At 44.9% G+C, this 72,089-nt stretch overlaps 2 protein-coding genes and 1 non-coding gene across 4 annotated transcripts; 1 reads left to right on the forward strand and 2 right to left on the reverse strand.

Annotated features, from left to right (window-relative positions):
- Positions 1-355: 355 nt before the first annotated feature.
- On the reverse strand, positions 356-34,289 carry RtGEF (Rho-type guanine nucleotide exchange factor). 2 transcript variants are annotated; one of them, XM_065452411.2, is made up of 18 exons: positions 34,102-34,289; positions 33,519-33,650; positions 31,543-31,669; positions 29,395-29,471; positions 25,842-25,936; positions 25,077-25,172; positions 23,962-24,084; positions 19,623-19,761; positions 18,705-18,764; positions 18,544-18,624; positions 15,839-15,979; positions 15,217-15,292; positions 13,510-13,712; positions 10,899-11,058; positions 9,110-9,214; positions 7,188-7,266; positions 6,859-6,913; positions 356-3,618 (listed from the first exon to the last, which is right to left on the reverse strand). In XM_065452411.2, exons 2-18 carry the CDS (start codon positions 33,585-33,587, stop codon positions 3,493-3,495), a joined length of 1,812 nt encoding a protein of 603 aa, XP_065308483.1. In that variant the 5' UTR covers positions 33,588-33,650; positions 34,102-34,289; the 3' UTR covers positions 356-3,492. The 2 variants fall into 2 exon arrangements, with proteins under 2 accessions (XP_065308483.1, XP_065308482.1); XM_065452410.2 differs by having other exon boundaries at positions 9,110-9,256.
- A 9,033-nt stretch (positions 34,290-43,322) lies between these two features.
- Positions 43,323-58,920, reverse strand: LOC135918751 (TBC1 domain family member 25-like). The gene is made up of 4 exons (XM_065452420.1): positions 58,528-58,920; positions 57,917-58,219; positions 57,575-57,756; positions 43,323-44,710 (listed from the first exon to the last, which is right to left on the reverse strand). Exons 1-4 carry the CDS (start codon positions 58,912-58,914, stop codon positions 43,843-43,845), a joined length of 1,740 nt encoding a protein of 579 aa, XP_065308492.1. The 5' UTR covers positions 58,915-58,920; the 3' UTR covers positions 43,323-43,842.
- A 12,504-nt stretch (positions 58,921-71,424) lies between these two features.
- TRNAF-AAA (transfer RNA phenylalanine (anticodon AAA)) lies at positions 71,425-71,497 on the forward strand. The gene has a single exon. It is a non-coding gene; the product is annotated as a tRNA-Phe (tRNA).
- The last annotated feature ends 592 nt before the right edge of the window (positions 71,498-72,089 follow it).

Raw genomic sequence — 72,089 nt, forward strand, 5'->3', positions numbered from 1 at the left:
TGTTTGATTTGCACCAAGATCTGCTTTTCATTATGCCTCACAGAAAGTGCAACTCATCTGCACACTACATGTTTCACAGGTAGCTGCACAAAATCCTTGTCAACGCAGTAGTTTCGTGTAAAAGAGCTGCCCCAGCTGTGGATCTTAGTAATGCAAAAACCAACTCTTCTATGATCATGATGGTAAATACAGAGACAACGTCTTGCCTCACTCATGGTTCAATGGAAAAAAAAAGGCATTGTAACAATAGCTGGTTCGTAAGCAAGTTATATGTCCTATTGTACTACTATGTGCATCTCTCTGCCTCTTAGAAAAGTTTGAAACAGCAAGCAGTTAAAAACAACGAAAAACTCAATGAGCATTAAAATGGCGTAGAATTTATATGCTCATGGTCTTTGTATGTAGTACAACGAAACCCACAACAAAGCACTACACACTTTGGAAGTCAGTCTCATACTGCCTCATAGCTCCTCATAAGGGTTTGGCTGTTCTCATAAAGTACCTGCAGAGTGAAAACAGCCAGATAACAGATTTTAACATCTTATTTTTACAGCACAATCTGGATGGCACATGGGTGGTTTTGAATTGTACGTGATCAAGGACGCATTTACACAGCATTGCTTCATGAATTGAATGCCACGTTTATACAATACGTTCTCATAGTAAATCTGTGCGAAGCGCACTGAAAGAACCGACCAAAGGACACCACTAAGAATGCCTGTGTGGATGGTGGATAACAATGACTTGTGCACGAAACCAACTGTGATGACTGAGCTCTTTTGTAACAAGTGTGGCATGTAAAAGTGGGATAGGTGGCATGCACATTTTGATGCTAAAATACAACAGCAGTGACGGGAAACGGTCTGTTAATGACAAAAAGTGACATAGATGCCCAAATAAAAAATTTTTTAGAAAGAAACATTGTTCTATTTCTATTCCTTCTCTTAGAATTGAACGCATATATCGTATTTTCCGGTGTATAACTCTCGTTTCTTTCCTTAAATATTTGTTGGTGCGTTTTATAGACCGATGCGACTTATATACGGCTTTTTCTTTTTCGGAGAAAGCTGTTATCAAAATCGGCTTGGATGCTATGGCCACGTGAAATACCCTGGGTTGACCTCTTCTAGCGGTTGCTACAAGTTGTGTGCACGCTATGGATGTACCGGGTTCCTCTCGTGATCGAGTTGCGGAAGCGCAGTGTGAGAAGGACGGAGCAGAAACGCAAGCGGTGGCAGGCCGCAAGTCAACCAACTCCAAAGTCATCGCATCTGCAGATCATTTTCAAGATACAGCGCGCGCTGCCACACAAACTACGCAGTTGATACTAGAGTAAAAGCCGTACCCCCTCCCTCCCGCGCTGCCTTCTCGCTTTCCACCCTGGTGCACGATTCGGCTCATCACTGCACGCTTTCACTCGCACGTACAGCACATACAGCCCACGGGGACGATGTTATCGGCCTTGGACTTTACATGGTACATCGCGGCGACCACGAAGACATAAATGCTCTGGAGTGTCCATATCATTGCTTGCGCGTTACTTGCATTCACGAAGTGAAACGTCACTGTACTTTTTTTTAAATCGCTTACTGAATGAACAGGCACGTCTTATACACCAGTGCGACTCATATACGCTTTTATTCTGAAAACTGCCATTTTGAAGGGGGTGCGACTTATACACCGGAAAATACATACTGCACCTGGTGCTACGGTGGTAGCTATGTAGAAAGACACTGTTTCAGAAAGAGTGTACATTTGAGTTTGCAAAGTGGGCGGCTCTACAGATATTTCTGCCTACATTCAGCTTTCTTGGACAGAACTGAGATATGCCAAAACTTTGAGAGAGCTTCCCCACACCCTACGTATTTGGGCTTCAAAAAAGGCCTACATAGTACACTGCATAAAAACGCTTCTAAATGTAAATATTTGATTTTTCTAACAGTAATGCCCGCTCGTAAATCTGGAGCAGGTTTTGTTGCTCGTGTGTTCTCTGTTCCTCTGGTCATTTTGAACCAAATCACTCTATGACGTATCACTCTCTTTTGCTCTGCTGCCAATAAATGAATTTGTCTGGAGGCTTTGTGCCATGTAGTGTCACTTCTGCCAGCTTTGCATGACGACTTCTATTGTTATACAGTATGGAACAGTAAGTTTTACTCCTGCCGATTTGAATTTGCAAAATCTGAGAATAGTCCAAGTGCTTGCTCGAGGGTTCAGGTAGTTTCTCTAAAACAACCAGTAGAATTGGGCATAACACAGTGGTTAACATGACACACTCCTTCAAACAAGCCTACAGAACAGCAAATACCTAATAGAACAGCCATAATGCTTCTTGGCACGTCTCTCAGCAGCAGCTCCATGGAATACATCTCAACTAAAATTTAGATGCAGGCATTGCACTAGTCAGCTTATTACTGTATGTTATATGTTATAATGGGCTCACAGGTACTGTGACATGCAAATGGTCCACACACCAAAAAGGACCTGTGTGAAAATTTTGGCAAAAAAAGAAGCATTGCATGTGGCTGCTGCTTTAACAATGCACCCCTGGAACAATTCTTACTTTTTTTTTACCATACCTAAGAGAATCGTTTAAACAAGGTCAGTACCTTTCAAGCAAAAGTTTCCCACAGAAATTTGATCGAATGTAGACATTAAAAGAGCTACAAATTTTACCAGCGAACACTATTAAAAAGGTTGCTATATGATTAAAACCACTTTCCTCTTAGGTTATAGACTTTCTCCTGAACTCAACTTTCATGCTTCAATGGCTACATACCATCTACTTGGACACAACATTGTTTCATGACACGAGGGTTGTCTACTCCCATTTTTCTTGAATAAGTGTGTTTTCACGAACACTTAAAATCTACCCTTAATGTTAACAAGGACCTCCCATACATAATCAATGCATCGGTGCACAGCCATTGAAATCATCTCAAGCTCCTATTTGGTCATCAAGCATTATCTGGCAGTACTGCGGGACTGAAAAAATACAGTGTTCTGGTTAGAACAAGAGTTTACTGCCTCAGCCATTGTCTTTTTGCCATCTTCACACTGTTCAGAACAGCGCCATCATCATCAAGTCCTAGCATTCTGAACAGTTCAGGGAAAGGGTGAATCTTCTGTTCCTTGCTGCAGTGGCAGTGCCAATGGCATGAGCATATCAATGAGGAGAATGACAATGCTGGTCCAGTTGGCTCTCTGTACCCACATCGCAATACTTGCATCCAGCTGCCCAGACATGAGCTTTGGAGTGGGGACATTGCTGCAACAGTGGACGACATTGAGGCATGACACGACAGTTGATAGGCCAGCCTTTTGCCACCGTGCCATGCCCAAGAGATAGCTACCGCATGCTCAGAGAACAAGTGGATGGAGAAGCACCGCAGCAACTGGCCACACTGCAGTGTCCTTTGGACGCACACACCACACAAGAGCAACAAAGAACTTTGTGTACGGCCAGCCGATGGTGGCCTCATAGCATGCTGGTCAGGACTCTGTGATGAGCAGGGGCTGGTCACAAGAGCTTAGCAGTAAGTGCTGCCGTAGTAAAGCCTCCAGTCGCATTCGTGCTTGTCGCTCTTCCTCAAGTGCGCGCGACAGCTGGCTGGTCTCCTGCAACATCATCCATCATCATCAGTGTACATCATGTTTGTCAAAGCGAACACTTGCTAATGGTACACAGCAAGTTAACAAAGTCTTTAATGAAGATTCCAAATGCTGGTAGTATTTGTGAAACTAAAACAAACTACAACTCAGTGACTAAAAGCAGCCTGCCTTGCTGTCACCGATCAAATACTTAAAGGGACCCGAAACTATTCTGACGATTTTCTACAAACTCACTAGTCGTTAGAGTAGGTCCTTCTGAGCATTAATTGACACATCTAAGTGCTCCGCGTAATGCGTGTAATTTATTTTAAGGTTTTAAAAATGCACATCGCTGCCGATCGCAGCACACTGCTCGGTGGAATATTAAGCCGCCCCTACAGGGCCCATATGACGGATATCACCCATATGACGTCAGTGGGGTGAGCTATCCGATTGGCTGACCAGGGCGTGTGATCGATAATTTTTCCAACTTTATGGTAAACAAATGATGTTCGTAATAATTGGAATGTTAATTTATTTTTATAAATGGAAAGTAACATAAAGAGAATGCACAAGAACAATTTTTCTGTACACTTAAGCACTTCCGGCACATAGCAAGTGTCGTCTGCTTGTGTTACAACGTGCTCAGTCTTTGACGAGAGCTCTGCCATCAGTGAGTGAGTGAGTGAGTGAATAAACTTTTATTTCGTCCAGCAAAGCGCGATAAAACGCGCACCTGGCTAATCCCACGACGGGACTGACAGATCTAGTCTGCCGGCCCGATCGCGGGCGTGCTGGACGGCCAGGATTTGATCCTCAAAGACGGGACTTCGCAGGAGGGCGTCCCACTCTTCCTTGGTGAACTTCGGGCCCAGCGACCCGCACTCCCAGAGCATATGAGGCAACGTAGCTACCTCACCACAGGCCACGCAAGAACAATTCGTAGCATATATCCAGAGATTTATACGAATTGTTCTGCCATCAGTGTCGGTCTGTCTTTTCACAAGCGCTATGATTCGACTTTGTTGCATTGTGGATTGCAAACGTAGCGACTGGCAATATGTCAAGCTGCGACATCGTGTCTCTCTGCAAGCCAGTAGACGAGCGGACTGGCTGCAGCGCATCGGACTGCCGCTATCCGATCGGCACCAGGATTAGCCCGATTGTGGCCGTCACTTTACACCGGAAGATTACTAACGCAATTGCGTTTCGCGAGTCCGGTATTAGGGTAAACGCAAGCGCAGGGGGACAGGGCCTGGCTGTGTCCTCTTGCATGTCATTTCAGGGGATCAACAGAAGCGCAAATGTGAATGGTCTGCACGGTGCAGCCACCTGGTGGCATAGAGCTCAACTACACACACTGTAGCAGTAACAAAATGTATTCTTTTTTGCTGCTGGCGTAAATTTTTCGCAGGAGTGTAATCATTAACACACTGTTTTTGTAAATGTTTAAAATGTTTTACACTTGGTTAGAGCAGTATTAGCTTTCTTTGGCTGGTTAAGCTCTGTGCCAACGGGTGGCTGGATCGTGAAGACCGATCTGGCAGCTCACGTACATTTACGATAAAGTTCCTTCATCAGCTTGAGTTTATGCCTCCCACGTGCCGTCGAAACGTCCAGCTAATGTGCGATTACTGGAATACGAGACACGTTTGGCGCTACGACAGAATGCTCGCAATGCACTCTGCTTCGATAGCTCTCGCTTGGGGTCGACGGCCAAGCAGCTAGTGGAGAGGTTTTGCGTGGGCGGGCTCCAAAACAACCGGAAGTGGATGATGTGATGTCGCATTGTGACGCAGAACCACTGAAGGCAGAGCTTAGCCCCGTTCGCTCGGCGAACGAGTTGAGGAGGAAAAGCATGGCTAGGGAGGAGGGTAACTTGTAATCGCTTGTAGCTCCATTAATACATAACGCTTCACTTAAATTGTGGTGCGAATGTTCTACTTAGGCTGTACCCTACGCATCTACAAAATTTGTCCGAACCGTTTCAAGGGCCCTTTAAAAACAAATTTTGTAGACTCGCAGGTGACAGCTACAGTAAATCATTCGCAGCGCAATTTGTGTGAAGCATCTCATATTGAAAGCTATGGATGATTGCAAGTTGCCCTCCTCCATAGCCATGCAATTTCTCTTCAGCTCGTTTGCTGAGTGATCGGGGCTAAGCTCCGCCTTTACTAGCTCTTCATTATGATGGGACGTCCTGTTGTCTACTCCTGGTTGTCTTGGAGCCAGTGCACAAAGCCTCTCCAACCTCTCCGCCAGCTGCCTGGCAGTCGATCACAAGTGAGAGCTGTCAAAGCATTCCGTCACAGAACCGAGCGTATCTGGTATTCCGGTAACCACAGGCAAGCTGGGAATTTCAACGGATAGGTGGAGGCATAAACTAAAGCCCCTCCATACCACTACTGCTGTTATGAAGGAGCTTTAACGCAGACGTACATGAGCGGGCTAATTGGTCTGCATGGTACTGCCAGCTGGTGGAGTGGAGCATAACCAGCCAAACAAAGAGCTAATATTGCTCTAACCAAGTGTAAACCTTTTGATCATTTAGAAAAGTGTGTTTATGATTGCGCTCCTGCCAAAAACTTATATCAGCAGCAAAGTAGAATACACTTCATTACTGCTATATTAGTTCTGTTTGGTTGAGCTCTGTGCCACCAGCTGGCTGCACCGTGCAGACCATTCACATCTGCACTTCCGCTCATCTCGAGAAATGCCCAAGCTACAGCAAACTCCCATGCTGTTCTCTTGAGTTTGCATTTACCCGACTACTGGACATGAAAAACACTATTGTGGTAGTAATCCTCCGTCGTAAAGTGACGGCCACAAACGCACAAATCCCAGTGCCGATCGGATACCAACAGTCCGATCCGAACCAACATCGATACCAACAGTCCAAAAGTGGCTGCAGCCACTTTGCTCATCTGCTGCCTTACAGAGAGACATTATGTCACAGCCAAGTAGCGCGTTGCGATCAGTAGCGATGCACATATTAAAACCTTATAATAAATTACATACTTTATGCGGAGCACTTAGATGCATCATTTAATTCTCAGAAGGTCCTTCCCTATTTGCTCAGTAGATTGGTACAAAATCATCAAAATGGTTTCAGGGTCCCTTTAAGTAGGCTGCCTTCAGTTAAGCATGGCAAGCAAGTTGCCTCCTATCCAAATTTTACTGGATGAACCTGTTGGATCACCCAATCTGTACAAAGCATAGCATTTTATTGGTAAAGTAAAAGTCAACAACTGACAGCACAGTACTTACAGTTCGCAGTTCCTTGACCTGGTCTCTCAGGGCATAGACAGTGTCAACAAGGCTTCTGTGAACCAAACCAAACAAAATGTGGTGTCAAGATCATGCTGGCAGGATGACCAGTGTAAAGCATCTTCTACATAGGCTCATAAGGACACAAAACAGTCTGGAGTGTTCAGAGACCTTATGGAACATTTTGTGCATTACTTGGAAAGGAAAGCAAAGAAGCAAGCTGCCAGATGTCTTTCACGAATGTTAAACAAGCAAAAGCAATTGTCACATGCTTTTTCACGCTGCAAGAGGATAATTTGCTATTCATGGACAGAACCAAACACGTTTACCTCTCCTCCATGCCTTTGTTGTCTTCAACAATAATTTTCTCATCCTCCGCTACTAAGACTTGTGGGCAGTTCATCAATGCTGTAAAGAGAAGTGGCATCCAGGTCTGTGAATGCCTTACTTTAGGGACAGCACGTCAATTGATGAAAGTACACAAAATACTGCAGACTCCCTTATAACGCTATACTGTGTTCCCACGAGATGCTTAACAGTTCCAAGGCCCGTTGTTTAGTGTCCCACAGATTCTGAACACCTCTATTAAGCCAGGCTTCTGTTAGGGCGACCACATTTCCGTGGTATTTCAAGTTTAGAAACACTAAAGGCAAATGTTAAGTCAAGTTAAAGGGCCCCTCACCAGGCCCCACAGCAAATTTTGATTATACGCTGGAAGTTGTTACGTGTCCTCTAGGAAGTGCAACATAATAGCCGAGACAGAAATATTTCAGTGCCGCGAAACCATGATTTCAGCAGGTGGGCTCCACTGCATAACAAGACTCCCTCTCCACTTGCCCCGTCTAGCGTTAGCAAGCGAAATTCCTTCCCTGCCTTTTCCCATGTCGGACCTCGAGGATCGCGTGACACATACATCACGGGCCCGCCTTCACTTTTTTTTCGGCGATGTGCACTTTTGCTGTTAGTGTTTCGCGCAGAGCATGATTTTGCGCACTGTGCACAAGGACACATGACTAGCGGTATAATTCAGTGCTACACGAATACTGAGGCAGAACAAGTGGATCGTAGAGCATGATCACGTGCTGGAACATGGTAAAAAATGGCATAGTCTCGATACTTGCGCAAGTGACTGCACGACCGTGGGAATAAGCAGACGAAACGGAAGTACATAGCTCTTGCTTCGGTGCGAAGTAAAACAAAAGAACATGCAGACATTCCTATTGTGTGTTTTATTATTTCTCTAAACCTCAATTCGTCAATTCAAGCAACAGATCACACAAATACCATATGTTGCCTTGAATAATTCTCGAAGTCACATGTCTACACGAGCTACGTCACACTGCAGACACGATTACATAGGCGCAGGAGCCCGACTACGTCACCGTTCCCTCTCTGGGTGGATTTGCTGCGAGTGAAGAGAGAAACGGCGTTTGGATTTAAATTTCAGGCCTTTCCGCAGCACGCAGCGCTGTATTTATTTGCAAACACGATCGTTGTCACGTTGTATGCTCTGCGCTTGTCAGCTCAACATTGCCAGACCTGGTGAGGGGCCGTTTAAGGAGATACATAAGTGCTCCGTGTCCGAAGCATCCCTTTTATTGAGAACACAGCTCGCGTAAGCGAGCAAATGACAAAAACAGAGAACAGGATTGGCTCCACCACTGAGGAAATATGGCACTGCCTTCCATGATACTGCCTCATTTGTAACTGGTAGTTCGAACTCACTGGTAATGAAAATGTTAAATTTGACACATTTTAACATGAAAGGAAAAGCATCTTGGCCAATTTTATGTTCCTACAGATGAACTTTGATGGCACTACTTGCAACAGTGCAAGGCATTCTCTAAGCTGGTGACTGGTTTGAAGTAAACAGTGGTACCCAATCGAGCATGGCCACCGAGGTCGTCAGCATAGCTACCCAACAGAGCTAATTCATCACTGGTGACTTGAATGACGGAATAATCTCGGAGCTCCTATAGAAACGATCTACACTGCAACCAATGACAATGACAATATGTTTATTTGACAATACATGCGTAAACTTGTCATGGCGCTGAGGTGAAAGGTGACGACATGGGTCACCTCACTAGGCCTCTAGCACCCTGTGTGGTTCACTTTATGGTAAAAAAGAAATGTGACATTTCTAGAGAGGTAGTGTAACATTCTAGATTGTTCCAATCGTTCGCCTCTAGTGCCAGTTTTTAAGGGATACTATTACAATCTGAAATTCTGCATAGCACGTAAGGCCTACCTGAGTTCACTGTGTGCCTCGCTCGACAACTGCTGCCACAGTAGGCCTCAATGACTTGCAGCAGCTGCATGTCATCCACATGCGGAGCCCTGTCTTCAGCAGGACCTGCACAGGCGCCGCCCAGCCATACATCACAACATGCTTTGCCTGCACCATGTTGATAAGCACTTCATCAAAGTGATGTCATTTGACTTCACTTAACCAATAACAAACAGGTAAGCGTAATGCACAGCATATAACTCACTTTTTTGCCTCTACTTCTGCCTTCTATACAAAAGGGAGACTAACGCTCTACTAAAGAAGAAAGCTTAGGTAAATTTTGGCAGAGCAGTAAGAAAGGTCACCTACTTTATGAAAGGTGATATTATGGCACCCTTTTCAGTTAACTAAATGTTCAATGGCAGATCAGTGCAGAATTCCACAAGGTGGAGAAAGGTTCATGAAAGAGAAAACTGTCATCCACCCTAATGTAGCATGAAGCTGCAAAGCTGCAATGAATGTGTAGATCACAATATGTAAATAGGCTGAATTAAATACTAGACAGCTTTAGTTTAGCGTACACAACTATAGCGTACGCTATACGCTATAGTACAGCGTACACTAAGCAGCACACGGTTTTGACAGTTTTAGTTTTTGCTACGAACGAAGTGCATTTTACAGAAGCAACGCCAAATTCAATTCGAAGCGGGCAGTCGGAACCACCGACATGTTTCATGCAAACTCCGCAAACCATGCAAAGATGTTAACGCTAAATCTGAGAAATAGCGTGCGTACGCTATACGCTATGGGTCGTTTAGAGTTCTGCGCATGTGCAGTGACAACCCGCTATTTTATAGCGTACCCTAAGCTAAAACTGTCTAACATTTAGCAGTACATCCCCTACAGAACAACTTTCATTGTGAAGAAGTTATAACAATAGTTGCGGGCTGTTCCTAACTTTTCACAAAGCTCAGAAAAAATTTTTTTCTTCACACTTAAGTAGTTAGTATTTACATAGCTGTGACCACATTTCTTCCTCTCGGAGTAGAGAAAGAATAGATGAATAAAGGGATCCTGAAACACTTTTTTAACATAGTAAAAGAAACATTCCCAATCTGTCGTAGAGGCTGCTGTCAACATGTGAGCCAAATATTACTGCACTGCATACAGCCGGAAATTTACAATCTACTGTCAAACACAGTGAAAAACCGCTTGCTGTAGCGGTTTTCCACCCAAACACCACGCCAGCCTAGGTTATTAGGCCTTACCAGCGCTCCTTCAGCTTCACCAGGTGTCAGCGACCAAAGTTAAGGTTTTGTGCCGGGTTAGCACAAATCTATTGGCAGTGGCCGTACGGCTCTTGGAAAGCCAATAGTGTCTCACCAGCAAAAGCAAGTGTGTGGGAGACAATTTTAACTGCGCAAGATTTCTTCTCGGCAGCAGTTTTTTAACGACATCGTGCGCGCAAATCATGTCCAAAAATTTTAGCCAGACAGCTTCCAGTGTCAGAAACATTTCCAAAATTTCGGTTGCCGACATACGCTGGTTCAAGAGAGAAGGCTGCAAAAGTCACTCGGCAACTGTAAACAAAATCCCCGTCTTTGGCTTGTCTTGGCTGTAAGCTATGTTATGGTAATGAAAATTGCTCACCAAAACCAAAACTCTCGGTTGTAATTTTTTTTTAGATTTATATACGTTCATTTCGAATACTGAAATTTGAGCCAAAGTGAATATCGAAGAACATAATATTTTAGCAAAATTTTAAAAATATATTGCATATTCTCACGAGCCTGCAATCAAAACATCTCACCAGCTCTCCGCTGCTGCTTATGGTGCCGGTTTGGGGCACGGCTAGCTGTTGGCCGGGGACGCAGGGGTGGATGCGGTCGCAGGCACCAACCACCACTCTGTGAGGCTGATGAGCTCTCTGGCACAGCTGTCCTCTCGGTGGATGGGCCTAGCACCACAGGCTGCAACATTCACATATTATTAAGCTGACATGCTACCAATCCCAAAAATGACAATGTGATTGAGGTGTGTCTCATCGCTGCTGTGCAGGCATTCTACTGTTCTGCTGTTTCTTGTCCTTTCCCTTAACACCTGTGATGAGACAGAGCGATGTCTGTGGGGTCACTCACCTGTTGGTCCTGAGGTCAAGCCATTATGGCTTAGGCAGTCAGCCAATACATTAAGCTCAATGTAGACGGGGTCAAAGATTTGTTGCAGCTACATTTTAAAGGGATCCTGAACCACCCCTTGGGCTTGGTGAAAAAGCATAGTCGGAGGATAGCATATGCTGCTGTGAGCATCTCAGCCAAGTTTTGCTGTCGTAAGTGCCGGGCAAAGCTCACAAGCGGAGAGCAAAATCACCTTTCTTTCAAATGCTCTCTCTTTGAAAGAAGCCTGTTCCTCACTCTTTTCTGGACGCCTTATTAAAAAAAAGAAGCAGATTCCCACACGCGGCTGCTATTGGCAGATTGGCAATCAGGATGGGTGTTCGGATCAGGGTGCTTTTTCGTACTGTTACTGCGTATATTTATTGATGAAGCACAATAAACAGGCTGAAGTAAGATGTGCTTTCGAATTTGATAATAATTACTTACTTTTGGAAGAAGCAGACTATCATCTGCTCACACTCGGCAGCAGATTCCTACCTAGGAATTAAACTTTGACCACCCTGCTTTGGCTACCCTGCGGGTCTCACTAATTTTGCTTATTTTTGAACACTCAAAGGGACACTAAAGGCAAATGTTAAGTCTCTAAGATGTCAATGTTTTTGCGAAAAGAGCCTTAATAATCGAGAAATTGAGGTAAATGCAGGACATGATTAGAGACTCCCACGAGACATTCAAGCACTTGCCCAATGCCGAAAGCACTCCTCAGTTAAATTCTGTCACTAGTACTCAACTACTCGTTGCAAAAAACATCCTTGTTTTGTATTATAAGATGAAATAAAATGCTACTTGTCCAGTTCTATTTCATCTTTAAAAGAAAGAACTCAGTGAAATAACCGTTGACAACGACGCGGGCGGTCGAAAGGTTTTGTTTTCGCTCGACTCTGCACCACCCATGCTTTTGCGTTTCAGCATTTTCCTGATTGCGTAGTGCTGCGCTGGTTTTGCTGGCTCGCGAAACTCACACAAACTGCAAGTAGCAGAGAATTCAACTTCCATGTGATGTTGCGGGATGCCCGAACGGTCTACGTCACTTGACCAAAAAGCAGCTGCAGCGGCGAATCTGTCGCTCTGCCTTGGTTCGGTACCATCTTTTGTCGGGCACTGTTTTACTCGCCGATGGCAGCAAACGGTAGTGATAACATATGCAACATCACCACTCTCCCGGTTGGGTGGCGGGAGATTTGAATTTCAAAAAAGGCATTTGAACCTTCAGATGCAATTTTCTCATAAACTAAGTTTTTCCTCGGTGCGAAACAAGCGTTGCGAGGTTTCTGGAATGGTACTTAAACAGCCCACGTCGACTTAGTATTTGCCTTTAGTGTCCCTTAATTAGCCTCGAACCATGTTAAAGTTAAACGTAAGGTCAGACCACATGCACACTTGCCAGTATGCGCTCACTCCTGGCCACTTCTGGTTAGACAGCTTGGCAAACTAATTGACGGTGCTTCAAAAATGCGCAAGTCGGATATGGCCACTATACCTAGGTAAAGCTGATGAAAGACAAAGGTAGTCTGCACCACGTAGCATGGTCAGACTGTAGCATATGAGCGCGAGCATGCACTCAAGTCCTGTTGTGCACAAAGCAAACGCCGCGCATACGCACTACCTTTGAATGTAGCTGCGGCCTGCTACATAGTATAGACACCGTGGCCACCTCGAGGTACCATGACAAGTCCACTGGCTAAGCGCGCTACAGCTTGCTGAAGACAATTGCGCTTGGCTTGCGTCTGGCGTGTCTAGCCTCCATAATCGGAAATACTGGCGTCTACGTTAACATCCAAAATGAAATCTGAACAGCGCGTCACGGTGATATTTAGAAGACATGTGGGCATGCCCTGCTCTGCCATAGCCTTCGCAGTGCAAGGCATTGAAGAAGGAGCATAAGCACTGCGAAGGCTGTGTTTGATTTCCAATAACTCTTCTTCTGCTAAGCAAATTTAGGTAATTTTTGCAGCAAGGTATTTCTGAAATAGCACATTTTCACCTCGAATGCATTTCTCCTCTTCGATAAAAAGTGGTTCAGGGCACCTTTAACTGCTCATATGTTTTAAGCAGGCACACATTAACGAGGTTTTACTATATGTGCCTCATGCTTTGTAGTGGTAGTGGCCCACTACTTACGATAAGCCCACAGAAGGCATTGAATTCGCATGAACTAGGTTGTGCAAGTCATGTTGAGCAGAAGAGGTCTACAGTTATGAGCTTCTTTTCAGGCATTCAAGCTTTTTTCATCGGAAAACTCACCAAGGAGCGCTGTGGTACAGGAGTTTCCATTGACCGGACCACAGTGACAGTGAGTGCTGGTGTAGGCGTGTTCACTTGTGCCACTGCCCGTCGGAACGGGCTGGGTGCAGGCGGCGGTACGGGTGAGCAGTTGAGCTTGCCCTTCCACTGGGATGCCTCTTCTGCGCTCCGACAGAGCACTGTCATACGTGGCACTGAAGGACCTGCGAGGAGAAGTAGCAGTCAGCTTAATAACACGCTCTAGCTACTATGACCAAACGAAACACACACCCGCCAATCAATAAAACTGTGTCAGGTATATACACCGAACAAGCACTTTTTTACCCCCTTCAGCCCCAGAACACTTCATAACTGTCCTACTAATCCTCCCGAAAGACATGAAAACAAAATGACGGAAAAAATGTTTAACGATTACAATACTCCCTAATGCGAAACTGGAGCGCATCTTGATATGTGTTTTCATTTTGCGATGTAGTATTGAGGCAAAGAATTTGAGACCGGAATCACCGCACCGACTGGCAGTGGGCCAGTACCATCAGTGCCTCCGTAGAGGGAGGGGCAGTATGAGAATGCTGGCATGATGAGCGGCAACGGAGCCAGCTATGGAAGATGACGATGACGATTGCATGAGCACAAACGTGAAGGGCAGTATGGGAACGCTGGCATGATAAGCGGCATCATAGCCAGCTGGGGAAGAAGACAATGAAGAATGTGCGAGCAGTGGCACGAGCACGTTCACGCAATTATACCGAGAGATGTCGATGCTCAACCCAGGAATGGATACCTAAGAGCTGCTCTCTTAGATTCATGACTCTGAGCAACTGTGAGGACATTACCCAAGCACCACACAGAGATAGGCAGGCAGTATAGGACACGGATGGCCACTTGAACAGCAGTACTTTACTACTTCAACAGCAAACGTCCCTATACAAATCTCAATTTCCCTACTGACCCACCAACTTTTTTCCACAAAGCACCCAACTTTGCCTCGAGCTTTAGCTTGATTTTTGGCCCGGTTGTGTGAAATTTGCTTTTTATATGAAATTCTAGGTGCTGGATTTCTCGCTTCTCAGTCTTTGTACTGACGTTCATCTTGCAAAACATTGCTTATCTCACTCAAACATGTCAACCACTTGTCTGTTGCCAGCCTTTGGGCAGTAAAGCAAAGCAAAGAAGATTCTGTGGCATGGGCTGAACTACTGTGCCACTTAATTCCGAGGCCCATGCTTTACTAACTGCACCAATAAGCCCACCAGTGCATCATGATCTCAGAGGAGCAAACTGCTTCCTGCAAAGCTAAGGACATGTCAGAGGAGGAAGAACGAGTAAACAAGGTAGCCATAAGGAAGATGGCAATTGTGACAATGACCAAGAAGGGAAAACAGGACCCAATTAACAAAGAAAGCAAGGAGGAGCAGAAGGAGTATGTCATACTTTAAGGACAACAGTGGCACCTTTCATGAATTCCATCTGGAAAACAAATGAGGCCACCCAACCACGCACAGTCGTACCTTAAAGCTCAAATTTTGTAGAGACATACTGCTGAATACTAGTTCTCTGGATAGAGAAGAAAAGAAAAAATAAATGAATATGCCGAAACAAGTGAAGCACTATATTGTGTTTGCACCAAGTTTAGAGTTATACGTAGATATTTAATTTTTCACTTGCTAACAAACAAAGAAAGAAAAGGGGGAGGGTTGATATTACTTTGAATGTCGAAGGCACAGCCATCAGCTGGATCCTGGGAGTTCGTGACTGTCAAGCCCAGTAAAGGGAAGCGACCCTGCAAAGGACACAAACTGGAGCTTGCCTTAAATGTTTCCACATGCAGTTGGGTGGCTCAGGAACAATGGATTCATTTGCACAAGTTGCAAAGATGGCTATTTCAAATGGTATTTTATTTTTAAAGAGAAAATGCAGCAAACTCTGCTGGCCACAAAACAAGAAATCTTGCAAATTTACGATTTTTTCCGAAGTAGAAAACTCAAGTTATGCACAATAAGTAGCCTGAAGCTCTTTAATGCTAAAGTCCTGCATGGCATAAGAATTTTCTACGCAAGTTATAACAGTGTACAGACAGATGCATGGGACAAAAGCACATTACAAACTATATTTACTTAATGCTTAGTGCTGCCAGGCAGCAAGGAAATCAGGCAACGCATGCGACACTGTGTGACATCACAATCCAAATTGCAGCTTGCAAATGTGCAGCATGCATTTACAAGGAGTTGTACAAGGTTTTGGGTGAGTCTTGGTGCAAAGAGTGCTCAGTGCACTCCTCCAACATGTGCAGTGGAACGGAGGGAAGGATGATGCCGAATGGACTCACCTGGTAAGAGAAACGCCCATTGGAAAGAGACAGCTGCACCAGGCAGCTGGAGAACAGTGCCAGGTAAAGGTCACGCCGCTCTTCCCCAGTCAACAGGACCACAGGCCCCACGTGCAGCAGCTCGCCCAAGCACTGGAGCTCCTGTGGCATCAGGGTTTCAAGAATGGTTACGAGTCACGAAGGACATATGAGATCAAATAGCAGTAAAATTATAGACCCACTGGATTGCTTGTCTCTTACGTATTGTAAAAGATACTGTTTGATTTTGATGTTTTTGGTACAGCTGAATTATAATTTAACAAAGCCAACGGTACTCCGGAGATATCTAATCTTATAAAGAATTTGATTAAGTTGAAAACACTTAAATCACTCGCGCAAATAACATAATTTTTATTTAAGAGTGAAAAAAGATGTAGTTTTTGATTGCATGAGCTCTGTCAGCAGCAGGAATACAGTTAAACCTTGATATAACGAAGTTGGTATAATTGGCACCTTTATTCGTTATATTGAAATTTCGTTCTATTAAAATTTGTCCTTTTAGCAAATAAGTACAGTTGCTAACAAATTGTTCTTATCCAGAATGTGAAACTTTGAATTATTGAAAAATTTTAAAAATTCAATCACAAGAAATTTGCATTTTCTCCTGAAAGGCAAAGGATTGATGGCGATATCAAATTATTACACAACTACACAAAATAACATTCAGTTATATAGGCCAAATAAGTTGAAGGAAATATTCACTTATTACCGTATTTACCTTAACTGACATGCACCTTTTATTCAAGAAAGTGGGTCCGAAAATTGCCTGCGCTTTACAATCGAATATGAAACCAAAAACAGGTTCGCGGTGTTGGCAAGAGCCTACCACCAGAGTTGTCAGATGCAGCGTAATTGCCATCACAAAATGGCGATAGAACACGCTTTTGGGAAGGTTGCTGTTGGTTCAGTTTGTGCTTGATTACGATCTGGAGTGGTATTCTCAGCCACTACCTTTCAGAGATACTATCACTTTCACGAGATTTCATGCGACTCGGTACCAAATGCGTTAGTGTATTCGGCCACTAGTGTTTCTGGTGCTGTGACAAGCTCACTATCTGTGCAAAGTGCCAGGAACAATGTCAGCTGCGTACTTCGACAAGTCTGATGCAGAGTCTTGCAAAAGCGATAGCAGTATCTAAAGTGATTGCTCGAGAATATCGCCATTGTGTTCTTGATATATGTGGCCAACGACTCACAAATTGTGATGATGACGCGCCGCTGTCATTATGAAAGCTGATGCAAAAAAGAATTTTCAGTCTGTGAAGGTAAATTTTGTACGTCTTGTTCCTTGTGATTGCAAAAGTGGGGGGAATGGTATACCTTTGTTTTCTGAATCGGTGGAATGCTATACAAGTGTCACATCGCGCACTTTTGATTGTGATAGGGCTCGATCAGGATCGAATTTTTCAGTCGTGATTGGCCCCTTTGTTCAAGCTACGGGAGGGAGCAAATTGCGGTCGAGAATTTAGATTGGGCTCAATTGCGATTGAAAGTGCCTGTGTGACAGTGGTGTCACATTCAGCCGCACCTTTATTTTCTTACTTTAAGTCCATGAAAATTATGTGCGCGTTAGATTTGGGGGCACATTTGAACCGGATAAATATGATATAATTAGCAAGCATGGTGTAACACGTGTACGGTACATGCAAACATGAGCATAATTTACTCGATGACTGTGAACGCTTGCTGCCACAATGCTGGTGTGATGGAGAGTCTAAAGAGAGGTAAGTTACTGCTTTTACTGCTTTTCCAGTTCAACAAGTCTTCAAAATTTGAGATAACGCATCCTCCTGCACTGGACACAGCCATGGCCGTGCACGCTTAATCACATTATTTTGCACTCCCCCTTGCATGCGCAGGAAGACGGCACACATTAAACCACTATCGTTCACAGTTAACCCTCGCATGCTTTCCCTTGGATCCACATGATACGTGCAAGTGCAACAGAATTCCATCAGACTTGGACTTTATATGGAACGTAATGGCAAGAGGGCCTCGCATTTAGCAGTGAAACCACTGACATTTTACAGACACTGCTCCATTTTGGCGGCCGCGCTACGCTGGGCAGCACCCGATTTGAGAGATGCCTTCACAAGCAACCACATGCAGTTCAGTCATTTGGCCATCTGCGCCCATGGCTGTTTGCATTTATATTGCCTCAGCACTGCTCTGCCGAAGTAGTGAAATTTCGTTATATTGAAATCGTGTATAAGCACACTTCGTTATATTGGGGTACAAAATACATGGTGTTGTATGGACAACATGTTATAAAGGACAGTCACCATACCCATTGAGCTCGTCTTCGGTCCCTTTAAAGGAGCTAGCAAATTTCTTAACCAAGTCAATGTGGTTCGTAAAAGGAACCTCAAATAAGAATTGTAATGTATCTACTGTAGCAACAGGTTTGCTGTAACCTGCCTGTTTCCCCATATTTTCTCTAAAACTTTGTTAAATTGGGTGAAACGTTTGCTACAGTACATTGCTTCAAGGTTTTCAGCACATTAGGCTCTATGAATACGTGTCAGGGAACCAGAAGTATTTAATTAAATCGAGGTTGGACTGTAGTAACCTGCTGCAACAACTCTTCCAACATATTGCAAAATGGTGGCTGTTACAGGACACTCACAGCAGCACTTGTGGGAAGAACTGTGCCAGAGAGTGCTCACCTCTCCCTCACAACCATCCACAGTGCCAGCGAGCACCTCCAATTCCAGCTCCTTCTGGCGCCGCATGGTAGAACAGCTAGCCTGCATAAACAGGCAACCGGATCTCGGCATAACGGCTCAGAGAGCAGAACTACCACGCAAATAGGAGCTTTTACACGTACTGCCATCTCCTTGTAGACGAAGACGCTTCTTTGTGTGTCCCCACGGTCTATGTGGCTCTCCTAAAAGGATAAAGCAACAAGGGTTGGAAAGACGACACGTAAGTACATACATCTCAACATACAACTCATACAACTCAGTACATACAACTCAGTACTTACATCGCCGAGTGTTAACAGCTCTGCACAAAACATAGAACAACCAGTACAACTTCTTCAGCAACTTGTCACTGGAGTAAGTTCAAGCAATTGATAACTATACAAATTTACATGTACAGTATGTCTCAATGCACATTTTTCTTTATTTTATGTAGATCCTTGGTATACTGAAATGCTCAACAGGTGCCCATCATTCTCACTAGGGAGTCTAAAAAAGTGCGCTTGTCAAAACACACCTCTGGCCTCTGCAAACTACGACACGCAAATAAATGTTGCCCTTGGATGCTATGGAGAACACAGAGAGAGCTGTGTCAACATGCAATCATCCAAACTCGGTTAATGCTGGATGACAATTTTTTCATACAAGACTTCAGGGAAATGCGAAATTTTTGGTTTCCCAGGTGTGGAATCTGCTAGACTTTCCCAAAGCATAAACAATCAAAACGTGCCACAATCTTAAAATTCAACTTACTGCATAAGTTCACAGGTACCACAAGGGCAACATAGTACAACAGATAGTACCTGTGGTACCCTATCTCACAAAATTTTGGAGCGATTCAAATTAGAATAACAGAAAGCATCCGCGGTCCCCAGACGCTTGAATAAAGGCGAGTCAACTGTAATTAACGAAGGCTGACCTTTCACAAAATTTAAATGGCCCATCGCACCATAGTTTTGACAGATTTGTTCATTTTCATTCCAGGAACAGCAACAAATTGCCCTAAAGCGTGCTAACATCAGAGCAGGGCAGGTGGTGCCTACCTCAGTGTGCCGCTGGAGCTCAGTGAGCAGGGCCGGGTACTTGTCGAGGCGACGGAATGGCCGGCTCAGCCCTGTGGTCAGAGTCAGAAGGGTGGCACCAGGTGGCGAAAGCTGCTCTAGCCAGGGACCCAGAATGTCTCTGCACAAGAAGAAAGATAGCCTCTGTAAAGCAGCTGAACACTGCAGATAGCAAGTTCGAATGGAAAAACAGCACAAACAAAGCACTTCAGCTGCCTGTCTGTCTGTCCTTCCATCATTGTGTCTACTTGTGCTCTAACTGGCTATGACAAATTACCAACATGCCCAAGCACACATTTGATCATAAAAAGTTGCCTGAGGAAGCCCTCTGGGCACTCCTTGCAAATCATATTTATCCGTGTCAGATACCTCCTGAGATATAATATCAGGCGCAGTGCTAGACAATGTAACAATGTCATATCTGTTATCGTGCATGTTAGCTTTTGTTTTGGTTACACAGAACATTTCTCATATGAATATCAACAGTAAATTCAAAGTTTAAAAGTTTGATCTGATACACAAGTAACACTGCGTTTCCATGGAAGCAGCATTGCACTTCTGCACATTTTCCACACCGTAGTGAAAGCGCACAACTTGAATGACTCACAGTGGTTGCCAGGGGCGTAGCCAGGGGGGGGGGGCTTATGGGGCTTCAGCCCCCCCCCGAAATTTCTTCGTGCTATCCATGCACCGTCGACCAAAGCAACCCCCGCCGCCAGAAATCATTCTGAATTTTGTAGAGAATGTCTTTTTCATGCTCGAAAAGACGTTTCACCGCGAACATTGTGAGCTCGGGCTGGATTTCGCGGCAGGGCCCATGCACCGGGAGTCACATAACGCCAAGCAGCCCCATCCGAGCACAAAGTTTCAAGGGCGTTTTGTTGGCGAACGGGCTCGCCACGGAATCGCGCGGAGACCGTGGAATCTACGAAGCGCGTGGATGTCAATTCTGAAACTTTATGGGTATAAAGTTGTCATAACCTTTTGAAGTGAAAGGTGCATTGACATTTCCAAAGTTGTGTGTTAGATATTCAATTGCGGAGGTTTGTGCGTTTGATGTCATAAACATTTGACACCAACTGCGCATTGACTTTTCTAAAGTATTTGATCTGAACATACAACGAGACAAGCCAAATCAACACACTATCAGACAATCCCGCCATAATTCATGAACATCTCGGTTATCCGCTCTTGTGTGCCCAATGAATGAATAACATTTTAACCACTGCCAGAAGACGGAGCAGTTCTGCGCTGCCTTGACTCATCTCATCCGGTATCACAATGAAGGTGGCGACTTCTTGTCTGCAACTGTGATCGGGGACGTTCCATGGTGCCACTACTACGACCCTGAAACACGATGGCAAAGCTTACAGTGGAAACATTCGAGTTCACCACACACAAAGAAAGCAAAGGCCGTCGTTTCCGTCGGAAAGGTGTTTTTGGCTTTTTTTTTTCTCGATCGTCAGGGGCCATTACTGATAGAACTTGCTAAACCCGGAGAGACTATCAATCTTTAGAAGAGTAAACTGCTGGGCTAGTTGGTGATCTTGCATACTGAAAAGATTTTGCGCCAAAAAACACAACACACACAAGAAAGACGAAAGAAAGCGCCCGTGGTGTTGTCGTCTTTCTTGTGTGTGTTGTGTTTTTTGGCGCAAAATCTTTTCAGACTATCAATCGTTTCCGATATTGTGAAACGCCGGATCGGCTGCGTGTCGCAATCAAGAACAAACGACGTGGAAAATTGACGAATGGGGTCATCTTGTTGCATGACCTGGCTATGGTGTTGGGCTGCTGAGCACGAGGTCGCGGGATCGAATCCTGGCCGCGGCGGCCGCATTTCAATGGGGGTGAAATGCGAAAACACCCGTGTACTTAGATTTAGGTGCACGTTAAAGAACCACAGGTGGTCGAAATTTCCGGAGTCCTCCACTAGGGCATGCCTCATAATCAGAAAGTGGTTTTTGCACGTAAAACCGCATAATTAATTTTTTTAATTGTTCCACGACAATGCCCGTCCCCACGTCGCTGATGTGGTTAATACAAAACTGGCGAAGTTCAAATGGGAAACGCTGCAACATCCGCTATACAGCTGAGACCTGTCGCCTTGCGACTTCCACATTTTAGGACAAATGAAAAAAGAGCTCAAGGGAAACAGATTCGTGTCGGAATATTGCGTGAAAGAGTCAGTTGCAGGCTTTTTGAAGCAGCAACCCAAGGAGTTTTATGAGACGGGAATCACGCGACTGGTTTGTCAATGGGAGAAATGTCTAAATGCTCATGGAGACTACATTTAAATAAAGTACCCCGTTTGACATATATGCGCATTGGCTCGCTTTCATTTCACCTGCCCTCGTATATTTTGCAGAACGGCTTTGTATACGTGCTTTCTGTTGGGACAATTATCTTGGGGCCATTACTCACGATACACGACTGGTGACAGCTGCCTCTGCATATTAAACTGGAATAAATGACAGCGTCATTGAGGTTTTTCACTGGCTGTTGCATAAACACAAAAATGTAAACAAGGTCTTGATTGACAAAGTTTCATTAGCATATTTGTTCTCAACATGTTCACTTCATGGCCTTTACATGTTTCATATCAGTGGCATGCACTGCTTTGCTGGTTTCGAACTGATATAGTTCTAAAGTTGGTGTGATATTTTGTTTACTTATTAAAAAGACAAAAACACGGAAGACTGATATCCGTTATTCTGGGCACAATTTTTGGCACATACGAGTTTATGTTCTAATGAAAAAATACATATTTTTCTTGTTTTGACAGTGCATAGCGTTCAAGAATTCGTTTGCAGCATCTTTGGCAATGCAGTTATTGTTCATGTATTTGATCCCTCGAAAAATTGTTTAAGAAGCTCTGGCTCGGGCACAACTCCGACGCGGCCTATTCAAATACATGTAAAACGCAGAAATGCTTTTCTGAGACATCCCCTAGACCGCTTTTAATGAAATTTGTTGAATTTGAGAGCGAAAGTTGAACTCTAGTATATGTTGGAAGCGGAGGTTTGATTTAGGACCTGAATTTTGTTTTGGACATTTTGAAAAATTCGAAAGTGCAAAAAAAAAATAGAAGCACGACGTTTACAAAAATAATAGCTCTGCATCAAGAACAGATATCGCGGTTCTGTAAACGGCATCTATTATAAGAGTCAAACCGGACAAAGTTGGTATGTCAATTTGTATCTTACGCAACTTGGTTACGTGGTGTACAAGGGTTCTGCAAAAGCAATATTTCCACAATACACACTTTTTTTAAAATTCATGTATGACATATCAGCTTTGTCCGCTGTAGATGTACTATTAGGTGCGATTCACAGAATTGTGATATTACCTTTCATTGTTGAGTTACGGAGTATTAAACGTGATAGTTTCGTTTCTTGGAAATTTGCGAATAAAGAATTGACAACCTAAATTAAAACTTCGAAACCAGAAATCAGTAGAATTCAAGTTTTTCTTGTTTAATGCAACGAACCTCATCAAATTTGGTGCAGAGGGTGTCGAGAAAAACGAATTCATTTTCTACATGAATTTACATAAGAGCACCCGAGCCCCCCCCGAACGAAATTTCTGGCTACGCCACTGGTGGTTGCAGAGATTGTCATGCAGAGTTGTCAGCCTTAAGTTTCGGTGCATTGTGCCCAGATGAAGTTTCATTAAGAAAACTCAGTCAGCCAGAGTTTATTTTCAAGGACAAGACAGTATGATGTCCTGTTCAAGAAGAAACACTCTTTAAAAACCACATGTTTGAACATGTCACAGCTTCTCAGACATCCAGCCTTTGGGCAGCATAAACCATGTTGAAAATGCAAAAGCCAGGCAAAAATTGCAGTGCATAGCAAGTACTACTCTGGAAATTCCTAATATGCACCTAGTACATTAGCAGGCTTAGCAGGTTAAATTGTGGGAACACAGCAACTGAGAGATAAAGAGAATAAAAACCATAGAAAGAAAGATGAAAGATAAGAAATGTAATATTAATGAACAACAGGCGAAAAAGAAGAAGGAAAGTAATAATAATAACAATAACCACCTATCAGCCTAGGTGTGAGGCCAGGAGCTGAGATATGCACCCAATGATTGGCTATGTGGGCAATACAGTGTTCTAGCTAATTAAGGACTACGCTCCTCAGCTGCACAAAAATTGTTTTTTCACGGCTACCTTGGTCAACAAACTTTTGCTGCTGGGCACACACCGGATAAATGCTCACATGTGCAGCACGATGCAGCACATCAAGCCGCAATGCCACACTGTATAGCACAGTGCAGTGAAGCGACAACGGTGTTCAATCTGCATGATACCCACTTGAGCTTGTCCAGAAGCTGAATGGCACGTGGATGATTGGCACAGTAGATCAGCTGGCTGGCCTTCATCCGTGCTGCAATTTGCAGGAAGGCACCTCCGACCCGCTGTTCTCGGCTTGGCTGCCTGCAAACCAAAGACACAAGAAAGCATTACTGTGGGTGTGCAGCTACCGAGCCGCTTTAGATGACTATATTTGGGTGTGTGTGCATGCACTCTGAACTTGTTATAATAAAGTCACACCCGACATGAAAATACCTTCATTATAGCCAATATTTATTATACAGATATATTCATTAAAAGCTGTCAGTATTAGCGCCCCACATTTCATACTTACTTCACTATACCCATGTCCATGATAACGCACTTTGACTGTAATTGAAATTTCAAATATGAATTCAATAGTGTTCATTATTATAGTCATATTGGATTTGAGAATTTTATCATAAAGATACTCATTTTTGGCTAATTTATAAGATAAGAATGCTGATAACAATGTAGATGGATAAACATGAATAGAAGAGGCATGAACTTGAACTTTATATTGGCATCTGTACAACATACAGATAATGGGGGCATGCACAGACAGAAAGCCACTAATTCAGCTTGGCTAGGTTAGTGTCCCCTGTTGGTAATTGGCAACACATATAAACACAACAGATCTACATGAATACATAAGTACAACACGTACGTAAGATGTAGTACCCCTTTATTACATTTTACAATAGCAACAGCAGAGTGCCAGTCCTGTTGCTTTATTTTCTTCTTTGTTGTCATCTTTGCACTGTGTTCCCCAGTATGTTATAACACCAACTTGCACAACTATCACTCTTCTGTTATAAACTCTCAACATGCTCAAATTTGCGTCTGTTACACGTCACTGTAGCGTGGACACTGTGAAGTTATGGGTTATATTCCCAGCCAAGGTAGCCAAATTTCGGCATGGGAAATAGGCAGAAAAGCTCATTAGATTCAGGAGGATGTAAAAAAGACATCAGGTGGTAAAAATCAATCCAGAGCCCTCCACTAAAGCATCCGTAATAGCCCACAGCATAGCTCTGTGATGCAAGACCCCTTCAATTTGCCCCTATTTTCTGTCCTGCAGCACTATCACTCACTCTCTGACGCCCTCCAATGCCTCCAGCAACTCCGTGTGCACCTCCAACACAGCAGGAAGGTTGCCCATCAGTTGCCGCAGATCCTGGTCACTCAACCTGCCAGAAAGAGGACAAACGAGCATGAAACGAACCCCTGCTGTTACAACATCACAGTAATGACAAAAGCCAGCATGCTGGTCAAGAAAAAAATACTTTTTCAAGGGGTCTGAAAAAAGAAGTTCACACAACTCTCCCACAGAACAAATATAGTAGCCATGCTATAACCGAGGAATTTTCTTGAGGTAACATTGCACATATGCAAACTTCACTGGCAACTACTTGCTAAAGTGTAATCAGCTTACAACAGCTGCGTTGATGTAGGCTGACAGACCAGTAATGGCTTTCTTCCTTCTCTGAGTTAACCACAATATCCAAGAACTGCACTGTGCACTTTAATGACTTCTAATCAAACAAATTCAGAGTCACAGAATGAAATTCTATTCTTCCATGTAAAACCTGTGCCCAGCTAAACAAAATTTTTCCTTGTGGTTTTGGCTTGCTCTCCCACACTTTTGAAAGGTTTTGCTACAGAGGCTACACTAGTGCTTATCCAGGCTCCGTTGTTTTAAACTCTATGAAACTGCTCAACCGGGTTCACCTTCGCAGCTCGCAGCTAAATAGCAATGAAGTGAGCAGCACAACTGGAGTGTGGCCACATAAGTGAGATTTAACCACCAGCGAACAGTTCGGTCTAATGCTATGCACACTGCACTGACAGGAACTCACAAGCCTGATTGCTCAAGGGGCTGCAGGTAGCTGCTCATCAGGGTCCGCAGCTCATGCACATGGCTTGCCTCTGTGTCCAGGATGTCCTTGAACACCTGTAGACAAAAACACACAGGTTTATAACTCTTTTAAGAGCCACCTCACAAACACTAACATCAGCCACTGAAGCCTATGGCTGTTGAAATTTATGAGCTCCATCAGGTCCACTTTGCTGAAGTGACAGTGGAGAGGAGCCAATGAAGCTTGTAGTTCCCTACCGCAGTTGGTTTCAATGGGCAATGAAAGTGCATGTCTGACTGGAGTGTAACACTGTGCCCTGAAGCAGCTGACACGAACAAAGGCCTTTGTTTGACTAAGAATGGCGGGTATCAAACTTGTTTAAGGCACTGGGCCATATGCAGGGTATGTGCAGGCTCCAAGTCACTCTTTAGTGTGCCCAGGCAAGTAGTAAAAAGGGCACATCTCTAAACTAAACAACATTTTACAACACTTTTGCCCCATAAGAGTATCCTGCCATTTCTTTTTATACAAGGCGTAGGGACCTTTGCGACTCCTGAGATTGTTAGGAATGGCCGTACGGGGTGGCAACATGCCAGCTTTCAGCCCGCTGCACGTGTTCCAATCCCACCAGACAGGGCGCACTTCGGAGAACTGCGAATGGCCGGCAGCCACGTGGCGCGCGGTCAGCTCAGGAATGTGGTACTCCGCTGCGCCACCCGGGACAAAGCAGAGTTCTACGAAGCCCTCTGACGTCGGCACCGAGAGCTATGCGGCACCGAGAGTTCTACGAAGCCTTCTGACATCGGCTCCGGACACTCGAACGGTGTGTGCCTTTGTGTGTGTGGGCCGTCCTGCGAGGGGGCGGCGGCTAGTTTAGTATCGGCGGCTAGTTTATTTAGTAAACATATAGTATTGCGAGATGTTCATTAATAAGTATATAGGCTTTCTTTTTTTTTGTGTGCGTGAGTAACCTGAAGGTCAAGGTTATCGTTGAGAGGCCTATCGTAACGCGCGTGTGTGTTATTTAACCTTCTTTCTTTTTAAGTGTTTTTTGAATTTTCTAAGGTTAAGCGCGTAGATTTTCAGTAAGTGCGTGATTTGCACTGAGAAGAGCTCTTAGGTCCAGTGGCGCGTGTCCTGTGTGGACGGAAGAAAGCAGAAGGTTTAGGACTGGGTTGCTCGTGTGTGTCGAGGGCAGCCGTATTCTGACTTCTCTAGTACGCGTGCGTAGAGCTAGTTAGTAAAAGACACATTTGTTCAAAGGTTCCTCTGTGTTCCGTAAGTTACGCAAGTTTGGTTGTTTGTTTAAGGAACGGTTCCTGTGTGGAGTAAAGGAACAAATGTGAGTCAGCGTGACGAAAACTTTGCATGGTGCAAGCACGTGTTCGGAATAGGGACCACAAAGCTAGCGCGATTGTATTTACGTATCTGTGGAGTTGGCCAGACGGTTCAGTGGCAGCAGTACGTGAGATAAGTACGCCACTGCGATAGGGTAAGAACAGGCTGTTCGTGAAGTTAGGCTGCTTAAGTTATGGTCGGGTATTGGTAGTTGAGAGCCTTCAGTTCAGTTCTGCGTAAACCTTTACTCTTGTGCAGCGCGACGGTCGGGTTTGGTCGAACTCAAGAGGAACGTCAACGCTCGCTTTGGCAGCACGAAATTTTGGGGCGAAATTTGGGATTTCCAGTTGAGTGACTTGCATGGAAATTGTGATTGGAAGCCTGGTGGGTTAGCAGCTAATTCCGGGCGTTTGAACGCTGAGCGGTATTGTGTTGCCGGGTCGACTCTTCTGTGCCAGTTGTTGTAAGATGGTTGAAGGCATTCCAAGTACGCAGGGGTTGCAAAGAGCAAAGCCGTCATCTTGCTCGCCAGCCATTCTCTTCTTGCTCAGCGGTTGCCAGCACTGGCCAGGCGAGATTTTCCGGGCCATGGAGGAGCTGTTAGGAATGGCCGTACGGGGTGGCAACATGCCAGCTTTCAGCACGCTGCACGTGTTCCAATCCCACCAGACGGGGCACACTTCGGAGAACTGCGAATGGCCGGCAGCCACGTGGCGCGCGGTCAGCTCAGGAATGTGGTACTCCGCCGCGCCACCAAGGACAAAGCAGAGTTCTACGAAGCCCTCTGACGTCAGCACCGAGAGCTATGCGGCACCGAGAGCTATGCGGCACCGAGAGCTATGCGGCACCGAGAGTTCTACGAAGCCTTCTGACGTCGGCTCCGGACACTTGTACGGTGTGTGCCTTTGTGTGTGTGGGCCGTCCTGCGGGTGGCGGCGGCTAGCTTACAATGACTGGACGAACGTTTCCGTCCACGGGGCCCTCGAACGGTGACGTCGAACGATGACGTCGAACTATGACGTCAAGCGGAGAGGATATAAGCAGCGTTTGCCGACTGCTAGTGTGTGCTCGTCGTCGGGAGCTGAGTGCTCGTTGTCATGCTTGAAATGTAGTAGTGAGATGTGTGCTCGTAAACTGCGTTATGTTAGTTTTGCAAGCTCCATATGGGAGTCGCGCTAGACTGCCTATGTATCTTGCTTAAAATTTTTATTTATTTATTTATTTATTTGCAGGTACTGTTGGCCGATTAGGCCGTTACAGGGGTGGGGTACAATATTGGCACAAAACGCATCCCGGCTTACATAACGCGGCACTGTATAGCTAATGTATAGCTATGCCATTATACATAAATATAATACAAAATCTGACTTAACAACCGTTATGTGAAACAAAGCAGCAATGTGTAGCCGAAAAATGCGTCACGTACTACATACTACAACTTACATGATACATATTACATCACATACATCGAAACATTATACATATAACAATACTAGATTCTACAACTTACACGGGAAATGTTAGATCATGAGGGTCCATTTAGAAAATATTTTGTAACTTCGGTTTCAAAATGTTCTACAGTTTGAGAATCACATATGGCGTTCGGTAAATCTTTCCAGTCTCTTATGGAAGAAAAAAAATGAAAATGTTTTAAATGTAAATACTGCCATTAAATCCTGCTCGCCTAGTCCTGCCGCTCCAAGTTTCTCCGATCGTCCTGCAAGCCCGACTCCAACCCTAATAAGATCTATGGCAACTAAACTAATCTGGCCTACTGCCTATGATGAATCATGCTGTCAATGTTTCATTTGCAGGTGCTCCTGTCTACTTAATGACAATGGTATACTTGTAGATTGATGAAATTTTGTACTTACTGTGACAATTTCTCTGCGGTTACATTGTCGAAGCTCAAAATGTACCTAAACTAGAGGTTCAAAAGTTGACATTTTATATTTGCTTTGGCATTGAATATAGCATAACACAATCAAATCTCAGAGATATGCTCTCTTTATCACATGTCAACGGACAAGAAAGTGATGACCTTCACCTGGAATGTGCCAAGTGATGAGCTCCATACATAAAGCACACCAAGAGCTGCTCAGAGCTTGCTAGCTTTGCACTGCTCTGCATTGCCCAAGCAATGAGAGAATAGCACTGAACTCCATACACACTGCTAGCCTGCAACAAAGACAATGAGACAGTGTGCACTTCTTACCATGTTCCGATGCCTTGAGCTGAGCGAGTGGTCAAGCGCCCTGACCTGGACTCCAGTAACCCGAGACGCATCACCAGCTTTTGAGAGAAAGACATATTACATGCTCATAAAATTACCACCGCCACTAAATCTTGAGATACTAAGTGCATAGCAGGTACGAAGTGCATAGTATGTACAGAATTATGTTCCCTGCTTCTTATCATTATTTGTCGTCACTCATTTTTGCCCATTTTCCTTCTTCCCTTGTGCAAAGTAACAGGGTAGAGCACAATAGCTTAGACAGACTCATCTGCCTCTCATAAGTTCTTTTTCCCAATCCCACTGTTCTGATGGTAGACATGAGGGTGCAGGCATGATTTTCAGCCATGGCAGCTGCATTCTGCAATGGGAATTCCACAGAAGCTGCGAACTTGGAGTTTGTCAAATGTTAAAGACTTAGAAACACTGCCCCCCAACACAACCTTTCCCCCACTCCAAGCTTCTGCAGCATCTCTTATGGGCAACTTTACTAAATTAAATATTACCCAAATGCGGCCATGCAACTGGTAAAGCACACAATAGGCCTCACCAACACATGTTCAGGGCCGCCCGGACAAGGTAGTATAGGGGGGAAAATTTTGTGTTTGCTGGGTTTTATTCTAGTCACTACAATATGCACCAGCTTAACTAGATAGCTAAAGGAACTACAACATAATGTGAAATATTTAAGCATATCACTTGTGCTTGCAACAAAATGCACGTAGAGCTCTTTCTCCCTTATTATTGTGATGCCTTTTCTTGATGACATAAGACTAGTTTGTTAACATTTGTGTTAACAATTGTAATGAAAACTAACAAAATTGCTTATTCATGAACAAGACTTTTTCCAACATGGCAAATAGACTTTGTATAGTGTCATTTTGATGTTCAAAAAGAGATGTGGCTACACCCCAGAGAAAACACTTCGTCTAAAGAAGAATCTGGTCCCAATGTCTATGCATTATTTCAGTGACAAATAGGACAGCTGCCAGACGTTGAGTTCAGGATATCCTACCACGGCTGTCCCAAGGATATCACACACTGATATGTTTCGGATATCGTACCACAGATTGACCTTTTTTGAGGTACATGTGAATATTTGTTCTCCAAACGAGGCTTTGCTTTTGAGTTTCCTCGTAATAGAATTATGTTTTGTCGTATGTTCCATTTACAATCGAAAGCTATCATGTCTGCGATTCGTGTGTACGTCGTATTTTACAAGTTTTCTGATGTAATTTACGTTGAAAACTACAGTTCAACGACCCACTTGCACTTGGCAGAAGGCCTAGAAGAATGAGTAGTCTGCACTTTCGCATATGAACGTGCCCACAAAATGTATCTGTTCTTGATGCGTCGGCGCTCTGTCTGTCACATCTATCACACAGTGTGCGAACACTGTGAAAAAGACCCTGGAATGTCTGTAACATGTACGCATTATGTCCCCATATGGTGTCCGTCACGGATGTGCAAGAGATGTTTGCAGGACACAGAAAGTGCAGCTAAATGGTCATGTGAGGAACGTCCGCAGGATGTGGTCGACACACCCCTAGGATATCCATGCCCTGGCAGTGATGTCCATAGAATATCCATATGATGTCAGTGTTGCCACTGGGACTGCACTAAATAACCAGTTAATTAGCAATGCTGCATTGCATTTCAAGGCGTATGTCATGTAAGTGATGTTCTCATTTATTTCATCCCGTGTAAGTTTCAAATTACGGTGATGTTATGGTGAGTGAATTGTTATTCTGGCTGGGATTATGGAATATCTTTTTGCTAGTTTATGGGAACAACTATGCAAGCTATGCAAGAAGGCCGAAGGCCCTACTTTGAGCTTCCAGCAGCTTGTCCTGGCATTGTCAGTCAATGATACAGAAAGCTTTCACAACAATAGTTCCTTCCAGTTGTGCAATGACAAAGTGTTCTTGTTGTTCTCTTGGATAATTAGTACCTCACTTCAAGTTCTCAACATCAAGCCATAACTTGCAGGAGCAGTGCTTGCAACTTTGTAATCACTTTATAATCAATCATTGTAAAATAAGCACCTTTTGTAAACCTTATTAATGTGCGTGCGCACACGCACGCATGCACGCGCACACACACACACATAAAATCTGTGTGATCGCATACGTTGGGGCTTGTGGTCTTTGACATAGTTGCTAGGAAACCAGCCAGTGTTGCCCTGGAGGGTGCCTTCCCACCAGCCCCCATCCAAGGCCTGCGTCACCGTCAGGATGTCACCTTTCTTGAAGCACAGCTGGAAACAAACATAATCAGGACCCTCATTTTCTGTCACTCTCTTTCATTCTATCTTATGTTGCAAAAAAGGTGCACAATCGCTCACTCTCCTGCCACAAATGCAGGCACCCTTCGTAACCAGGTTTTTTATTTTAAAAGACCTTATTTAATAACTAACTCCGATGTGAAGTCCATAGTAAAGCAGCCACTCGGTAAGTGTGATGCAAAACGCAAATCATGCATTCCCAAACGTTGGGGTTTTATTGATCGAAACATCTTAACATAGAATAAAGCGAAGAAAGGACTTTGGCCCTGGACCTCTGTCAAAAGGGCAACTGCTCAAATGCTTTAAATCTCTGTCACAATGCACACTTTGAACAGCAAAGCATTTTTTAACCATGTGGGGAAACGCTTCCTCTTTTTTGCACTCTACCAAAGGCATTGCACACCACCAAAGGAGACACAGCTCTTAAATATGATGCAGGTTCAATTCTACCCTGCATCAGAGAAATTTTTAAGGCTATTTTATTTCATTTATTTACAAATGCTGCTGTCCCAGGTTTGAGACATAGCAGGAGTGGTTAAGTACATCACGACAACAAACAATCAACAATATTTTTCTTCAAAGTCAAAAAGATCCTAGAAGCCATGTCTTGTAACAATAATTTTCATTTAGTATTTTTAGTTTTGCTTGCTTTATTTCACTTCTAAGCTGTACTGTGGTACAAAATGCATCTAGCCTTTGGGCTGGACAAGCATAGCACACACAGTACTTCCCCCTTACTGAAACAGCACTGGATTAACATGTTATCCAAACGGCCAATATAGCAATGCCAGCAGAGCTACAGCTCTTTAGTGTTATAAAATAACAGGAGTCTGAAATAGGTAAATAAGAAATTTTAAGCACCCCACTTTGTAGACATTGTCGCATGCAAAAGTTTCATGCAAGTTGTGGCTAGCCAACACAACAGGCAAAACAAAGCTCAGCAGGTTTAACATCCACGACACTTACTGGCAACGGCACACGGCAAACCCTGTTTGTTTTTTTCGTTTGAATAACTAGCAGAAGTTACACACCTCAGTGAACTGCAGAAAGTTATTTGTGGTTATTATGTAATGCTCTTCTATTCCTAGCACTTTTGGAAGTCTCATTTTTAAGCTAAAAGTCCAACTATTTAATTTTAAGTTCTGGTTCCACTTTTTGTCATCCCCTAGGCATGGCATCTGATGCACATGTGGGGTTTATGTGGGATCACGTGACTACTAACGTATAACCCCACAAACGCAATAATGACATTTAATAAAGGTTAAAACAACCCAGAACATACTAGCTGACCGCCTGTATGCAAAATATTTTGACAGTCTGTGCATGGCAGGAATTTCTTCCATCATTTCGGTATTATTATATCTGCTCCTAAACAGTGTAAGCCCGTCTAGCACTGTAAAAAAAAAAAAAAGAAGAACAAGAAGAAGAAGAAAAAAACGTGCTGTCAACACAGGCAGCACGAAGTGAAACCTACATTTGTACGATACACCGACTTCTCCAGTTCCTACGTAAACTAGACGTAAATACGGAAAGCGTGGCCAATGCGCTTTAGCACCATTAGTGTGCCATCGCGAAAGGCACTTTGCAATTTTTCACGAGAAGTGCACCTGCTTTGAAAAATAAGATGACTTATGGCATCCTCGACGAACCGCACCGGTGTGCCCTGGTGCGCCGTGTCACCCAAGGTTTATAGATACTTTATACATGCGTTGCTCTCATCTAATCATCCTCGCACCAGGGCGCCGCGAATGCGCACCTATGCGGTTTGTCGAGGATGCCATTAGCGAAGCCAGTAAAGGTAGCAGACCCTCGCGTTCCTCACCTCATCATTGTTTTTCCCCTTGAAATTGTGGATTGCGCGGACAAGTCTCGGCGCTACGTCTGAGGTCATGTCAACCGGCGCAGATCATGACGGTTACGACGAATTCTCTCCCCACTTGGCCGGCAACGAACGCTGCAAACAGAAAGGCCACATGAGAAACTGAGGGCGAAACAACAAGTTACAGCAAAATCGTAGCTCATGCACTCACAAAGGGCGCTCGCGGCAGCCTACAACGAGTAAGGAATGCGGCGACGTATAAGGCGGTGATCAATTAAGCGTACAAGCTGTGCTGAACACAATGTCTTGAAACACCCGCGCCCTCCCAAGGAAACCAGAAACTGAACTGCATGCGTCACTTCAGCACGTATACGCGACGGCTTGCAGGTGTCGCAACGCGGACGATCTCACAGCCCTACGTTGACGGCGCTTATCGTGTTCTGTACTAGCACAACCAACCGCACGCCGGCAGCTAGAACAGATGTCGGACGTTTCTACTGAGCGGGATGACCGCCACAATCACTCCCAAGGCGCTCATGATCAGACGCCCGATGCGCTCCAGTAAACAAGAGGGAGTGGCCCTCACATTTCAAGAGATCCGTGCTCTCCGGTTCACTCGTCAGGTGCACAGGGCGTTCTGACCCGTTGTCGCAGCATCAGACATGGGTCAGGAGTTTGACATTTCATCACACGCAAAAGAAACACTACACATATCGCGAAACTCGCAGCGCGCCGCCATTACGGCCATTACCGACGGTCAGTGATGACTACCTCTACGCGCTGCCGCCATAAAGTAGAGCTCTCGTTTCGGCAGTGGTGTTGCGGCCTAATTTCGGATGTAATGTTTACGCGGTAAGTTTCGCTTCATTTTTGATAAATAAGTCCCGATCCTTTAAACAAATATTACTGATCCCGTTTTTTCAAAGTGCTCTAACTTCAGCTTTTCTGTGAAAGCTACAAACTTGCAACCAAACAACAGAAAGAAGGCCCATTCCACGTCAACCGCACCATCCGGAAACTCGAACTTCTCCGATTCCTTTTTTTAAATTTTGTGGGCATTTAGTAGGTTTAAAGAAATTATTTGGTTTGATTAAAGAAAATTTTTGTTAATTTTGTTTTTACCTACATAGCAGAAATCTGACCTACTTGTTTTATATATTAGATATAATGGCCTTTCTTCTGAACCAAAACGATAATTTAGCATGAGATCAACCACTTGAAAAAAACTTCCAGTCTGCAGGTTCATATTTCGATAAGCTTTCTTAGGCAAGTTTATTGATGAACACACAATTTCAGAAGTGAACGTGTTTGTTTTGGTACAGAAGGTGCGACAGATATTCGGAAACGACATCATATAAGACATTTTTAAAATGATTAGTGGCTGCTGAAATATTTCTTATGTCCACAAAAATGAGGATTTGGAAAAAGATATTTGAAGTTTTCGTTCCAGGGAAGACAGCCTAAAATGGTCCCGCAGTGCAATCTCCACACATGTTTATTTCTTTCGATTTCCTCTCAAAATCCTTCCTTTCACTTACATTTGCCCTCGTCTTGTGAAGTGCAAGGTTTTCACCTTGACTCGTTTGTAAAGGGCCTAAATCACCTTCTGTCTTAACGGTAGATAACCGCAATTAAAGACGGTGACAGCTGTCCCCGTCTTTATTTACGGTCAATATGATATGCAGCAAACACCAACTAGGCCAAACTGAAGTTCTTCTGATGCTCATCAGCGGTTTTACTGCGACAATTTGTACGATGCATAAAAATGGGGGTGTCCTCTGTATGCTTAATATTCCGCTGGGACTCATCACCTCGCACGTCGTCAATTGTTATTCAGTCGAAAATGCATCACTATAGGTTCTGCTTTCCGCTGTGAACAGTTATTGCGAAGATACGGCCTCTCGATGGCACTTTTTTGTGATTAATAGAATCCCGTTGACTGTTTTACTGAAAATCGAAATAGCGGCTTGTAGAGGAGCTTTCTTTCCAGCTTACTTCGATGTGTACGTCAGTCACATACATACAATGAATGCAGGCCCTGAAAAAAAAATTAATGATACCCGTGGCATTGCGGGTGATCAGCGCCAGCTAGCCTTCATTGCGTTTTTAATGCGTAAGCATTATTTGGCCAGTGCACCGGCCCCGTCACGCGAAAAGTGTAATGCCTTGTATCTGCACAAAAAGGCGTAATTTGCATAGTTAAGACATTTAATAGTTATTATAATCTAAATGTAGCTGATTGCTAGCTTTATGAGTGATAAGGGACAACTTAACCCTGCCCCCCCCCCAAGAAAAACAATAATAAAACGAGATACCCATAGATATACATAGAGCTCATTAGAAAATGCATGGGGAAGCTTATAGTATGAGTGGGGCAATCGAAATTTTTGGTTGGGCCAATTAGGAAATTTGAACGTGGTCCAACTTAAATTTGAGCGTGGCCGAACTTAAAATTTGGGTGAGCCAACTGAAGCTCGGAGGTTGGCCAACTTGAAATTTGGGGGTGCGCCAAATTAAATTAAGGGCTAAGCCAATTTGAAATCTCGGGGTGGGCGAACTTAAATTTGGGGGTTCGTCAACTTGAAATTTGGAAGTGGGCCAACTTAAATTTCGGGGCGGCCTAACTGAAATTCGGGGGTATACTTACGCATACTTAGACACCCCAGTAGAATTTCCGCATTATTTTTCAGTTCTTTAATGTGCCTTGAATTGGGCTGCCACAAACGCATGAGTGGGTGAAGGTTATTATTTGGTTTTCTCACGGATACAGGCAATGTGATCGCGTGATCACGTGATCGCGCACGCTTGCTCGAACTGAAATTGCGCGACCGCCCTACTTAGAGTTTAGAGACTACAGCGTGGCGGAAAGGCTAGGCCTTTCTGTCCCGACGTGGAAGTGGTCCGCTACGTGTTAGTGCACGTTCCGATGGACCCCAATAAAGCTTTTCCATCCATCCGTCCACCACAGCGCAAAAGCTACCTTCACATTGAGAAGACAAACATATGGGCGGACTCCTCGCGACTAATTCATTATAAGAAAGCACATATGCGTGCACAGATAAGAAAAAAAACAAAGACGTATTTTCCACAAGAAATACTACATCAGATACACAATGTAAAGCATCTTTTTATGTGTCAGAATAAAATGTCTGGAGTATAGAACTCGCCTCACAGCTCCTTTTACATCAGTATGCCCCATTCATACCGCTTTAAATTGAAACCAACGTCATCGTAAACGTTACATGGAACATTCTCGATACCGTTACCACCATTTTTCAAAATTTTCCACACCAGTGGAGCGCGCAAGTGGCCCAAAATCATGCGCCTCCATCGAATACTGCGGCCCATCCGCGGGAGCCAAGGAGAAAGAGTGTGCCGTGTGCAGAGCGCGCAGCTCGCGCGCGAGCAGAATCGAGGAGGAAAACGCCGCGGGGAGGAGAGTGTCGCTACTTTCAAATGATCAAGGGGCTTTATAACTCTATATAAGCCTCCTGAATAAAACTAAAGGTAGCGACATCTTTACCTTGCCGCCGCAGCTGCGGCGAGGAGCATGAAAGGAGGCAGTAGAGACGGTCTGCTTGCGGTCTGCGTCTCCCAATTGGTTGCGCGCCGTCACGTGGTATTTTTTGCGCCCTTTTCTTTATTTTTGCTTCTTTTTCCGCATCTCGGCACCACTTGCCGCCATGCAATTTGGCCATCGAGTTGCCGCGGCGAGGCATTCGCAAAAGATTTCACATGTTTTTGGCTAAGTTTCATGTCTAGCTGTGTCATCGAGGAACTATTTTATTTTGTTTGACGTTAGGGATTGATTTTAAGGGTACTGAAAGTACAAACTTATATGAACGGAGCTTTTTTTCTTTGTTGACGAGGTATGGGGCTCATGCAGCTTATGCGGCGGTAAGCTTACGGATGGATGAGTGCTATTCTCGGTGCTTGTTCAGATTCTTTTTTCCTGATTGTGCTATCGTCAACAAGCATCCGTGAAGCTATGAAGTGCGTAGGCTCTGTGCTGTCATATATCGTGCTAAAAATGTAGCACGCCTTATTGTTATGCTACTGATAGTGCATATAAATATATATATAGCTTTGTCATTCCATGATTTTGTTACGCACTGCAAATATATTTTGCGAGGACAAGCTTACCATTACCAACTGTAAATAATTTTGACTATACGCGTAGTGCGCGCCGATGGACGCGCCACCGGTGGCGGCCTTGCGCAGAACACACGGGAGAGCACGGCCGGTCTCTAGGGGAGCGCGCGCTGTCTAGGGAATCGCGCGCACCCCTCGACACCGGCCGTGGGGAGAGGAGCCAGGCGCGCGCCGTAGTTTGTTGTGTCGTTGATGGTGCTTCTCTGTCTTATTGTGTTGGGCTGCTGAGCACGAGGTCGCGGGATCGAATCCCGGCCACGGCGGCCGCATTTCGATGGGGGCGAAATGCGAAAACACCCGTGTGCTTAGATTTAGGTGCACGTTAAAGAACCCCAGGGGGTCAAAATTTCCGGAGTCCTCCACTACGGCGTGCCTCATAATCAGAAAGTGGTTTTGGCACGTAAAATCCCAAATATTATTATTATTATCTCTGTCTTATTCACGTTTTCAGAGCAAAATAAGCAACACCCTTCGCACGTGTGGGGTGGCCAAAGCTTCAAGGACTGTTGAAGAAGAATTGTTGCACGGTGGGGTGCTCAAATACCGGCGAAAACGTGCCGGGGATACGGTTCTAACATTCCCCGCAAAGCCTCATCAGCGGGAGCAACGGTAGCAAGAATGGATCGTCGCTTCGGCGGGAAATTTCTTGTTCTTATCCTTTCCTTTGTCTCGTCGGTGCTTTTTTCCACTCGATCATAGTTAGACACGTAAGCGCGACAAAGTTCGTCTGCAGTGCAGCATGCGGTTTAAAGGCATTTCGCTAAAGTTCGGAATGCTGTTTGCCGCTTATATTGTTTTCCGCTTCTTTACCGCATTGCGCTAGCTAGGCAGCACGACTGCACGAGCGCATTATGTTGTATGTTAAAGCTGCTGAAGTTTGCAAGAACTGAAATTGTTGGTTTTATGTGGCCCGGCAAATCTTCGCACCAGCTGTCGCGCACTTCATGTTTTTACATCTATTTTATGCGTGGCTTCGCACATGTTTAACTGTTGCTGATTTCTCCATGCATAACTCTTGTTGATTCTTTTGAACTGCGAGGTTTTCACCTTGCCTCGTTTGTTAAGGGTATCAATCACGCTGTGTCATATCGGAATGATACCAAGGAAGTGCTTCTTTAACAGCTTTATTCTTTTCGCCCCAGGGCATCTTAGATGTGGTGTTTCTTTTTTTGGAAATGTGTTTAGAAAATAGGTAGTTCAGGGCGAGAATTGATAATAGTTGCTGCATATGGTATTCTTGTTCCATTTCGGCTGAAAAGTTCGCTCCACGCTTGGAAAGTCAGCACACCTCGATGCTGCCTGAGAAGACTTAACACGCCGAACGATTTGTTTGTTTCACAACGTATAGTCTCTTGCATGTGAATTTTGTACTCAACTGGATTTTCTTATTATGCTTGCGTTGCAGAGGACTAAACCCGGCCTTGCCGCCAGCGCTCATCTACTTTGACTGGCGCTGCTCTGCCTTTAAATATATTATGTGGCACCTATCTCTAGTAATATAAGAAAGTACTGAAAAGTTAGTCAGACTTTAGCTTTGTACGTTTCCAAGCAGCTAGCCCCCTTGGAGAATTTAAAATTGCAAAAACTGCAGCGGGAACGGCAGTTCATTGGCGTATGCAGCAAAACTGCATCGGCGGTACAGCACTAACACGCGCTTTTATTAACCCGTGCGTTTGGTGACTTTGACTAGTGTACGCGTTTCCATCAATAAATTCGCAATTACTCTTCTTGAGGCAACTTCGACTGCACTTATTCGGCGATATCGCATGTATTCATCGGCATAAAAATCACAATGTCATATGCAGACATCGCACCGTGCGGATTTGTTTGATATAAGTCTGCGCTAACGACGGGTGCTGATTATTGAGGTACAGTAAGCAGCATTACGGCAAGGGTAGAATTAGAAAAGGATCGAGAGATCACATTACTTAGCAAAATGTATCGGCTATTTAACATCATCTCCACTTAATGTAATTGAGGATCATGGCGTTTGGCTGCGGGACGCACCTGGCAGGTATGTGGACCATGTTGTCCAAAACACCGGTAACATCGTGTTCATACCCGCTCCCACAGAGGTCCGCGTCTTCCCTACAGCTGTCACCGCAGAAGCAGCAGTCTGGCACCCGAACAAAGGAGAAATCGCAGCCGCGAACTTCAGCCATCCTTGCTGCAAGGGATGCCTACTGCGCCCGCTAGGTGGCTATCAGTGGCGCCTCTATAGGCGTTGCACGAGGCGTATTGTGAGTAGGCTTTCTCCCCTCCACCGTCTCGGCACAAGTTTGTTAGCTCATAATGACTTGGAAACTGCGCTGAGGGGGAAGGCGCTAATTGATGGAAACCTATGTGTTCTATGTGTAACTTTTGTTCTTGCATACGCTTTGTTTACAAATACAATACGTTCCACTGTGATGTTTGTCTTGAGAGCCAGTGGAGCCAGTTTGTAATGAAGGCGTAGGACCAGTTTCATTGCATACAGAGACGCCAGCGTCATGACGGAACGACGAGAATAGACGAGATGTTCTGCGATGATCGCGCACCTTTCTACATGATGCTCGCATCATTCAGCCGAATAAGTCACGCACCTTACGTTCGGTCATCGTGGGAGTGAGATGATTAAATTATTAAGCTGCACAAGGCTCGACACACGGTAGTCAATTGGGTGCACGCAAGTAGTACACACATACGCAGTTCGAACAGCGCGAACACATCCGAGTTGTTGTATCAACAGCTACACAGTGCTGCACACAACCAAACGCATCGCCTTATCGCGTGCACCGGCGAACCTCCACTTCACTGCAGCCCTTTCACGCCAGGAAAATTTCTCTAGAAATTGAAATACAGAATCTGACCAATGCAACATAAATATCCCGCTAAGCAGCTAGCTCTGTGCAAGCCGCGACAGTGTTTTTGCCTGCAGCTATACTGGCCCTATACGAATGAACACTCAAATAAAGCTCTGGCAGGCATATGAATATCGTGCGCATAGATTATTGGCGAGACAAGGAGCTCTGATTTTTGTGCTAGAAGTCGACATTAGAAGGAATTTGTCCACGAAACTAGCCTCAAAACGTTTCTAACTGGAAGCAGGCAGCCAGCCCGAAGCGGCGAAACAGGTGCGCAGTACCTGCGCCGAGAAAGCACAAAAAATCATCTGTTTCTGCCACTTTCACAGCGTTCCATCATCGCTCCTAGCACAGCACACAATAAAAAAGCCTTAAATACGGTAAAAATCCATGCGTAAACAACAAACAACCATTTTTAATGTCTCACATCCCGTAACTCTATGGGCGAAGCCTGTGCGCCTCGGAGCGAACGACCAAACTGCGAGGGCGAGCGACGAGGGAAAGCGCGAACGGTGAGGAGACCGAGAGAAGGAGAGGCCGGAGGAGGAGTAACGTCGCTACTTTTATTTACTTTTATTTTTATTCAGGTTTTCTTCTCATGAACGCCCCGCATATTGCATGTGTAGTTCCTACGCCAAGACATCACATATTGAGCACATTTTTCATTTCCTGGTAATACACAGACGCCAGTTCCCTTCGTCGAATACAAATCGATACACCCAAAACAGTTCACACCACGTACACACACCACGGCTGATGATGCGCGCCGCATGTTTGCGCCCCAGCCAAGAGATATTTCCGTTACCGATGCATTGAAAGGCTACACACTGGTTCCCTGACGACCTTGTATATGAACGGACATTGCGTAAATTTCACAAAGTCGGAACTGAAACATCTCCAAATCGTTCTGCAACACGCGACACAGCAATACTTTCAAACAGTGCCGCGCCGGATCACAGAAGCCAGAGAGGAGGAAAGGCTCGCCGCGCGTCCGTTCCTCCTCGCCCGATGAAAAGGTCGTGCGCTAGGCCTACAGCAGTGAGCCCTTTCGCCCGCTCTGCTCTGTCGATGCACGCTCGTGACGTGGCGTCGCAGCCAATGGAAAACTAGGAGCCATTTCGCTCCTACAGATGACGGTCGCTGTCTTTTTCGCTCAATGGTTCATTTGACGCTTTTGCATCAATAAAATGTCCTTTAGACATAGAATTCGGTTGTAGGTATTGTTTGGTAATATGTATGTACTATATATGTACTATGTACTATGTGTAGGTATTGTTTGGTACTATGCAGCACCTACGTCATCTCGTCGGATTGAATCTGAATACGTTTCATGGCAACATGGTTGATACAATAGTGGCACCATCTGCCGCTATTTGAAGGCAACAACAACAATAGCTGCGACTTTGTACCAACTTCATGATCGCCCAAGTTAGTCATGCTTTAACGTTTCTTCACCGGAGTACAAATGTCATCGTTCGTCTTAACATACACCACATGACTTAGCCATAGGTAGTACGTACGTACGATTGTATCCGTGTTTCACAATTCGCGTTTCTCTCGCTTACGCTCGTCCGCTACCCATGCGGAACCCAACAAGCACCATGTCGTAAGCTCGAGTCGAACGGCCGGCGTCTATATACCTTAGCTGTCATGCGATCGTCGTCGTGCTGCTGTTGGCACACACACGTGTGCTCGCCACACGAACTCGCAACTACTCAATTTACACAAACACGTTGGTTCGTATGGTAATGGTTTGCGGAACCCCAGGTAATGCTGAATAGTCAGGTACCTGAAAAAAAATTCACCGACGATAGGGAAGGCTAACCGTTCTGCAGGCTTTCACAACAAAGTTTCTTCACTCACTCACTCACTCACTCACTCACTCACTCACTCACTCACTCACTCACTCACTCACTCACTCACTCACTCACTCACTCACTCACTCACTCACTCACTCACTCACTCACTCACCGACGATTACGATACTCCCTAATGGGAATTTTCAGCGCAGCTGTTTTAGGTATTTCTGAATTTGCGATATACTGAGGCAAAGAATTTGATTCTGAACGACAGGGTCCTCTCGCCGGCGGCGCTGAGCCTCTGCTCGCGCAGCTCGTTTAGCAGCCGCGATAAATAAAGCATTTCCACCGGTTGTGTCGCTCATTGTTCAGAAAGAAAGCGTGAACACGGAATGCGTGGCACGCACGGAGCGCATTCTCTAGCGGCATCGCCGCCGAAGTAGCGCATACGAAGTGGGTCCGAAGCCCATGCCAGCTTTGTTTCCAAAGCGCTCGCCTCCGCTGAGCATGTCGCGTGCGGCACTCCTCCTTCCTCCTCGTCGTTTTGTCATACTCTACTCCTCCGCTTCCCTTGCACCCTCCTCCACCGCTTTCCTCCTCACGCTCTCTTCGCTCTCACCATCTTTCATCTCCCGCTGCGCTCGTTCGCTCGGTTACGAAGGGCGAGGATATTGCCGCTTGAGCGCAACTTTTTCAACCCTTCAAGAAAACGAAATAAAATGATAAAGACCTCATGTGCGTCGGTTCTTCATAAAATTCACGCGTCATAACTGTGCCGTTATCAATTCTTTTAAATTCTGTTCAACAGCTACGATCGTGTCATCTCTCTGCCGAAAATAACGGGCATCACGATAACCGCAATATAAAGCTAATTGCTGTAGTACATATAAAGGAGAAAACAGAGAATGCTGATGGTTGTGGCACCAACGTCTTTCACTCAAGAATTCCAAGCAAACCTTTATTAAAAGGTAGATTGGTTGTTCCGTCGCTGCAGCTTTCGACAAGCTCACAATGAAATCTAATAATGAAACCTTGGTTCCGCTGCAATCATAATCGTAGCCTGACGGCGGTGCTCGCAGTCAATCATACGCTGTTCTTAACGGCCATGGTGATAACAGGGCTTATCGCTGCATGGTTCAAAATGTAAGCCAGCATTTATAAATGAAGGCAACACAAACGCACGTTTGTAGCACTAGAAGTCATATGGGACGCAAAATTCAATCTCAAATCTGTAACCGGGCGTTAACGAAGTGCACTCATGTGAAAGCGTAGTGCTCTGAAAGCAAGTATACGGGGCGCATCTGGGTTGGACCTCAGACATATAACGCTATATGATGCGCGTAATAAGGCTACCTCGAATGGATGGCGCTGGGCTACCAACAGGTTCGATGTGCACTGAGGACACGTGCAGCTGGCAGCGTGCAGCTGACCTGCAGCTGACAGCCCACGGCCTATAGGTTACCCGACCGCGTCGGAACAGCCAGCCTCCACTGCAGTTGAGTATATGAAATCGCGGATTCGAACACGTGGGTGCTATTCCCACGGTTCGTCCCATCCGAGGCGCAAGTAGTCGGAGTAAAAGGCCCTGGCCCGCTGGAGCACGCTGGTCAAGTCGTGCTGGCGCACCAGCTTATCGAAATGCACGGCCAGTTCGTTGTAGTCCATGCCTTCGCGCATGATGACGTCGCGGTGCTGCGTGAGTATCGCTAGGCAAAGGAACATCATGAACGGGTTGCCGCCGCCAAGTTCCCGCGGCCGCGGCAGCCGCATGTTGGCCGCACATCGGCGGCAGGCCTTCTTAGCGAAACTCGAAGCGTTCGTCCGCGGTACAGCGCCTGATTCCGGCGTGCAGACCCCGCTAGAGGAAGCGCCGTCTTCCTGGAACGCATGGTGCTCGTCGGCAGTGCTCTTTGGCTTGAGCTGGTCTTCCGTGTCAGAGGCGTGCTTGCCCGCGCTGTCTCCGTGGCCGTCGCACCATGTGCCCAACCGCTGGCTCGTGCTGTTCAGCTCCGTGCTCAGCTCTTGCGTGACGGACGTGGTGACGGGCTTGCAGACATCCTGCTCGTCTTTGTCACCGTTCGCCGACCCGTCACCGCACACGGTGGACGCCGACGGCGAGGCCTCTGCAGCCGGCGGCGGGCTCTGTCGGCAAACGACGTGCACCTTGCCCTGCGAGCTGGAATCGACGTGCGTCGACAGCAACGTACATGGCAGGACCACTTCGATGTGGTAGGGCCGCTCGAACAGGGGCAGCTCGCCGTCGGGTGGCATCGGCGGAAGTGAGCTCCACTGCACCTCGAGCATGCGCAGTGCGTCGTCAAAGGCGAACTCGCGCTTCAACTCCAGCAGCAGCCAGCGGTAGCAGAAGAGCAGGTCGTGGGCTCCGAATTTCTCAAGGTACCTGTAAGCGGATTTCAAGATCCCGGTGGTCCGAGTCACGCAGTCAATCTATTTTAAATGAGAGTTGCGTAAAAAATAGCTCTGTTTTTAGCAAAAGGCTAGTTCTAGCGGAGTATTGACACATATTTTCGGAGCTGTATGCAATGACTCTACCCCATTTTCGCATGGTCACGGATGATACTTGGCTAACAAGAAGGTTTGGAAACACTTCTATGATAATTTGCTCATAAGAAAGCGGAACAATAGAAAGCGTCAGCCTACTCAAGCGGTAGGTCTGTAGCAATCATTCGTTTAAGTTGTCGTCAGGACAATGAACAGACTTCAGGCTCCCACAGGAAGCGTCAACGACGAACATTTTAGCAGATGCAAAAACACACATGTGCTTAAACTTAGGTGCACGTTAAAGAACCCCAGGTGGTCCAAACTTCCGGAGTGCCCCACTACGGCGTGCCTCATAATCAGATCGTGGTTTTGTCACGTAAAACCCATAATTTGATTTAACATTTTAGTAGGGTGATCTGATAAGACATCGATAGTGACCAGTGATATTCTCTGTGTTTAGACGTGCTTCGCTAAGACCAAAATATAACACGGAAATACATGTACTGTTGGCAGCAAAAGTCAGCACCGCATAAAGGGCCATCGTGGCGTTGTGCGCTCGACACTGTCGACGACAGTATGCGGTATGATAGGGATGGCGATGTAGTTGGGTCCAGAACAAACTGTGAAGGCGACTGTTCGATGTATGTGACGATTTGTGGCGTCACGTGAAAAATCCGCAGGACCTGAGTGACTCTTGGGCGGAGCAGCAGGATCAAGAATTAGAGAAAGGGGGGAGTCCCGATCGACCAGTCCCGAGTGAGCGGAAATAAAGTTAAGGTCGAGCATCAGGTCATGGGGATATACGGCAAGGCCGGTGAAAAGCACGGCAGTAAGTCGGCCAGCAATGCTTACGCGGGCAGTACACATTCCAACGATGGCGACTGCTTGTCCTGTTATCCTCCGGACAGCACCGAGAATTGCGACAGCGACGCTATAAACAGCCTCGGTTTACTGGCGCCCAAATTTTGGACGGGCAAGTCTTGTGCCTGCATTTAGGCCTCTTAAATTGAGCTACGTCCGCTTTGCGGACGCTCATTGAGAGAGCGAAATCTCCGTTTAGCGACCTATCACCACGAATGTTCGTCGGCCAGGATGACGTTTTCTGCCACCGTAATTCTTACCCTGACGGCCCTTTCCTTCTTATTGTCTTCTCAAAACCTTCGCTAAGCTATCCTCCACAAACTTCATGACGCGCTAAGCGCAGGAGATCTCTGGTTCTCTCGCACCTACGACAACGCGGCCGGAATTCGATCCCGCGAGCTCGTGCTTCGCAGCCCAACACCATAGCCACACTAAGCAACCACGGCGAGTATCCTTAGCAAAGCACACTCTCCGTGGTGATAGCTCTCGCTAATTATGACCTACCAAATATAGCCCAAACCTCTATTATTTTAAACAGCTGGATCGCATTGGCAACCAATTATGCGACACGATACGCCGACACGTACTCCAGCACTTCCAACCAAGTGTGCAACTTTTTACGTTGCTGATCTCCTTCACGATATTATCTTAGTGCACGGTGACCTCACGATAGCTCTTCGCGGAACGTGGCTGTACATTACTTTCCAAGGTAATCGCCGACAGCTTGCACTATTGCTCTATCACGCAGAAGCTCACTACCTCCTACCATCTTCAGACCAATGGACCACTCAGGGACTGAACCGCACTCTCATCGACATGCTAAATATACTTTTCGCCCGGCCACCACGATTAGGCGGCCATTGTTTCGCTCTATGTAACGTTCGCTTATTACGCTGCATGCTACAAAACTGCCGCTAATTCTCCGTTTTACTTGTTCAACCGCAACTATAGACACTATACTCATAGGCGTGCACACAAGAGAGGCACCCCCCCTCCTCTCCCTCCCTGTGGGCTGAGCACAGGGGCGCAAATTTTGTGTAGGTACAAGGAACACGACAAGCGTCTCGCGGGGCACGAAAGAGGCGCGATAAAGACGCCACGCGTACAGAGACTAAAGAGGACAGGGGACACCTGTGACTTCGTAAACGCTTTTTTTTTATGGCGGGCGTGAGCGAAACTGGCGACATCCTTTTTCGAGCTATCTGTCTGCAACAGAACGAGATGCAAGCGTTCAACCAGCATGAAAAAAACCTTACGGCCATGCGAACAAATGAACTGCTTTTCTTCTAGATGCTCGACGAGACTGCCAAACAGAGGAACGACGCCAACGAAAACGCGACGTTGTTTTTGGCGTCGTAGTCCTGCTGCTCGCGGAAAAAGGAAGGCCATTCAGAAGGCACACTGTATAATTTTTTGAAATTGTAAAGCCTACCGAAAACGTATAACCCGATTCTGTGCGATCACTTGAAGTAGGGGTCGAAGAACGTTCGTATACGCGAGTTACAGAATGCAAAATAATCTTACGATTGCTGCACACAGCCATGTTTAATCAATTATCTGGCGGATTCAAGGGGAAAAGAGTAGCTGTCTGTCGTCATTAATCGAATCTGAAGGAGATTACAAAAAAAAGTTCGATATATAGGTAATTCGATATATCAAATAAAAATATTATAAAACGCTTTTAAAGGTGATTTTACAGCCGTTCGTTCTACGCAATAATTCGTTATGTTTCGGTTCAATATATCCGCGTTCGACTGTATAGGTACTTTTGGAGGGATTGGAAATAGGCCAATTGAGGAGGTTTTCGATCTTTAAAGGCTCACAAACATGGACAGCGAGTCTGTCTTCGCAACATTGCAAGTTGTTTTCTCTGGCATCGATGTCGGTTTTGACGGGGCTTCTACCATATCTGGTGACGTACCTGCAGTGTCCAAGCGAAGTGCGAACAGAACGGCAAGCATTAAATTATGGGGTTTTACGTGCCAAAACCACTTTCTGATTATGAGGCACGCCGTAGTGGAGGACTCCGGAAATTTCGACCACCTGGGGTTCTTTAACGTGCACCTAAATGTAAGTACACGGGTGTTTTCGCATTTCGCCCCCATAGAAATGCGGCCGCCGTGGCCGGGATTCGATCCCGCGACCTCGTGCTCAGCAGCCTAACACCATAGCCACTGAGCAACCACGGCGGGTGGAACGGCAAGCTTGTATATTTTCACTGTTATGCCCCCTACCTGAACCTGGTGCTCGTCGACGGATTGTTTATCACGAGCAGAGAACAAAATGCTGTTCGATATTTTTTTCAGCTCTCTGCAAGTTGTCTAAAACTTCGTTGCAAATAGCGTTGTACGCCACGCACTTTTTCGAGAGAAATTCCATGCTTTCAACACAAAGCTTAGAGCTCTGAACTCTTTTTCCTGGACTGTCGCACGGAAGCTGTGAAGGCCGTTCGTGAGAGCTGCGCAGAGCTCCCGAGTGAGTTAGTAGAGATTGTGAACTCAATGAGGCACCCGGAGAGGCAGCTAGAGCTTCAATCGTGCGTGCTGCATGGAAGTTGTCACCCTGTTGTTGTTTTTTTTTTCATGTTATTATGAAGGTTAGTTGGGCTCCTCAGGAGCCCAATGCTGAGCTCACAACGGCATTTAATAAGGTTTTCAGAAGCTTGCTCTATCTGCGAGACAAGTCCGGAGAAGAAAGACGTCTAATAGAATCAATGCAACCGAGATAAATGAACATTTCTGCTTGACCAAAGAGGAGCAGCATATAGTTAGGAATGGCCTGCCGAGGTGGCAACATGCAAGTTTTCGCAGCTAGCTCCAGCTGAGAACGTGGCGAGCTTCCCCGAAGATACCATGGAAGCCTCCAACACCTGCCGCGGTGACTCGTTTCGCAGGAGCCGCGAGGTGCAGCGTCAACAACCCCTTGGCGCCGCATGACTAAACGCGATCAGCTATTGTTAGTGAAATCGCCAACGCCTTCACGGTTCGACTGAAGCAGAGGGATTTCCTGGAAGGAGATGCCTTGGGGTGCCTTTTCACGGGCCTTTGAGGACGCCAGACAATGGGCAGCGGCGGAGGCCACTGTGCGAGGTCCGCCCTGGAATTTAGAGGCGCCGGCTGGGGTCGGGCGTGACCTCCTGGCTACGGGGACGCAGGACAATGGACAACACGACGGCCGCGTTGCGAAGGTCAGCTCCGAGTGCAGTGAAAGTGCGTACGTGTGTGTGTAAACCGTCCCGCAGAGAGGCGGCTTGTTTACGATGACGTCGAACGTTTTGCCTCACCTATAGGGATCTAGGGAACACGAAGTGCATATAACGAACTGTTGTCGGCGGCTAGAGTGTGCTCGTCGTCGTGCTCTGTGCTCGTCAATGTACTCGAGAGCTGTGTGCTCGTTTGCCGTATGCTTCGTTTTGCGGGCTCCATTTGGGAGTCACGCTAGACTGTGTAAATGTATCACTTGTTTCAAATGTAAATAATGTAAATAATTTTTTTTGTAAAAACTAAATCAGTTCAGTTTATTTCTTTAATGAGGAGACATACATGTTTACATAAGTATGCAGAAGGAGGTCCCAGAGCATGTGGCTGAAAGGGGACCTCCTGACAGAAAATATATACATTAAAGGAAATACAAGGCATAAAACAGCAATACAGTAGTCACTATGAGGAAGAATATTCAAAGTATAAGTACATACTGTAAAGTAATATATAGTCAATTCGTACAATTAAAATTGTACAAGTCGTACAATTAAAACAGTAGTTTAGGGCATTCGCAATATAACAAACCAAAATACTTATAAAGGCTATAAATGAGAGAAAAAGAAAACTAAAGAAAAAAGAGAAGAAAAAAACGGCAAGGAAATCAGCAGGAGTGAGGTGAATAGCTTAGATATGTGGATTATTTTGGCTATCTAGTAGAAAAGTGAATAATGCTTTCTTGAAGGAACTCTAACAAGAAGAGTGCTTGACATTTAATGGGAGGCTGTTCCAAGTGGATAATGCTGCGAAATATCCAGTTTGTTTTCCATAATTAGTATGTATTAGTGGCAATAAGAAATTGTTGTTAGCTGCAAACCTTGTGCGGTTCAGTTAACCAAAGTAGCCGTAGAAAATATATTTACTGGAGAAGGATTACGTATTACCTTAAATAACGTTATGGCTAATTTATATTTAACAATATTTTTTACTGAAAGTATTCTGTGGTTGAAAAGCATATCAGAAGCACTGCAGTTGTATGAGCTGAATGACAATATCCGGATGGCTTGATTCTGCAAATGCTGTAGTGGTGCTATATGAGTTGGATATGTGTTACCCCATGCTGTAATGCAATAATTAAGATGGCTGTGAATAAAAGAATAATACAAGGCCAGCAATAATATATGCTAAAATAATATCTAGATTTAAGTAAAATTCTAATACCGGGAGAAATTTTGCGCTTGAAATAGGCGATATGCTTCGTAAATTTTAAGTTTGAGCCAAGAATTATTCCAAGAAATGAGCATTCATTAACTGCACTGATGTTAAGAGAGTTTAGGTTGACAGTGGGAATGAACTCTGGTGTCCTATGATTCGAATGAAAAAGCATAAAAGACGTTTTGGTAGGATTTATGCTTAGCGAGTTAAGCTGGCACCACGTTAAAATATTTTTCAGATCAGTGTTTAGCTTAGTAGTCAGGGAAGTTAGTGAACGATCGGTAGCAAGTAATGTAGTGTCATCGGCGTAAAGAAAGGCCTCAGTTTCTGTTAAACAACCGGGTAAATAATTTATGTAAAGCAGGAATAGTAGCGGGCCAAGTACAGACCCCTGCGGGACCCCTTTATTGGTTATTCTGAAATTAGAAAGTGAGGAACTAAAATACACAGCTTGTTGTCTATCTGTTAGGTAACTTTTTATAAGTGCTAATGCAGGGCCATCGATGCCTACTGCTCGTAGTTTAGTAAGTAAGATGACGTGGTTTATTGATTCAAATGCTTTGGATAAGTCGATAAAAATTGATCCTGCGTAGAAACCGGCAACTATAGCGCCTTTTATTTTATCCGTGAAAGAAAGTATAGCACAATCAGTCGAGGATCCTACCCTGAAGCCGAATTGATTTGGCGAAAGAATGTTAAATTTTGAGAAGTACTTAGTTAAGCTTTTTCAAGACCTTTTTCGATAATCTTGCTACAGAAAGGAAGAATAGCAATAGGGCGATAATTAGAAATGTAGGAGCGGTCACCCTTTTTAAATACTGGAATAATTTTTGCTTTTTTTAGTTGACTAGGAAATACTCCAGTCTTAAAGATTAAATTGATAACATGTGATAACGGTCGAGCGATAAGATGAGCTACTAATTTAATATTAATAGAACTGATTTCGTCCAGACCTGCTCCTGTAACCTTTAAATCTTGTATGATATTAATTATTCCATCTGGGCCAGTTGGAAATAGGTACAATGATTGTAAGCATCGCTGAAATGATAGTTGATTATCAGTGGTATGATCAGAGGAATGGTCACAAAAGAACTCATTAAATGTGTTCGCGAGTTCATCTGCTTGTTCATACGTGCCGTCTGATGAATGAAGCGTACTTATTGGTTTAGCCCTATGGGTTCGGTTCAAGAAGGAATTTATTACATTCCACTGCCGTTTTGAATCTGTGCCGGCTTCAGCTATTCTTAATTCATAATATTTTCTTTTGGCTACCCTGAGCAGACGGTTTAACAGGTTACAATAGATCTTATAGCGAGTTTTGAGTCGAATGTTAAAAGGGCGGTGTTTAACTTTTCGGTACAGGTTATCTTTTTTACGTAGGCTAGTGAGTAGACCATTGGTTAACCAAGGGTTCTGTAAAGCTGGGACATGTCTTCTGCATTTTACAAAGCTTGTAGAATTAGCGATACATTTCCTTATTTTGTCTGAGAAGTCATTAAATGCAAATTCAGCGTTTGATTCTGAAAACACAGAACACCAATTTAGCTCACCAACGCGAGCGATGAAGTCGTCTTTATTAATCACGGCTGTATAGAATTCATGACAAGGTTTATGTAATTGATAAGGAAGTTTAAAAAAGACAGGAAAATGGTCAGTGATGTTAATTTCAAGTATACCGCAAACTGGAGGGCACATAAGGTTGGAAAATTTGTGATCTATTAAGGTGGCCGAAGCCCCTAAATTACATCTAGTTGGAAGCGAAACCAATGATTCGAAGCCAAATCCATGAAGGCAGTTAGTGTAGGCAGTAGTAGCAGAGCTGCAGTCATCCAGAAGATTGATGTTAATGTCACCAAGAAGCACAACATTGTTCTTTTCTGCAGACAAGTTACCAAGTATAGTGTTCAGGTCATTGCAAAAAGCAGATATGGAAGTTGAAGGTGAGCGATACAGGCAACCGACAATTGTCTGGTTCGCATCTTCCAGTTCGATCCACACAGCTTCACAGTTTGGCATTGAAAATGATATGTCATGTCTTCGTTTGTAACGCACATTTGAAGATATAAAAACAGCGACACCTCCGTAGCTTTGATGAGGGCGGTAGCAATACTCCGAAGCATAAGAGGGAAAGCCAAATAAATCATTATCTGCATCTGAAAGCCACGTTTCAGAAATGCAGATGAGAGAAAATGTGTGGTCTAAAGATGCTAAAAAGTTGTGGATTTCATCATGGTGTTTTTTTAGACTTCGAGCGTTAAAGTGAATAGCAGATAGGCATGGGTTCCTAAAAAAAGATTTAAGTTCTTCAGTCGAAAAATAAGATGACATTATCAAGGGCAACATTCCTGCTCGCCTAGTCCTGTCGCCCCAAGTTCCTCCGATCGTCCTACAAGCCCGACTCCAAATCTTACAATATGTATCGCCCGGCCGTTTTCTTTCCGATGCTTGACGCCTTTGTCCAGAGAGTCGAGGATCGCACGTGGGGTTTTTGACCTCGTGCGTGCCCTGCAGGAGCCTCCTCAGTCTCTCAGTGAGTGCTGAGCAGACATCAATTACTTGCGTCTTGTTTGATGAAGACGATGACAGCAATGCGGCTCCTGAGATCTCGGATTACAGCAGCAAATACAATGACCGTCTATGACATGGCTTCACTCGCTCAGAGAAGTCGGTTTGAACACAACAGTACGCAGGAAATTTTGTCGCGTTTTTTAGCTGATTTCTTTTTTTTTCCGCTGCTGTTCCTGTAGCCAGCGCTCCTGCTGCGAAATAACATTTTCGAAGCTAACGCGCGTAAAGACCAAGCGATAGGTACAACAGCTTTATAAACGGTGGGTACAACCACGTCGCGGGGGCGGCTTCTTGGGTGATGCTACCTTTTATAGAGCAGGAGATTCATAACATCAGTTTCATTAGACGACGTTTTCGAGCACTTCACGGCGACGACACGCAAGCTTTTGTTGTGATCGCAATTCAGTTTACAATGAAATTGGTTGTGATTTCAGATGCAGGGAATTTCATTTGTACAAATCAGGATCCGACCGAAACGCTTTTCCCCCTACTTGTTCATTCAGCTGTAAGAAAGGCCATATTGTCACAAATATTTTGAGGTGATCTGCATCGGCTCAAAATCACACTATAGTCCGATCACTTGGGCGCGTCGGTTGGATGCGCTTTGTATAACGTGAACGTATACCGCCCCTTGTAAGATTTAGTTGTACTGCATCCGAGTGCGTGTGCCAGTGTAAAAACGTGAGAGACAGGCACGTACCCAGGGGGGGGCCCGGGGGGGCCCGGCCCCCCCCCCCCCGAAATCAAGTAGCATACCCCCCCCCCCCCCCTCCCCACCCACGCCACCACTCCTCACACATTTCTAAAGCGCCGCCAGATCAATGTTGAGACTTCGCAGCTGTTCATCGGTCAGCATTATGCTGCCTTTTTCACTCCTTTTAGATGGCGGTAGTTATCGGCATCTGTTGTAATGTGAAGGACAGTTTTCTCATAGATTCCGCACCCGCGCGATTAACACGAGACGCGTTCAGTTGTCACCAACTATTCAACCGTCACGCGCATAGCTGTTGCTTTTGTTAGTTCAACCTTCTTTGTTTAGGCTGATCCTGGGACCAGGAGAGGGATGCGGCTGTTACTCAGCTGGTCTGTACTCTCATGCAACGAGTTGCGGCCGGAGAAAACGCCAGTTGCGTTTAACTTATCCCTTTGCTTCATTATTTCCTTGAGTTACGGCTCGCCGCGACGCTGGCAGATGCCCGGAACCATATACACGTGATATGGGTTAGATAAGCTGGGAAATAAAATAATGTGAAATAGCGTCCATCATGAAACCCTGCAATAACCCCTAAACACATAAGCAAGATGAATGTCGCCCGTTACCTCGTCTGTTTTTCCCCAACTGTATAGCACTTTTCGTTCAAAATTGGCAACTGGCAACAAAAATCGCAAGGAATTGAGAAAATTGAGAAATTAAGCATCTACTAAGGGAGAGAGCCAAGGCAACAACCAAACTGCAAGCAAAAGCGAATAATAAAAAAGTTAACCGTTGTTTACGAGAATATTTATGGATCAACATCTTTATTTAAAAAGGAAGTAGAGAAAACGCCGCCGGAAGTGGAGAACAATTACTTGTTTTGAATGATGCTTCTACAGTTACCGGTCGAACCGCCTCACGTAGCCACTTCTCTGCTGTGCTTATGCGGGTGTTTTATTACCCTTTCGCAGCGAGCGCAGTACGTCTAGAATCGCAGAGTCCTGCGCTCTACGCGGTTGTATGGGACTGGCGGCCTCACAGCGTTACGCAATTCGCGGAACTTTCAAAACTGATCAACAAGGCGAAAATAACCGATATTCGAAACTATAACATGAGAAAGACTGAAGAAGCCGTAAAAAATGAACGCAGCCTGATATCAGTAAAAAAGAAACCTGGCATAGGACAAACCATGATGTATGCACAAAAAGATAAGAAGGATAATATCATCAGCAATCTCGAAGATATAGTAAAAGAAGCGGAAAAATTCTAACCTGACCTGTATACAGTACCCAGAGGAGCCACGATAGTTCACTTAGAAACAGTAATCAACAGGATACAGAAACTCTCCTACAACTAGCGATGAGGTCAGAAGGACCCTACAAGACATGAAACGATGAAGAGCGTGAGGATAAGGTGGAATAACAGTAGATTTAGTCAAAGATGGAGGAGACATAATGCTTGGAAAACTGGCGGCTCTTTATACGAAGTGTCTATCGACTGCAAGGGTCCCAGAAAACTGGAAGAATGCAGACATTATACTAATCCACAAAAAAAGGAGACGTTAAATAATTGAACAATTATGGGACCATTAGCTTGCTCCCAGTATTATATAAAATATTTACCAAAATAATCTCCAATAGAATAAGGTTAAAAATGGATTTTGTCAACCAAGGAACACAGGCTAGCTTGAGGAAGAGATACTTTACAATGGATCACATCCATGTCATCAATCAGGTTATCGCGAAATCTGCAGAGTACAATGAGCCTCTCTATGTGGCTTATATAGATTACGAAAAGGCATTTGATTCAGTAGAGATACCAGCAATCGTAGAGGCACTACGTAATCAAGGAGTACAGAACGCTTACGTAAAAAGCTTCGAAAATATTGCTACATGCGTGAGGTATTTGTTTGTTTGAACGAGGCGCGTAGGCGCCATCACTCCAGAAAACGGGAGGAAGAACGAACTGGGCTCACGCTGTGAATCTAACTGGTCAGCGCTGCAACCGTTGTTGTAAATATAATCTGTAAATAGTTTCTCGTCTTACTGACTCATCCTTCGCGTAAGAATATCTACAGGGATTCTACAGCTACCTTAATTCTACACAAGAAAAGCAGGGAGATACCTATAGAGAAAGGGGTCAGACAGGGAGACACAATTTCTCCAAAGCTATTTTCTGCATGCTTAGAAGAACTCAAGCTATTAAACTGGGAAGGCTTAGGAGTAAAGATCGACGGCAAATATCTCAGCAACCTTCGGTTTGCCGATGACATTGTTCTATTCATCAACAATGCAGACGAGTTACAACAAATGATTGGAGACCTTAACAGAGACAGTGTAAGTGTGGGGTTGAATATTATTATGCAGAAGATGAAGATAATGATAAATAGCCGGGCAAAGGAACAAGAGATCAGGATGGCCAGTCGGCCACTAGAGACTGTGAAGGAGTACGTTTACCTAGGTCAAGTAATCAGAGGGAACCCTGATCATGAGAAGGAAATTCACAGAAGAATAAAAATAGGTTGGATCGCATACGGCAGAAATTGCCAGCTCCTGACAGGAAGCTTAGAATTATTATTGAAAAGTAAGGTGTGCAATCAGTGCATTTTGCCACTGCAATATGTCCAGTGCCAATGCATTTGCCAGTGCATTTCCCAGTGCATTTTGCCAGTGCATATGGGGCAGAGACTTGAGAGCAAGTTAAGGACCACGCAAAGAGCGATCGAACGAAGATTGCTAGGCATAACGATAAGAGAGAAAGAGTGTGGTTTGGATCAGAGAGCGAACGGTTACAGACGATATTCTAATTGACATCAAGAGGAAAAAATGTAGCTGGGCAGGTCATGTAATGCGCCGGTTAGATAACCGTTGGACCATTAGGGTTACAGAATGGGTACCAAGAGAAGGGAAACGCAATCGAGGACGACAAAACACTAGGTGGAGCGATGAAATTAGGAAATTCCTGGGCGCTAGTTGGAATCGGTTGGCGCAGGACAGGGGTAATTGGAGATCGCAGGGAGAGGCTTTCGTCCTGCAGTGGACATAAAACAGGCTGATGATGATGATGATGATGATGATGATGATGATGATGATGATGATGATGGAGGTGGTGCCCCCCCCCCGAAAAATATCCTGGGTACGTGCCTGGTGAGAGATGTCGTGGTTCATTTGCAGTGGTCGCCACACGAGCGCAGGTTTTGTAATAAATTATTTTAGTTGGAGAAAAGGTTACGGCTCGTCCCGTTGGCACGCCTAAACGTTCAGCGGCTGTTGCGTTTGATTCACCGCAGGCTATACTTCCAGAGCTACCGCGGTGTACGGACAGACCTTCGCAATAATACGAGGCGAAAAATGTGCTTCACCTTATGCCGAGTAAGATGCTTCACAATTTTGCGCCGAGTTAAGTGCCAGAGCATAGCTGAAATTTACGACTGTCATACTTCTGCGGCATATCGACACCCGGAGAGCCCGATATACAGTTTTATCTTCGTGCTGTGAAACATACGCAGGTGTTCTCATTTGCACAGTAAGGCCTTCCACTCAGCAAGGTATACATGACTTTGACAGCGTTGCTCTAAGAATGACAGGGCTGTACGACAAAAATATGTTTTGAAGCTTGAAGGGTGTGCGGGACTCGGCAAGCTCGCATGCATGATGGGACCGGACCGGACCCGCCAACGCCAGGCGGATGATCGTGGTAACTCATCGACCCGCTACAGCGATGGAAATGAGCCATGACAGTTATAAACCGGAGCTGCAGAAATGCTAAATAGTGTCGTAGCTCGACAGGCGTAGGACGAGGATCGCCTACATTATTTTTTAAAAAGTATATATTTTTCTATAATCTTATTATTATCACACATCTTAATTTGTTTCACCTTGTTTATTCAACTTTATTTACCATTTCCCTGCGGTATCTCACATTCACAGTTTATTTTGCGGCGCTTCAGTTGGCGCTTGAATACCATGTGCGCCCATCGCGCACGTGGTGTATAAACATGGCGGACGGCGCCGAAACGGGGAAGTGCATGCCGGAGGCGTAGCAGTGACGTCCTAGAGATCATCACCGCGCCGCTGGCGCCGACTCTCAAAACGACTCGATGTCCTCCTCGCCCCCAGCTTCGCACGGGGGAGGAGGCGTGCATCGAAGCACCCGAAAAATACTGGCTTGACTCGGAGAAGAATGCTTCTCATTACAGCAGTACGGGTATTGCAAGAGCAAAGAGTACCTGAAGAAAGCCGAGTCGAAGTGCTCCACCAGATCGGACAGGTGCTTGAACTTGAGCGTCATGGCTTCGCCGTCCGCGTTGAAGTTCGGCCCCAGGCGGCGCATTAGCGCGCAGAAGCACACGTACGCCTGCGGCTCGTCCCGCATCACCACCAGCAGAGGTGACGCCAGGTCGCTCATGCCCTGTGCGAATGGGTCAAAAGGGCGAGCAGCGTTACTGCGCTTCCTTGTCAAACTCTACTGCACAAGATGACGCGAGAACGAAGTGATCCACGCGTCTCTTTGTCCACAAGCGAAGCGTGCGTTTTTTTATTATTATTATTCGCTTCGAATTTCGTATCACCTGGCAGTAGGACAGTGACGGGTGGTTGAGCGCGAACGTGGTGAGCAGGTTGAAGAGCGAGACGACGTTGGCGTTGTCGTCTGCGCCCTCGTAGAACGGGTGCGAGCGGTCGGTGCGGAAAGCGTCCTTGCGCACCATGTTGCTGACCAGTTGGATGTCGCCGCTGAAGCCGGGATTCTCCACGAGCGCCTTCCAGGCGGTGCGTAGCTGTAGGTACTGGTCACTCTTGCGGCGCATGTAGGCCAACCGCTCGCGACCCGTCAGGCCTTCTGGGTACACGTTCAGAATGTGCTTCCAGACGACCTGCATGGAATTTAGTTGCACGTAAGGGAGTTAGCGTATTCACAGACTGGCTTCCCGTTAACAACTTCTCGTTCGGAACGCGGACAGGTTCGTTGTTTAATAGAGTGAAGAGCACTGAACGTGCTCTCCATCTGCAACAAACTAGCATTCTGAAGGTATAAGGTCATGGCTCTAGAGCTGATCAGACCGAACCAAGTAACTTTAAGAATACCGGTTGGCAAATGTCATTCTGGAGGGCTCAACTGTGGCGCCCGACATATCTGTACATCGGTTTGAGTATACCGGTACAGATAAGTTACTCAGCGGACCTTTCTTAAAGATGGCTCGACTCCGCCCTTGTAGACGGCAAGGCGCAGCTCCTGCGGCTTGAGCAGTCGCCCTTCGTCGTCCAGGCAGGCGCGGAACTCTTGGTCTCCGAGCGGGCTCGCCGCCTCCTGCTTGTGGCCCGTCCAGGGTAAGCTGATGACCGCGGGCGAGCCGACGGGAGAGCTCGCCGGGAAGTCCTGCAGGCCGGGAAGGTTGAGCACCCTGTGGAAGCGGCCCAGCGTCTTCTCCATCTGCAGGAAGAGCAGCCAGGCGGCCGCCTTGTAGCGAGGCTGCGCCCGCACACGCCGATCGGGCGCCAGAGGCACTCGAAGGCCGCTGGGCGCCGCCGCAGCGTTGCCACCGCGGTTGTTTCTGAACAGGTTCAGCATGGCGATGAGCGAGCTGTACTGCCTCGACGAGGGGACGTCTCGCGAGCGCGCACTCTAGGTAGCGCTTGTTTTCCTCACGACCCGTGGCTCGTTCCCACTGTGCCAATTTTCGAAAAAAAAAAGCGCGTACCCAATGTTACAGATTCAATAAGATGAATGACTTGTCCAGAATTTAAAAAGAAAGAACGCAGAGTAAATTAAAAACACGAAGAAAAAAATTGAGGCAGAACCGATGGGCGCCCGCTATACACGTGGCGGCAGCGGGGCCAGGGCCTCCGCCGGAAATCTTTGGGCGAACCCCTCCACACACTTCGTCTGTGTGTGTTTGTGAAAACATTTATTGTAATGAGGTCCGGAGGCTCGGTTTCTTAAGCCAAGGCGGTTGGTTGGTTGGTTACAAACTTCTTTTGTTCTATTTACAAGAGAGCTGTGAGCTGAGCCCTAAGGGCCCAGCCTTTACAAAGTCTAGGGGGCGGTCCCTAGTCCGGGACCCCCGTGGCTTCTGCAGCGGCTTTGGGTCGGGCCACCAGGGCACGTTGTTCCTGGAGGGTTGAGCAGCCGAGCAGGGTGGCCTCCCAGTCCTCTCGGGTAGAGTGGGGGTTTGGGGGGAAAGCAGGGTTGGAGGGGCATGCCCACACCATGTGGTATGTGTCCGCAAACACCTCCCCACAGTGCGGGCACTCGCCCGAAAATGCCGGGTTGAAGTGTTTCAGCACCGCCGGGCACAGTACTGTATTTGTGTAGAGACGGAGAAGCCAGCGCTCCTCCGTCTTATTGAAGCCAAGGCGGGCCGCTCCCACGTTGGCACTGTCAGGCCAAGCCTTTCGGCGACATCATGGGCCCTCTGGACGGCCCTTAGTTGGTCCTGAAACAATGGGCTTTGAATCCTTTTCTCCCACTGTGTCAATTCTTCAGCGAGGTTGGGGAGAGTCGCGGGGCACCCCGCCAGCATATGTCTGATTCCAATGATGCCATTACAATTGTTGCAGTCCATCTTAATCTCCCTCTCTGGATATATTTTATTAATGGTGTACGGTGTGGGATATGTACCTGTTTGCAATAAGCGCAGTGAGACTGCCTGAGCCTTGTTCAGTTTTGAATGTGGCAATGGGAATTGCCTGCGCCCTAAATAGTAGTGTTTGGTAATGTCATCGTACGTTATTAAATGACCTCTAGATTCCCTGGCTTGATGGTGAACGGCTCGGATGTGACTGTCACGGTTAGCAAGTCCTCGTGCCAAGTCATGAGCAACCTCATTGAGGTTTATCGGAGTCTCGTCCCCTTTCCCCATATGCGCAGGAAACCATCGGATTTCAGTTCTCATAATCCCAATGTTTTCAAAAAGTTTAGCTGCAACACCAGCTACGTAGCCTTCGTCAAAACACTTTATAGCGGATTTCGAATCACTGTAAAAGCAGGCCCACTTATTACTCCTGATGGCTAGAGCAATCGCCACTTGTTCCGCCACCATGGGGTCCTTGGTAAAAATAGTGATAGCATCTTGCACTTTCCCTTGATAATTTGAGACAATGGCCGTATATGCTTCTTTACCAGCTTATTTTGGAACTCAGACACCGAAAATCCTCCATGGCTGCTTACAGTTCCAAAAATAGAATTGTCAGTAGATGGGTTATTCAGAAAAGGAGACATGTTCATTCGAGCTGCTCAATAACTAGCACTATACCAGATATATATGCGGTATTCAGGATACAGACACGTCTATACAGATGGCTCCAGTACAGCAACCTCTTCAACTTCAGCATTAATTATACCGCACCTTAACAAACAAGAATCATTTAAGTATTATCTCGTACTACTTCGTCCAGAACGGCTGTACTGTTCACAATCCTATGTGCGATAAAATTTATATTGTAAGAGATGCGCAAAAATGGGTAATCTTCAGCGATTCACAGGCGGCTGTAACGTCACTCTGCAGCGCAAAATGAAAAACACATAATATATGAAACACTTAAAGACCTCACAAAGGCAGCTAAGAGAAGCATGAAATAGCATTCCAGTGAATACCAGGGCATTGTAGCATCACTGGCAACACAGCAGCCGATGAAGCAGCACGACGTGCAAGCACACCTCAAAGATGATGTGCTTCCGCTCCCAAAATCAAAGAAAGAATTACGCTGCATTATAAGGACAACGTCTTTCAATATGTGTAGAAATACGTGGTTTGACCAGAATTCTAAGAGCTGGTATTTGTATCATATTGATCCGTTTACTGAATTCAAATTTTCATTGTCATTAGACAGAAATATATGGAAACCCTTATTCATCTATTAGGCTAGGCACTGCCTACACAAAACATTTCTTACACAGAATTGGCCGTGCGGAAACCCCCGAATGTGATTGTGGATTTGTAGACGAATATATACAGCACCTCTTTCAAGATTGCCCACATCACGACACACCAAGACGCCGACTGAAATCAACCTTAATTACATTGGACCGCAGACCTTTCAGTTTAAAGAAACTTTCGGGTCCTCGGCAAACAACATCATTGCAGAAGAGCGCTTTAAAAGCACTAAAGACTTTTCTTGAAAACAGCGGCATTGTTGGCCGTTATTAACGCTTTTATTATTACTTTCATTTCAATGTCGTTGTATATATGTATGTGTTTGTGGACTGTGTTATTTTGACTGTTCTGTTGTGACTATACGTGATAATGCATTTACACGATGTATATACCACACGTTGACTATATAGAGACTGTGTTATCAGGCGACAGTATCATTTGTATTTTTTAGACTTTTTTTTACAAAACTGTGAAGTCATGTAACTTGTAGATTGTATATGACACATGCTTCTTACGTCATAGTGTTATGTGAAAACGTTGCTTGACAAGTCCTGGTGCTTGTATAAAAAGGTTATTTGATATGTAATCTTCTACCTTGTATGTTGTAAGCTAGACCCATTCAAGAGCTAAGGAGTAGCTGGCTCTAAATAGTGCGTCAACATCTCCTTATATCACATGAATAAAAAGTGCCTGTCGGGATTTATCGCTCACGGCCAACGCCGCCGACACCGACGCCGACGACACCGGCTTTTCTGCGACACGAGCTCCTTAACGCTATCGCGTTAAAAAAGAAAGAATAGCAACAGCGGCCCCCTGATGGCAAAAAGTGCTTACGTCGAGTAGATTTGCGAACTAAGACCGGGACGGCCCGCTTTCTGCTAGCGTCAAGACCTGGCTTGGCCGCCAAACTGCGGCACGGGCACATCTGTAGTCCCGAGCAACGCGTACCCCACGGCTAATGCGTTGCGCGCATGGGCCGAGCGGCTCGCGTTAAAACGCAGCTTCCCGAAATGCAAGCAGTTCAAATCACGTGTTGCGATAATAGAGAGTTTTAGAATAAGGGCCCCAATAGTTTGGGGCCCCAAAGAGCTTTGCGGGTGTTATGGTTGGGGCACGCAGGAGTGAAAAGTTTTAGAATAGGGTTTTGCGTTTGCGGATAGCGTCTTGTGCCGACAGCGCCACTACGGCGTCAAAGAAAAGCTATTACAAATAATTAAATCAACTATACCATTTTAAGATAGGAATAGTAATTTTGACTTCCGTATATTCACGTTTAATTACAATTTAGAGGTTATTCTGTAAGCAGCAAACAATTAGATGCGCTTGGTTTTGAGCAAACCAACTTTATGTGCCTTTACCAGCCAAGCTTAGCCGTGTTAGGCCTACGAGCCATAAGATCCACAATCGAATTCGGAATCAGCGGCGTCTAATGAATCAATCTTCATAACACACGCTAGTTGAGAGAAAACTTCTCCTAGCTTGCGAACTTCACGCGTTACCACGAATCGAACCAAGTTTGGTGCTAGGTTAGAGCCGTCGCTTCGATGGGGGCCGCCATGATTGCTGACGCAAAGGTTTCGGGGCCGCTGTTTGGACACCCGCTAAATCGGTGAAGTCACGGTGGGTGAAGTAGCGTTCCCAGCGCAAAGCCCAAGCGCAGTTTGCGTCTCGCGCATGCGCAGTGACTTCGACGCTATTTCTTTTAGGGCCCAAAATGTTTGGGGCCCCTTTTCTAGAACTCTCTAATGACTGTCCGTACGGCATACCAGACGGTAAGGAGTCGGTAAGGCTCTGCTCGCACCGTGTTTCGCGAGCCGAGCTGCACCAAGCCAAAACAGTGAGAAACTGGCGTCGTCCGCAGAGTTCACGCCGTGCATGTCCAAGATTCGCGTGCGTTTTTCACCATGATAGGACCAAGGCACGAGCTAACTTTAATTCACCTGCTGCGACACAATAAAGTAGCAGGAATTAAGACAGCCCTTCTAACCGAGAGGTAAACTTGAGCTGAACTGAACGTGTGGCCGTACCCTTCGTAGCAGGCGAGTATACTCAGGCCGAATTAGAAAAAGAACAATAATAAAGAAACGCGAAAATCATCTAAAAGGAAAACAGCAAATGAAGCGTGGCAAAAAGAAGACACTTTGAGTTGGTGGCGCTCCCTGATGACGTAGAACTTTTATTGCTGTAAATAACCATGGCGTCTGAGATTGCGCCCGCGCGAGGGGGTGATCTCGGAGGCCGTAAACTAACTATTTGTTACTTATCTGTTTGTGTAAAGTGCTGGCAGCGGTGCAATTTACACCAACAGTCCCTTTCTTATATATTGCTTAGACAAGAACACTTGTGTAACAAAAAAAAGGTTCCGCGTGTTGTTGCACAAAGTGTCACAAGATGTCGCTACCGGCCTTGAGATTGGCGCCTACGTTTGCCGTAACCCGGCACTTCCGTAAAGAATAATAGACAATTATAGTATAGCGCGTGCAACTATACTGTACGCTATACGCTGTAGTATAGCGTACGCTGAACAGCGCACGCTCGTTACAGTTTTAGTTAAACCTGCGAGATTTTTGGATCTCAGAGGCCACATGGCGTTTTTGCGGCTATCTCCCGACTGCAGCGATAGGTGCCGCTAACATTTCAAATGTTTCTTTCGTTAGGCTTCGACTAGTTCGAAACAAGAAGCGATCTCGAAAATTCCTCAAGGTTACCCAAATTACTCGGTCGTCGAAGCGGCCCAAGAGTAAGCGAAAGCCGTTTACACAGCCATTTGCTAAGAACGAAGTGAATTTTATAAATACAACGCCAAATTCAATTCCAAGTGGGCAGCCGGGACCGCCGCCATGCGTCACGCAAATTACGCAAACCACGCAAAAACGCTAACGCTAAGTCTTAGAAGTAGCGTGTGGGCGCTAAACACAGCGGATCGCTTAGAGTTCTGCGCATGCGCAGAACTCTAAACGACCTGTATAGCCCACGCTAAACTAAAGCTGCCCATGCATCATCATCATCATCATCATCATCAGCCTATTTTATGTCCACTGTAGTACGAAGGCCTCTCCCTTCGATCGCCAATTACCCCTGTCCTGCGCCAACCGATTCCAACTAGCACCCGCAAATTTCTTAATTTCGCTACACCACCTCGTCTTCTGCCGTCCTCTACTGTGCTTCCCTTCTCTTGGTACCCATTCTGTCACCCTAATGGCCCAACGGTTATCTAACCTGCGCATTAGATGTCTTGCCCGACTCCATTTTTGTCTCTTAATGTCAATTAGAATATCGTCCACACGCGTTTGCTCCCTGATCCAAACCTATCTCTTTCTGTTCCTTAATGTTATGCCTAGCATTCTCCGTTCCATTGCTCTTCGCGCGGTCCTTAACTTGTTCTCAAGCTTCTTTGTCAGTCTACAAATCTCTGCCCATATTTCAGCACCAATAAAATGCACTGATTGTACACCTTCCTTCTCAATGATAATGGTAAAGTTCCAGTCAGGAGCTGACAATGACTGCCGTATGCGCTCCAACCCATTTTTATTCCTCGGTGAATTTCCTTCTCATGATCAAGGTTCCCAGTGATTAATTGACCTAGGTAAACGTACTCCTTCACAAGCTGTAGAGGCTGACTGGCGATCCTAAACTATTTTCCCTTGCCCGGCTATTGATCATTATCCTTGTCTTCTGCATATTAATCTTCAACCTCTTACACTTTCTCTGTTAAGGTCCTCAATTATTTGTCGCAACTCGTCTGCAGTATTTCTGAACAAAACAATGCCATCTGCAAACCGAAGGTTGCTGAGATATTCACCGTTGATCCTTACTCCTAAGCCTTCACAGTTTAATATCTTGAATACTTCTTCCAAGCACGCAGTGAATATCGTTGGAGAGATTGTGACTCTTTGTCTGACCCCTTCCTTTATAGGTATCTTTACTTGTGTGGAATTAAGGTAGCTGTGGAATCTCTGTAGATAGTTTCCAAGATAGTTACGTAAGCGGTCTGTACTTCTCTATTATGTAATACCTCTATGACTGCTGGTATCTCTACTACCTGATTAATGACTTCCTGATTAATGACATGGATGTGATTCATTGTAGAGTATCCCTTCCTGAAGCCAGCCTGTTCCCTTGGGTGATTAAAGTCAAGTGTTTGCACTTATTCTATTGCAAATTATGTTGATGGATATTTTATATAGTACTGGGAGTAAGCTGACCTATAATTTTTCAATTCACTAACGTCTCCCTTTTTGTGGATTAATATAATGTTTGCATTCTTCAAGTTTTCTGTGACCCTTGAAGTCAACAGACGCTTCGTATAGAGAGCCGCCAGTTTTTCAAGCATTATGTCTCCTCCATCTTTGATTAAATCGACTGTTCTTCCATCTTCTCCTGCTGCTTTTCCCCGTTTCATGTTTTGCAATGATCTTCTGACCTCATCACTAGTTATAGGAGAAGTTTCTGTATCCTGTTCATTACTGTTTCTAATGGAGATATCCTGACTCCTCTGGGCACTGTACAGGTCAGTATAGAATTATTCCGCTTCGTTTACTATCTCTTCGAGATGGCTGATGATGGTACCCTGCTTGACTCTGGGTGCATACATCTTGGTTTGTTCTATGCCAAGTTTTCTTCTCATCGATTTCAGGCTGCGTCCATTTTTTACGGCTTCTTCAGTCTCTCTCACGTTATGGTTTCGAATATCACTAATTATTTTCCCCTTGTTGATCAGTTTTGACAGTTCCCCGAATTCTATCTTATCTCATGAGTTGGATACTTTCATTCTTTGTCGTTACTTTATTAGGTCCTTTGTTACTTGGGAGAGCTTGCCTACTGGTTGCCTTGGTTTTCAATTGCTGCCTCTGAAGCCCAGCCTAGTTACGGTTTCATTCATTGCCCCCTCCATGTCATCTTCATCTCTCTGTTCTAAGGATGAGTATTTGTTTGCAAGTGCCAGCCTGAATTGGTCTGCTTTTACCCTTACTGCGTTTAGGTTGGCCTGTTTTCTTTTGTTTTTGTTTTTGACCAATTTTATTCTTTTTCTCTTCAAATTGAGCTGAATCCTAGACCTCACTAACCTATTATCACTGCACTTTACCCTACCTGACACTTCTGCATCCTGTTCTGTGCTGGGATCGGCGGAAAGTATGAAATCAATTTTCTTGTTTCACCATTAGGACTTTTCCGGGTCCACTTTTTCGTTAGGAATTGCGTCACTTGAATGGCTCAAAGGTTATTCACCTCGGCTGAAATATCTGGCATTCTGAAATATCTGGAAGAGTGTGATAGAAATTGTGGGATATTAAGTTACTAAGCAAGCGATCGTGTATATGGCGGGCATTATTATATGGTCACCAAGGAACTGTGTCTCCCAGAAAAAAAAAAGACCATCGCCCGAGAATTTGGTGAATGCACTCCTTAAAGCTGAAATAGCGCAGACAGTAAATATGCATCTTAACCAAAATGCTGTACTTGCTGTCAAGAAGACAGGTTTGCTGAAAACTTTTGCACTGTATCCACGCTAAAAGCGCAGCATGCGTACATCTAGAAAAATTCCAACTGTTAAGAGCTAAACCCTAATTCGCCGCAACAATTTCTAAACGCAAAAGTTAGCCGATAATGGCGGCTTCACAGAGACCTTTCAAGCCTGGACAATTCTAATTGAACAATTTAACAAGTCTGGGTAGACTTTCGGCTTTCTGCCTTGGAGCCAACACACTCTACCTAGGGAAAGTGCAACTTTGTAGATTAATTATGGAATTCGGTATTTCAGATTCGTTCCAAAAGAGTGCCGTCCAAAATGTTCCGACTTGTAATTGTTTTTTATGCGTTAAATACAAACCTTCGAAAATCAATCAATCAATCAATCAATCAAACAGTCTTTTTATTTTCGTCTTTCGTATACACGACAGAACGAAGAAGGTGGCAAGAGAAAGAGCTGCTTCGTCGCAGCTTGACTGAACTCCTGCCACCCGTACATAGGCAGCATACAGCAAAATACATAGGCAAGAAATGAGTGCACAGAGTTTATTTCTTCTTTTACAGTTTCAGAATTATACAGAATATGTATGTAACATAATATGAAACATTTAAGCAATTAGTAGAAACCATACAAAAAGAAACTGCATCAATACACGTATTGGCTAATTACCATGAGCACTGATCCAAAATTTTACCATAATACCATAAGTACTAATGAAACATCTTAGCATAATTAGATCAAGTGGACTTATTTTAGGGTACAAAGTTTTTCTTTAGGTTATACAGAGATCGAGCATTTATTTCTTCGTTAATGTTAGTATATCTATATCTGGTGCATAGCCTGTGTTTAATGTAAGTAGCACTGCGTGTCGAACCTTTTCTGTACCACAATGTGTGCGAGAGAAGGGAATTTAAAATGGCGGTTGGTACATAAAAGGATACAACGCTATGGGTTCCTTTAAGCTTGCTAAGTCTAAAAGCTTTCCGAGTTTGCAGAGTTGAGCGGTTTTATACATTGTTAGTAATTTGTGGGTGTAAATTTTGTCCAATTTTATGGTTTTATGCTTACGAAAAAGTAGATATGTACGTTCTAGAGACAGGGCGTTATCAATAGACCATAGTGACTCTTTACTGTACTAATGTAAAGTTTATGTAGGTTTGTAAGTGTGGTGTTTCCTCATACTGATGCGCAGTAGTACAAGTGGGAATTCAACAAAAGACCTTTTAACATTAGCCGGAAGAATGTGGGGGCAATGACTTAGCACACTGGCAGCTTTACTTAACTTAGTTATTAGGTTTTTTTTATGAGCTCATTCCAAAACGATTCCAAGTAATTTTACTGATCTTTCAACAGTGAGTTGAAATATAAGGACCTAGGATTATGCACCCAGTTTCTATTTCCGCAGATCCCTGTGGACGAAACAGGACACACTTCGTTTTAGATTCATTTAGGTTAAGGTACTATTTTTTTTTCACATTTGCACCATCTATAAGGACTGAGCAACCGTCTGCATATATGAGGTACTGGCATTGATCATAAATTCGTACGATATCGTTTATGTAAAAAAAAAGAAAAATATTGGGCCCAGTATGCTACCTTGAGGAACTCCGGATTCAATGTGCATCAGCCTGGATTTATGCTTGTTTAATTCGACGTACTGTAGGCGGGAGCTTAAATGAATGTTATTTGTTGCAAAGCCGTTCCTCTAAAGCCATAGCGTTTTTTTTATTTATCGAGTAGTATTAAATGATTGACTCGATCGAATGCCTTGATAAAAATGTCATGATCTTATTTTCGAAGGGCTGTTAGCAATCTCGCACGCGTGCTCTGGCGTTGCCCTTCGTTACAGGGACCCAATCGCATCGCGGAAGAAGAATGGAGCTCTGCCATCCATAGTTCAGAACTGTCACGCCAAACTTGGGCTGTCCACAGAGCCCACGACGCGGTGGTTAGGCTAGGCCTACCAGTGCCCACGTGGGAGCGGCCCCCAGCTCTGCCCTAGGGCAACGCTTCTCAGGACCTTGTAAATAAAGTTCTTTGTCTGTCTGTCTGTTTGCAGAAATGCTTCCTTTTGAATGAGGAGTGCAGTTTCAGACCTTCATCTTTTTCTGAAATCATGTTGACAATCAGTTAGAAGGTTGTGCTTTTTAGAGAAATTTTCTATGCGAGCGTTAGTGACCTTTTCTAATCCTTTTGAAGAAATAGGCAGCACAGATACGTTTCGATAATTGCTCAAGTCGTTTTTATCGCCGTTCTTATAAACCACTCTTGCTATTTGCATTCTAGTCGTGAAAACGCCCGACGTGAGGGACAAATTGTATATGTGAGTTAATATCGGTGCAAGTAATCAGTCACATACTTAATTGGCTTAATTTGAAGGTCGTCAGCGTCTTGACGGCGGCTGTTTCTTAGTCGCTGAAAAAATTGGAATTATTTCGTTCACACTATTTGGGTGAAAAAAATGCTGATTGTGGTATTCTTGAAATATTATTTGTTGTTTCAGCACAGCATGCACTAGTACCGATTCCGACGGAAAAGTCATTGAAAAAATTTGCAGGGTCTGTTCCTGACACCACCGCATCCCCAATTGTCAGGTTATCAACTGTGGCTTTACTTCTTTTGCCGTTCAAAAGTTCGTTAAGGTTCTTCCATAATATGTCACTGTTTCGAAGGCAATTTTTGTCAAACATACGGATGTAATAATTAACTTTGGCTTTCCTTAGAATTTTATTAACTTACTTCGAAACATTTTGTATTCTTTAAATTGTTCGATCCTTCGGGATGAAATAAAAGACTCAAAAAGTATTTTTATTATTATCTTGAAGTGGTCGCACGTTATCCAGGACTTGCACAGCTTTTCTTGCTTGCAATACGCGTGTAAAGGAAAGAACGTGTGTAATGCTTTTTCTACAATGCTAAAGGAGGCGTCGTAGCTTTTGTTGCCATCTCCTGCTGTATATATTTGTTTCCAGTGAACCTGGACAATTTTCCGCCTAAATATGTCTAACGTGTCCGGCGATATCTTACGATATGTTGTCGCCGGCCACACACGTGTCTAGAAGTCTTTGTGTCGCTTAAACATGCAGAAATTTGGCAAGTCATCACTAATGTCACAGGCTACAACACCAGATGCTATTTTTTCGCCAACCGTATTAGTAATGAAAAGGTCTAGTAGAGTAGCCGTTCATTTAGTCACACGCGTTGGAGTGACAATAATGTTCTCATAACCATTTTGTTGCAATAAGAGCGAGAGTTCTGTGGTAGAGCCTGAATTCCTTAAAATGTCAATGTTCATATCACCCCCAATTGTAAGCAACCATTAGCACACATTAGCAAGCGCAAGCAGAGAGTCGAGGAAACTTAAGAACATGGCAACATCGCCAGTTGGTGGTCTGTACAACACAGCAAACACACTCTTACCGCTTTTAATGCAGGTGATCTCAAATTAAAAATATAAATTATGGGGTTTTACGTGCCAAAACCACTTTCTGATTATGAGGCACGCCATAGTGGGGGACTCCAAAAATTTTGACTAGCTGGGGTTCTTTAACGTGCACCTAAATCTGAGCACACCGGCGTTTTCGCATTTCGCCCTCATCGAATGCGGCCGCCGTGGCCGGGATTCGATCCCGCGACGTCGTGCTCAGCAGCCTAACACTCCTCCGGATTGCTTTTACCACTGTCATAGATTTGAAAGCGATTCGATGCGGTAATTGGACCACTAATTATAAAAATTACACTAATAATTTTTTAGCCAACAGAGCTACATACGATTGATTCCAATGGCACACTTGAAGCGCGCTATCCGAGGAACTCGTAACAGTTTCCATAAATGCAAAAAAGTTCGAGTTGGTCCTTTCTGCCGCAGGCGTCACGTGTACGTGAACTTTTCGGGTTCGTATATCCTACCTGCGGTCAGTTGTTTTTTCATCCCCTTTCATGTCCATTCATTTATAATTTCTTTAATTAAATTAATAAGTACAATAATTTCTCCTATGCTGTCCTTGGTGTGTTTGTTTGTTGGCTTCTTACGATTTGGCTAATAAAATATCGGGCCCCTTGGTTCGTTTCCTTTCTTCTCGTTGACACACAGACGTTTATATATATATATATATATATATATATATATATATATATATATATATATATATATATATAACGTGTGTGTGTCAACGAGAAGAATGGAAACCAAGGGGCCCGATTTTTTATTAGCCAAATCGTAAGGGTTATATATATATATATATATATATATATATATATATATATATATATATATATATATATATATATATATATATATATATATATAACCCCACCTACGTTCCCCACCTACGGCAAGTTTTTTCATCCACTTTCAATTCCATTATTTTACAATTTCTTTAATTCAATTAGTAAGCACCAGTAATTTCCCCTGTGTTGTCCTTAGCGTCATTGTTTGTTAGCTTCTTCTGATGTCATCATTAAAAAAATCGGGCCCCTTGGTTAACCCCATTTCTTCTTGTTCTTTACATAACGAGGATCTCCAATCCGGCAACATTTATGCCTTCAGGTAGCACGTGTGGGTTTATTTACCGGTTGCCTTCACCCAAAAAGGTCACGTACTCCTGACGCCTGCGGCAGAAAGCATGTTCCACATCCGCCGCCAAAGTTTGTGAGTGGCGGCGCTGGTTAACACTCCCAGGGTTAGTTCTAATAGTAACACATAAGTACCCCAGAAAGCGGACGGGAAGACGGCGCCGCGGTAGCTCAATTGGTAGAGCATCGCACGAAAAATGCGAAGGATGTGGGATCGTTCCCCAACTGCGGCAAGCTTTTCTGCCGACACTTTCAATTACATTAATTTATAATTTCTTCAATTCAATCAGTAAGTACAAGTAATTTCCCCTGTGTTGTCCTTGGTGTCTTTGTTTGTTGGCTTCTTATGATATATATATATATATATATATATATATATATATATATATATATATATATATATATGTGTCAAAACACGTGTCACCCTTCTCTAGTAAAGCTTCCGCTCTCCTCGTCAATGGGAACAAAGAGAGTCATATTTTAACCACAAATTTAGAACAATCATGCACGACATAAAGAAATGAACACATGGGGAACCTCTCGTTTGGTAGTCCATAAGTTAGAGTAACTAAATCATAACTCAATCACCGCATACGCAAACCGAATACGTGGGTGATGTTGAAAGAATGCTCACTACTCCAATGGGGTAGCGGAGGTCTACATGACTGTACCTTCTTCTTGTTTTTATTTTTCATTGTTATTTCACTACATTAATATTATATTTGCTGTTTTTACTCTTTCTACGTTGATTTTTCTAGCGCATTTCTTGTATTTTTTTCCATTTTTCTCTTTTCTGCCTTGATCAGTTCTCAGTATTTCTCGGAA

This window comes from Dermacentor albipictus, chromosome 1, assembly GCF_038994185.2.
Source record: "Dermacentor albipictus isolate Rhodes 1998 colony chromosome 1, USDA_Dalb.pri_finalv2, whole genome shotgun sequence".
NCBI lineage: Eukaryota > Metazoa > Arthropoda > Arachnida > Ixodida > Ixodidae > Dermacentor > Dermacentor albipictus.

Coding starts and splice junctions, on each gene's coding strand:
- RtGEF (XM_065452410.2), bottom strand. CDS start 33,587: ATGACCTCAGACGTAGCGCCGAGACTTGTCCGCGCAATCCACAATTTC. Junction 31,670..33,518: donor AGGGGAAAAACAATGATGAG/GTGAGGAACGCG, acceptor GTTTGTTTCCAG/CTGTGCTTCAAGAAAGGTGA. Junction 25,937..29,394: donor GCTCAAGGCATCGGAACATG/GTAAGAAGTGCA, acceptor TTTTGTCTACAG/GTGTTCAAGGACATCCTGGA.
- LOC135918751 (XM_065452420.1), bottom strand. CDS start 58,914: ATGCTGAACCTGTTCAGAAACAACCGCGGTGGCAACGCTGCGGCGGCG. Junction 58,220..58,527: donor TCGAGCCATCTTTAAGAAAG/GTCCGCTGAGTA, acceptor AATTCCATGCAG/GTCGTCTGGAAGCACATTCT. Junction 57,757..57,916: donor CGTCACTGTCCTACTGCCAG/GTGATACGAAAT, acceptor CCATTCGCACAG/GGCATGAGCGACCTGGCGTC.